Source organism: Nannobrachium achirus, assembly GCF_963921795.1.
Source record: "Nannobrachium achirus genome assembly, chromosome: 14".
Classification (NCBI taxonomy): Eukaryota; Metazoa; Chordata; class Actinopteri; order Myctophiformes; family Myctophidae; genus Nannobrachium; species Nannobrachium achirus.
In genome coordinates, this window is record NC_137821.1 from 10,948,803 (window position 1) to 11,014,146 (window position 65,344).

A 65,344-nucleotide genomic window follows, 5' to 3' on the forward strand; every position below is an offset into this window, starting at 1 on the left:
AGCAAACCGGCTGCCTTGTTGCGGTTCTGCTATGCCACAGACAACCTCCTGCTCTTCGTAGAAAATGCAGTCTCGCCCCTTTGGCTCCTCTCTCCTTGCTGGGTCATTGTTTAGTTTCTCCCTGTACTTTCTCGTTCTCTCAGCACTTGTCATTTTCCAGCTGACAAAAGAAAATGGAATGTATAGTTTAAGACAAAGAGAAAATATTGTTTAGATTGAAACAATATGTTAAGGTTTCTGTGAAGGGGTTTCTGCTCTGTCTGATGAATTTGAAGTATCACTGAATGAAGCTAAATTACATTTTATGTAAAAATGTTTAAAACAAATGTTTAAATGTACAAAATAAACATGGAACTTTGTTATTTGTTGTTATATCTGTAGTTAAATACAGTATAAATCATATGGTGTGACAGTCAAGTCATATGGTGTGACAAGCAGACATGTCACACCATATGATTAAGTGTCACACCATATTACTGTTTTCTCCATTTAGGTTTACCTTGAGGCTACTATGTACACATTAGCATGCTAACAGCATGCTAGCTATAACAAAGCAGCCTAGATCTACATGGAAATATGACCAAAACTTCAAATAACTTAAGCTTTTTTTAAAGAAAAGGTGTCACACCAAAAGACATCCAGAATGGTGAGTTTGTCAACGTTTCAACAAGATGGCATTTCATGAAAATGTTAAAATCATAACTCACCTCAGACACCTGTCTTGCAGTTGTGCTGGGAGTGCTGAATAGCCTTACAGAAGAAGGACCTCTCTAGCCAATAGGTGTCCAAATAATTGCCTGTTTAATTTTTCCAAACTAGTGTCACACCAAATGATTTTGGGTTGGGGGACAAAATGTTTTTGATCAGAAATGACTGAAAACATTATGCTTTGACTTTGAAAAGATATAGGCTCAAAATAGACATTTTTTTTTAGCCTAAATTCATTTTCAAATGATTTTTAGCAATTCTTTTTCTTAGTTTTATTCAAGTTCCCACTTTGAGAAACAAGGTCAGGACAGTCACACCATATGAGTTTTAACATGTTTGGTTGAAGATTCTGAAGAAATGAGGAATGAAATGTTTTAATCTTGAGTAAGTTCACATAAAGCTTAATGTCCTGCACAATATTCAGAAGGTTTTTGACAAATATATTTTTTATTTATACATGTTTGACACCGAGGACAGCGAAAACGTTACGTCACGTCACCCACCCAGCTATATATCCCCCTTAGACCCGGTGTTACAGGTAACATAACACGCCTTCTTGCCTGTCTCTCGGACATCAAGAAATGGATGAAATAATCATATTCGGCCCCCCCAGACCCCACCCACTTCTTTCTCTCAGAACTCGGCACCTTAGCTTCAAACGTCACAGCCCGGAACCTGGGAGTAATCTTTGACCCTAACCTCTCTTTCAACACCCAAGTCACAAAAACTGTCCAGTCTTGCCACTATCAACTCAGGAACATTGCTAAAATAAAATAATTTCGGTCAAATTCTGAACTTGAAACAGTCATTCCCGCTTTCATTTCATCTCGATTGGATTATTGTAACTCCCTATACTCAGGTATCAATAAAAAAAAAACTATCCCGTCTTCAGATCATTCTGAACTCTGCTGCACGACTACTCCATATACAAAAAAAAGGCAAACATATTACCCCCATCCTAGCTGCTCTTCACTGGCTGCCGGTGAGGTATAGAATAGATTTTAAGATTTTATTGATCACTTTTAAGGTCCTACGTGGACTGGCCCCCACGTACATTACAGACATGCTAGAACCCTATACAAACCCGAACGTGCCCTCAGATCCTCGGATAAGTCCCTCCTCAAACCTCTCACCACCTCCTGTGTCACCCGGGGAGGCCGGGCTTTTGCGGCCCGGGCACCTCTGCTATGGAACGCCTTGCCCTTAGACCTTATGCTAGCAGAGTCAGTGCCCTCTTTTAAATCGCTTTTAAAAACTCATCTCTATGTTACGTGTTTTTCCTAAGTGTATGGTGTCTCAAATGTTTTAAATGTGGGTTTTAATTTCTCTTTTATTTCATTCTGATTTGTCTTAGTTTACTAATGTTTGCTCTTGTTTTAATATGTCTGTAAAGCACTTTGTAACTATGTTTGGAAAATTCATTGATTCATTCATGCTTTACAATGCTTAGTCTACCATTTAAATATGCTTAGGACCCACGTTGGAAATCATCTTTTCAAAGGAACCATTGCACACGGCGAAGGCTAAGCCAGAACCCACTTCTAGCACATACTATGTGCTAAGACAGGTTGGGGCCTTGTGGATCCCACAGGCAAGCTCACTTGGATCCCACATTTATACCATATAAAATGTACACACGTGGGTCACACATATAATGTCCTAGTTAGGGAAAACATAAGGCCCTGGTAAAACACACTAAAAGCATTCATGGGCAATCACTCCTGTGAATTGTTTTCTTTTTCTTTTTGTTTATTTTCTTTTTATTTAGTTCATATTTAAAAAGAAATATGGAATGATTACATTTAGCATATAGGCCCACTTAATGTGGCCCAGAGGTTAATAGTGGAATACTAATATCTTACAAAAAATGCGAGAAGTCTCTGCGTGTATGTATGTGTTTATGTAATCCGCATATCTCGAGAACCGCTCGTCCCACCGGCTTCAGATTCGGCACTTGCGCAGCAGGGAGTGCAGTGTCCGGCCTCGACCCGACCCGATGCACGGTTTCCCGGAACCGGCGCGAAAGGTTTAGAATCTCTGTATGCGGAGCTGATGTCTGACATCAGTGCGTTCCGGAACCGGCACGGTGTCTGCAGAGATCTCCATATGGGCATAAAATGGACGCAGACAGACAGATACAGATATCTCCATATATCTAACCATTAAAGGAGCAAACTCACACTCTAACGCTCTAACTCACTCACTCACGCTCTAACGCTCACGCTTATCTACGTTTATCTATTCACTCGATTCAGCAACTGATCCCAAAGTTCACATGGTATTGGCCATTAGCATAATACCAACGGTGACGGAGCCCGAATTTCAGTTCTCCCAAATTAAAGCTGTTTATTAGCGTTTTCTTAGCCTGTTGTCAGGGTTACGGTCCGTTCCTCCAGGCCATGGGATCTGTAGCCCCCCCCCCCCCCCCCCACACACACACACACACACACACACACACACACACACACACACACACACACACACACACACACACACACACACACACACACACACACACACACACACCCCTCTCTCTCACAGTTAGGAATGTGCATTCTCTCTCTCTCTCTCTCTCTCTCTCTCTCTCTCTCTCTCTCTCTCTCTCTCTCCCTCTCTCTCTATCTCTCTCTCTCTCTCTCCCTCTCTCTCTCTCTCTTTCTCTCTCTCTCTTCTCTCTCGCTTTCACCAGGTGAGACGTAGATAAGTTTACTATCAGAACCGTCACATCTTGTCCGTGTCTGCCCGGACGGGTAACACTTGTCTTTTTTGTTGATTAACTCTCACACTCTAACATCACAGTCTGACATCACAGTAATGTCATGGGAACAAAATCCCTTTTATTGCCATATATGGAGATCCCTGTGATGCCAGGGAAACCAAATCCCCTTTATTGCCATATATGGAGACCCCTGTGATGCCAGGGGAACCAAATCCCTTTGGACAGATGGCCAAGACATGGCGCGACCTCTCCCTTAGGCATCTTACTCGTATATTAGTCTACATTAGTAAAGTAATGACTTAGCAATGACTTTTATTTTCAAAGTATTTTAATTCAGTTCATTAAGTTAACATAAGAACATATAAATGCATTTGAAATTAAATAAAGACTTTGCTTTTCAGGATTCCAATTAAAAAATATATAGCTGCAAGCAGCGATAAAGTGGCCAAGCCAGGAAAAAGTAGGAAAGCAAAAAATCAGTAAGTGAAAAGCAAGAAAAGTGGGAAAAGAAATCAAAGAAAAACTAAAAGCAGTGTTCTTCCGAGAACAGGTCTCCAGCAGGTCAGGTAGGTTTTTTTTGGCCTCCTGGTGGTGCTATAACAGGCCAATGTGAGAAGGGTGGCATCTGTTCCTTGACCTAGTGGGAATGTGCGTGCAAAATTTCACACACATCGCAGGCTGTGTTCATGATTTGAGGCGTTTTGGGCCACTTTATCGCTGATTGCAGATACATTTATTATTATTATTGTATCTTTTTTATCTTTGTGTGTGCACTTCATAGGCATTTTAGATAAAGGTCCTTAGTCCTTAGTCCTTAGAAACACAAATTGGCCTGTATGCAAAAGACGGTATATGCAACAGACATAAAATACTGTGATTTCCTTCTCACATCAATTAATTGACCATTAATTATTCACCTGGACAGTTTATGATGCTGTACATGATATCATTGTTATCCTTGCCCATCACAACATAGGTGTAGACATCACATAGTTTTTATTATAATGCTTGGTTCAGGAGTTATGATGCAAAAAACATTATTTGGTAATGGCGGATATTAAAATAGCCATCAAGGAGGGGCATTTTTGGGAAGGCTCCATATCGGACAATGTTCAGGGACCCAAACTGTACAAGTCTATCAAACTTCATGGTTGTATGCTTACATCAAACCCAACCTTCTGCATGAAAGGCATTTGCTTTAACCACTACACTTAGCCACAGGTATTTTGTCAGTCATGTCTGTAAAAAAGTTCTATTTAGGCTGAGTGCCTTCGATTAAACAATGATTTAATCACCAAGTGCCACGGTATTTTATTGATTTTTTTTCTCATATTTTGGAGGCTTGAGGTAAATGTAATCTGAGAAAATGTAATCTGAGTATCCCTGACATTTTTCAGTGATCGTATTTTCTTTCACTCAGAACAGAAAAATTACAGCCGGTAGAGAAGGGCTTGTTTTAAACATGAACGTGATCTGGAGTTATATTATGAGATAAATACACTTTTGTGAATTTCACAACACTGGCCTCTATAGGGAAACCGGACAGTCGCGACAGCCCCATACAGTTTAATATAAAACCTTATCAGACATGATGTCAACATCAAAGAGTTTGACATATGCACACGCCGTGGGCATCCAGAATGTTAACATCGACTCAACCCCAGGTGGGGTTAGATTTTAATTCAATGGACCAATCTACTTTAGATATTGGTCCAAAGTTCAGGTAAAAAAAGTTCTGTGCACGTGACTCAAGCGTTTTACAAACTGCTCAAAATGGCAGAAAATCTAAGGGCGGAGCTTACTTAACAAAGACACAGATGTGTTCCTCTTGAGTCAAGGTACGTGTGTAAGCAAGTTGCATGTCTTCAAGCCAAAGGAGGCATGACTTATGCCCGTTTGAAGTTTGAATTTTAAAACGCTTCGTATAGCGCCCCCCTTTGGCCAATTGGAATAAGAATGGTTTCATTGATATTTGGACTAACCCTCTACATCTTTGCCAAATGTCATGAACGTGTGACATTGCATGTATGATGTAGAGGCAGAAGAAGAATTTGCATAAAACTGCAATATTCATTGAATTATTAAAAAATATATGTTTCAATTAAAAAAATCAATCAAACATCTTAGATATTGGTCCAAGTTCATGTAAAAAAAAGGTTCTGTGCGCGGGATGCGAAAATCCCAGGAGGAGATAGATTTGAACTGTTTTTCATATAATTCAAAATGATGAGAGATCTAAAGGTCAGAGGTCAAACGTCAGAGTGTAAAAGTTGTTCGGCATGAGGAGACGCATATGTGTATCCGGGTTTTATGTCTGTATGTCAAACAGAGCATGAGCTATAACTGTTCCATGTTTGCACTTTCAAAGGCTTCCTACAGTGCCACCCTTTGGTCAATTAGTGCGAGCTTCGTGTTTTAGCCGTTTGGCATAGTCCTCTACCATACTACAGAGTTTCGTAAAAAGCGACTGCACAATTAATATCAATGAGTGGCCTTTGCCACTTCGTGGCTTGGCCACTAATAATGAGAAAATCCAATATCAATGAGTGGCCTTTGCCAGTGCGTGGCTTGGCCACTGAAAAGGTACAATCTCAATGAGTGGCCTTTGCCACTGTGTGGCTTGGCCACTAGCAATTCATTTTAAAAGTACATTCCTCCCCTATTATTTGCTTTTTATTTTAAAGGTGCACTCAAAGTCAAATTAAACACAACTCAAAGGTGCAGTCTATTTTTAATTATTACCATCTACATATTAGAGGTAGGCCCAGGGTTCGAGTTATGTGGGTGCCAGTAGGGGCTTAGCCCCCATAGATAAAGTCTGGGACCCCATAGTCAAAAACCCCTATGGGGTCTCTTTTTTTTCCCAAGTGTGTTTTTTTTTTTTTTTTTTTTTTTATTATTATTTTTTTTTACTGACAGTCCCACATATCATACCTAAATGTCCAAATAGATAAACGTATTCCCACCATACATTGCCGGCAAATATCGAATTTTCATAACACAAGGATTTTCAGTTTCACAGTGCAAGGAGTGCAGTTAACATAGGTGCAATACAGCCAGCCGCCTGCACTGTTTGTAGCGGGGGCGCTAGCGAGATAGAGATAGTTGAGAGGACTGAATTTTGCACAGTGAGGAAGAAGAGAGACGAACGCTCCGTGCAGTGAGCAGCTGAGGAGAGGGGACTGGAGTGGACTAGTGGAGGAGAATACGTTGAATCTTGTCTTCATTTTACAATGTGAAGTTAATTTGAGCAACACAGCACTGTTTGTGTTTAGTGGACACACATACTGTACACATGCTGTTACCCAAACCACGCATGCACACCCACATTAATAAATAATTATGAGAATAAAAGTAGGCTATGTAATCATTATTAAAATTATAATCATTATAGGCTTCACTAAATGGTCAGTCCATAAATGTAGGCCTATTTGCAAATGGAAAGGGGGGAAAACAGCTCGTTTACAATTCACTTTTGCTACCTCTGAAAGAAGTAAATATCATGGAATTAAATTTATATTGGAGGTGAGTGAGAAAAGGAACAAATATTGATGGTTAAACTTAAAACTTAAAAGTAAGACTGAACAATGACATCACACCGTTTAATCCTACTATTAAACGGAGGGAAGTAGGGGTGCTGGGGGTGCGGCCGCACCCCCTCCCCCACGTCCCACCGCACCCCCTAAAGGGGGGTTGGGGGGAAAATATTGCCGATCGGCAAGTAGAGGCTCTGACATCAGTGGCGTGAAGTAGGAGCTATTGGCTACTTCTATTTCCAGTACAATTTCAAAATAAACATGTGTTGAATGATCGATTGTATAGACAAAAAAAAAAAGAAAGGCTCTTGTTTTGAAATGTGCTTCTGGGCACTGTTCAGAGAGGAAATGGCTTTCAAAGGACTTCCCTTTTAACTTGTCTGTCTGAACGTCTGTCTCTCCGTGCGTAACTGATGCGTCATGGACTCGGTGGATTATAACAATACGGCCATAAAGGAATATACAGAACACCAAGACAACACAACCTAGGCTTTGAAGGCATTAAACATCGCCCTCTGCTAGCCCTGGCGTCCTCACTGGTGAGTCGTGGGCTCGTGGCTATAGACTTGTAATGATGAATGAATGCTATGTTATGCTGCTGTGCTGCCTGGCTAGGCTAACGTTTGGGCTAGCTAGTGGCTAATGGCTATGGTGTACCAGAACCATCGCCAATGAAGCCTGGGTTTCCGAGGCTAGCTGTTTCCTAACACTGGGGTCTGGACCGATGTGGCGGACACGTTGTATGGGTCACAACGCACTGAACACAGTGCGAAGCAACTCGTTGTGAGCTTGTACATCTGCTATTTTCACTACTTGTTTGGTACAAGGTAGTAATGTCTCTTGGTTCACGGGCTAAAAAGTTTGGGAACCATCATACTTGCTGTTGTAGACAGGTTCACGGGCTAAAATGTTTGCTTGCTGTTGTAGACAGTGGTGTAAAGTAACTAAGTAGATTAACTGAAAAGCTCTGGGAACTGAATGATTTTATGAAACTGGCACTTGTTGTCTGACTGTTGGTACCAAGAAATCCAGACTATATACCGAAAAATACCTGATTTAATATGATTTAATATAGGAAAATACTCGTTTTAGCCGACTTTATACCCGAAAAATAGGGCCCCCATAACTATGGGGGCCACCCCCATAACTATGGGGGCCCTATTTTTCGGCGGCGCCTTCGGCGCCGCTAGAGGTACCACATAACTATTGGAGTATAACTAGAACTCTGGGTAGGCCTATATTACTTACTAAATCATTATTTACAGCTACTTGTGGGAGCCCCAGAAAATCTCCAGGAACAATTATTTTAACTAGTTGTCTTGTCTTTTCCCCTCAAGATGGATGCGAAAAGCTACATAACCACATACGAGCAGCTTAATCCGGGAGACACCCTTTTCAGTCAAAGCAAAGGATTCAAGGCTGTCTTCCAGGTAAACACATCCATGTTATAATCACGCTAAACATAATGCTAAGGTGAATGATTTAATGAGTTCTTCCAGGTTATTTATATCGTTTAACTCATCTAAATGTCAAGTTGCCAAGTAAATACCTGCAGTGTTGGCTGTGTGGTCAACCAATTATCTGAGTTAGTAACAGTGGTAATTCATTCAAGGGTTTTATTCTCCCGCTTACAGACTGACAGCAACTTTGTGGTCTACGGGTGGAAACCCCTCTGGGCATCTAACACAATGGGGAAGGATGGCTCCCGGGTCCTTCTTCAACCGGACGGCAACTTGGTCATGTACACTAGTGATGACACAGCAATCTGGTCTACTAACACCTGGGTCCATAACACCAATAACCAGATGCGTCTGACAATGACCAATGCTGGAATTCTGGTGCTGGACAGAAATGATATAAATATCTGGCATTCTTAATAATACGGGGAACAAATTGCAATAAGAGAGTTGATCATATTGAATTGTCAACTATACTCAGTGAATACATAAGTCATCAGCATGATGTAAACTGTTGATGAAATAAAGACCAATAATCACATGTCTAAACTGCTTAAAATGCCATTATACTAAAGGTTGTTTGTAATAACAAATAATAAAGAACTATTGACTATTTCATCATGAATGCAATATATGTGTGTATAAAGTAATAATGTTGCAAGGGAAGTGTCTCTTCTGTCTTCAGTTAAAGATGAGAAGAAAAAAAGGTATGATAATATATAAAAGGTACTTAAAAGTCCCATAAGGAATTTGACTTCAAAATACATGTAGCATCAACAACATTGTTATTTATATTAGGCTATACATTTTGGTTTGCACAAATTAAATGGTTAAGTGTATATTGGGGGACTCATCAACTGCCAGAGGGTTAAGAATGGAAATATCTGGAGAATATGACCTGGGCCAGAGTACAATACAGAACCATGACATTAAATGTAGAGAAGAGCAACATTGTGCTTCTGTATCAAACAGGAGGGAATACGTCAATTCATGGCAGCCTCAGGGATAATGTGTTTATTCCATATGAAGATGTGTTGGTTAAAGTTATCCAAGCATCATCAACTCCTTATGAACTGCGGTTGTAGATATCAATGTTGAGATGGGTAAAACCTGAAAATGGAAAAAAGTCTGTTGTAAAAAGAAAAACACACAATACAAGCAGCAAAATACTGCATAACAACATCGCTGATCCATTGAAATCTATGATGTAACGGTTGCTGTTTGTTATGGTTTTGACTCTGTTCGGTTCACATATGGACAACACACTTGATTTATAGCAGCAGCTCAAGGCTTTTACTTGGAACGTGAGGCAGTAGTGAATGAACAGACATCAACAGTCAATCACCAACAACAGTGCAGCACTCATAATCGAACATCGAATCGAAATTGAACATCACTGTTTAGGATACAATAGCAGTGACAACGCAGCAATGTGTGTGGGGAGGAATCAACTGGGATAACGACTTTATTGGAAGGAAAAATTGGTAAAAAGTAAAATAAAAATAAAATGTAGGCTAGGTCAATGTAGCTCAGACATGTTTAGCTTACATTGTTGTTCATTATAGATTTTACCATTGCTTTCCCTTTTGTGTTCTATCTCTATCCATGCAAGTTGGTGTTTGTGCTCGATGTCTATAGAGATCCAGGCACGTGCACACATAGACATCAAAGGGAGCTTGAGCCCCTGCCCCTTGTCTGTAAAAAGTGCCCTTTCCAGACCATGAATGCAGTTTTTACTATGCTGAAAGAAATGCAAATCCCTTCTTTCCATGCCTTACCTGAAGGCAGCATTCAAGAGAATTACCTCCTCCAAACTCTCCTGAACTTGAATGCAGCATTGTCTAAAGTATTGACTTGATTATGCTTAGTTCAGTGTGGTATGACATACCCAAAATAGCCGACCTCCAAGCTCACAATGCGTCCTGCTGGGACGCTTTGTGAGCTTGGAGGTCTGCTATTTTTTATATTTCCACCAAAAGGCCCTTTTAGAAATTTGAGCCCCTGCCTCTCTAACATTCTCTGCACGTCCCTGCAGAGCTGTAGGCTACTCTGCCTGCTTTTAGAAATGTCTGTCTGTTTATTAATAAACCTTTTGAGTTGTAAGGTTCCTTCCTTGCTCACCTTGCTTATGGTTTTGGATCATGCTCCTGCTCCTAATGCATTTGGGTCAATCAATTTATTATAATTCAATTATTTGTCTTATGAATGCAACAATTACAAAAAAAAATATTATTGAACACAATGCCATGGCGTGAGTAATCAATAGAAAGAAATTGCATTTTGGGGGTGAACTACTCCTTTAATATATTCCATGAAATAAAACCTTTATATAAAAGTTTCAACATTTAAGCTTTTTAGCCATTATAGTTCAAATCGAATGTTGCAATTACCTTCCATGTTTATGGGACTGACCTGGCTGCCTGCATTTAGAATAACTGGACATAATATACTGTAAATGTGTGTGCAAGTATGACACATGAGACACATGTTTTTTTGATTGATTGATTGATTGAAGACTTTATTAGAAGTTTGCATAGAAAAAGGTACAGTTGACGGTACAGTTCACTCGTACAAGGTCAACTAAAAGGAGATCCTAGGAAAGCACTTGGCTTATTTACACAGGAAACCATCTCATATAACATTGTATGACAGACGGATAGAACACAGTACTATGCAGTAGATATAGTAAAAAAAAAAGTAAATCAAAATAAAATAAACAGTGCAAAAAATATATATACAGTAGGTAAATAAAAAGAGGGGTCAGGGGAGGCTGGGTTAGGTTTGTTATTGCCAGTTGCGAATTGCTGCCGCCTGTTTTCCCACATAGCAACCGGCCCCCGGGGGTGGGGTGTACATTTCATCTATGTTCTTGCTAGTTTTCTTTGTTTGCTTTAGAGAAGGCAGGGGAAACTTTATTAATTTGATCATCAGATCAAACAAACGATAAATCTGTTAGAATGTAACGATCCATCCATCCATCCATCCGGGGAAATCTCGCTTTTTCGACGTCCCAAATGTTCGACGGCCCGCAACTTCGACGCGCCGATAGTTCGACTTAGGGATCGCGAGATTTCGGCTCCGCTGTTTCGACGGCACCCTTTTTCGAAAAAACTGACGCCGGTCTTTCGACTGGGCGGCACGCTCTTTCGACAAGGCAGCACGGTATTTCGACAATGAAAAAAACAAGTCTCTCTCACACACGCACAGACAGACTCACAATGCCAACTAACCCAGCCTTACCTCCCCGACTTTTTTGTTCTCTTTCTCGTCTCTCTCCCTCTCTCCCTCTCTCTCTCCCTCTCTGCCTCTCTCCCTCTCTCTCTCTCTCTCTCTCTCTCTCTCTCTCTCTCTCTCTGGATTAACATTACCTGAGGACGTGGGGTAAAGTAATCTTTACGGACGGGAAAAGCAGGGCCGTGCTTAGGGCCTAGGGGGACCCAGGCAAGGCAAACCCCGGTTTGAGGCCCCTGGCCCAATTTGGTGACCATCAAAATTGCATATATTTTAAGTCCATGTTAATCATTGCCAGTAAAACAAACACTGCGTGCCATCTTTAAGAAGCCCCAGTAAACCCTGTAAAAATTTGATCTCATCCTGGGGGGTGCCACTTTAAAGTAACTGTCCAGGGCCCCCAAAACTAAAGGGAATTGATACACATATGTATATCAATTTAGGGGGCCTCAAAACCTTTTAAATATAAATATTTACACAGACTTTAGAAGAAATGGATCCATTCCCTGCATCCTTTAAATTAGTGTACATGACATCACAGAACATTCATGAAGGAACTGCTTGTGTAATCAGGGCCATTGTTATCTGGTCTCACCTTTGCGAGCCAAGCTCTTTTCAAATTCTAATGAGCTAATATATCCAAAGCAATTGTGCTTCACTCTCACATAATTTTTTTAGAGTTACAAGATTACATAATTGGAATATCAGAGTTATTACCTACAAATAACTATACCTTAATGATAATAAGAACAAGAATAACTTTAAGTGCATGTTTTGCAGTGGTTCTCAACCTTTGTCTCACACTAAATACATGTAAATGGATGTGTGTCCACAGGCAGCCTGTTAATTATATTTCAATTCATAGCTACTTCAATTATTGCCAGTAAAACAAACTAGCATGCCATCTTTAAGAAGCCCCAGTAAACCTGTTTAAAGTATTAAGTTAAACATAACATTTATGTTAAGTCGCTTACCGTTCATTATGTTGACATAATCATGGGCCCACTTCAAACTGTCAGGGGGGCCCCAAATGAGATTGAATATATACATATATATCAATATATGTACCTCAATTTGGTAACCCTCATATATATGTTAAGTCCATAGCTACTTTAATTAATCTCATCCTGGGGGGCCCCCATTCCCTGCATCCGGAATGGATACTTCTAAAGTCTGTGTAAATATTTACATTTAAAAAAGTTTTGAGGGCCCCCAAATTGATATTTTTGGGGGCCCTGGACAGTTTGAAGTGGGCCCCCCAGGATGAGATAACATTTTCACAGGGTTTATTGGGGCCTCTTAAAGACGTATGTGACATCACAGAACACACATGAAGGAACTGCTTGGGTAAATTAGGGCCATCTGGCCTGCACCTTTGAGAGCCAATCTCTTTTCATATTCTAATGAGCTAATATGTCCAAAGCAATTGTTTCATGTTAACCATCACTTCAACTGTTCTCTGTTCAACAGCTCAACTGGGGCCCATGCCCATATTGGTTAAAAAAAATCAAAATCTCATGTGGCCCCCAGCCTGTGTGGGGTTTGCCTGTATGGACTGCACGGCCCTGTTTAAGAGTAGCCTAATGAATGACCACAGTCAGTGTGCAACAGGCTCCGCCAATCACTTATCTTACTTGTTAAAAGCAACATATTATAAAGACATGACAGTAATATGGGTGCATATAAACGTAAAATATACTCTCCTCCCTAGCTGTAGGCCTATGCACATATGAACAGTCTGTGTCCAATAGAAAGCTGCAGAGCATGGAGTTTTTTTTTTTAAACAAGGCAGTACAAGGCAAAAATAACAGGCTATCAACACCGTCGGATAGTAGCCTACAGGATGTTAACTTGCAGATCTGTTCTTTTAAGCATGCACACAGAGAGAGGGAGAGGAGAGCATGGAGGAGAGAGAGAAAGCGAGGAGGGGAGAGAGAGACAGACAGACAGAAGATGCGCGAACACCCTTTGCTGTTTTAGCACCTCGCAAAAACACTACTGATCTAGTAGGTGTGATAAGTTCTGTCGGGTCAGTCTGGAGCATATTAAAGAGGTTATTATAGACCTAATCGGTGATCACTCACGTGCGCGAGCGCATGCATGCGACCGCTCCAGCTAATAAATCCGTGCACAGGGCTTCTAAATGGAGACCCACTCCCCCCACAAGTTGCCACAACACCCCTGCCTACAGTTCATGCATGTCACGAATTTGATTGATTGAAGACTTTATTAGAAGTTTGCATAGGAAAAGGTACAGTTTCATGACGGTACAGTTCACTGGTACAAGGTCTACTAAAAGGAGATCCATGAAAAGACTAAGCTTATTTCCACTGGAAACCATTGAAGTATCTCATATAACATTGAATGACAGACAATACAGGTCACTTCGCCAAAAATCCAACGCAACATAGGCTTCAAAGGAGCTTTATTGGCAAACACGGGCTTATGACAGCAGAACAACAGTTTGCATTTGGGCCATTGTGAGAAAGACAGTAACCAGTCCGCCGTTCGGCCTGTGGTGTGTGTGTGTGTGTGTGTGTGTGAGAGAGAGAGAGAGAGAGAGAGAGAGGGGGGGGGGGGGAGAGACGAGATCGAGACAAGAGAGAGAGAGAGAGCGAGAGAGGGAGGGAGGGAGGGAGACGAGAGACGAGAGACGAGAAAGAGAACAAAAAAGTCGGGGAGGTAAGGCTGGGTTAGTTGGCATTGTGAGTCTGTCTGTGCGTGTGTGAGAGAGACTTGTTTTTTCATTGTCGAAATACCGTGCCGTCTTGTCGAACTGTTGTCGTGTCGGACAGTTGTCGTGTCGAAACATTGGCGTCCTTTTTTTCGAAAAAGGGTGCCGTCGAAACAGCGGAGCCGAAATCTCGCGATCCCTAAGTCGAACTATCGGCGCGTCGAAATTGCGGGCCGTCGAACAAATGATACGTCGAAATAGCGACACGCTCCCATCCATCCATCTTCAACCGCTTATCCGGAATCGGGTCGCGGGGGTAACAGCTCCAACTGAGACTTCCAGATTTCCTTATCCTGCGCAACTTCCTCCACTCCCTCTGGGAGTATACCAAGGCGTTCCCATGCCAGTCTGGAGATATAATCCTTCCATCTGGTCTTAGGTCTGCCACGGGGTCTCCTCCCAGTGGGACGTGCATCGAGGACCTTCCTAGGAAGGCGCTCGGGGGGCATCCGTACTAGATGCCCGAACCACCTAAGCTGACTCCTTTCCAAGTTAAGGAGCAGCGGTTCTACTCCAAGTCTCTCTCGGGTGATTGAACTTCTCACCCTATCTCTAAGGGAGATACCAGCCACCCTTCTGAGAAAACTCATTTCGGCCGCTTGTACCCGAGACCTTATACTTTCGGTCATGACCCACACTTCATGACCATAGGTGAGAGTGGGAACGAAGATTGCTCGAAAGACAGAGAGCTTTGCCTTACGGCTCAACTCTTTTTTCTTCACAACAGTGCGATTAAGCGACTGCAAAACCGCTCCTGCTGCTCCGATTCTCCGGCTGATCTCCTTCTCCGTCTTCCCCTTTCTCTCACTTGTGAACAAGACCCCGAGATACTTAAACTCCTTCACCTGGGGTAACGTCTCATTCCCTACTTGGACTGCACAATCCATCGGTTCCCTGCTGAGAACCATGGCCTCAGACTTAGAGATGCTGATCCTCATTCCGGCCGCTGTACACTCGGCTGCGAACCGATCCAGTGAGAGCTGAAGGTCTTGGACCGATGGTGCCATCAGGACCAAGTCATCCGCAAAAAGCAGTGACTCAACCTTTAGCTCACCAAGCCTTATACCTTCTCCACCACCACTTCGCCTCGAGATCCTGTCCATGAAAATCACAAACAGGATAGGCGACAAGGCGCAGCCCTGGCGGAGGCCAACCCCCACCGGAAAAGAATCTGACTTATTACCGAGCACACGGACACAGCTCTCGCTTTGGGCATACAGAGATTGGATGGCCCTCAACAAGGATCCCCTCACTCCATATTCCCGCAACACCTCCCACAGAACCTCCCGGGGGACCCGGTCATATGCCTTCTCCAAATCCACAAAACACATGTAGACCGGATATGCATACTCCCAGGCCTTCTCCAGGATCCCTGCCAGAGTGAAGAGCTGGTCAGTTGTTCCACGACCAGGACGGAATCCACATCGTTCCTCTTGTATCTGAGGAATGTAACGATCGCATACTGTATGTTCCTTGGATCATTACAGCATAAGCAGAGTCATAGCAGGAGTTATCATATCACTCTGTCGTGTTGCAGGTAAGTTGTTTTCATTTGACCCAGGTTAATTTGAACACTGTCTAGGGCTCAATTATTGTGGGCTCGCTGAAAGCGTGTGTTTGAATGGTGTTCAGCTTACTGTGTGCTGTTCATTTTCTTTGAGAAATGTTTAGTAGTTTTTGAAATATTTAACTTTAAGCACTCAATGCATTTTCAATGGGAAATGTGTCTGGAGAGAGAGGAGAAGAGACCCATCTTTTTGCTAAGGCACTGCGGCCATAATTTTCACACTACATAATATTATTTTTGTACCACCAAGTTCACACAGGTCTGCTCTCTGATTTGATCCAAAGATCTAAGCTGTGTGATGTATACATTCTGCTGATTACTCAAGTATATACAAGTACTTGTACCTACAGTACAATTTTGAGGCATTTTTACTTTACTTTCCATTTTTGTTACTTATACTCCACTACAATTACAGTATTTGACAGCTTCAGTTACTTGTTACTTTTCCGATTTCATTAATAATACAAAACATAATAGATAAGAACCACTTAATACGTTGCGATGTGTTGGGATGTGTAGATTTGCTGTTTTTAAAAAGCTTGTCAATATTAGGACCATCTGAGACTGAGTATGATTACTTTGAGGGGGTCCATTCCTGTTTCCTAAAGTGTGGTTCAGGGAACCCCAGAGGTCCTTGAGGGGTTTCCAGGGGGGTCCAATACTGGTTCCCAAAGTGTGGTTCGGGGACCCCTGAGGATCCTTGAGGGGTTTACAGGGGGTCAATGGCTTGTTAGGGTTAGGGTTACACACACACGCACGCACGCACGCACGCACGCACACACACACACACACACACACACACACACACACACACACACACACACACACACAGGGTCCCTCCTCTGTCTCTGTAACTCGGTTACTGGACTTATTTTATTTATTTTATTTTTATTTTTATTTAATTGTCCATTCCGTTAAGTTCATGTACAATGCTTCTCTGCATTGTAGTTCAATTACCATGTTACGTAAGTAACGTCAAAGAGCAGAGCCTGCGATCTTGACACTTTGTACTTTTATAGCCATTGTTTTTTCCAGAAAGAGCGAATACACTTCCTGGCAGCGGCACCTGCCACGGAATTGCCGCGACAGGCACAGAACAGGACCGGAAGTTCGAACGCACGCACCGGCATGTAGGACCGGTGGCCGCCGCACAGACCGGCAGGTCCGGCAGGTAGGACCGGCAGCCGCAGAGATCTACAAGTTGGACACCACCACAATGGTCTGGTCTCTAATTAACGCCAGAGGCACGCCACCATCTCCTTCAGAAACAGGGGGCCGTAAGGACTTCGCAAACATCATCGGGACAAAGATGTTTGTAGTCGGGCAAGGACAGCTGCACGGAAAGCCCAGTCTGTACATGAGCGTGTTCGACACGGAGACCAACTGCTGGCTGAGCTCGCCTTGTGCCTTATCCTCTTCCACAGACACATTCACACAGTATCAATGCGTGGTTGCCTACGATGGAGAGCTGTACATGTTTGTGGCACGTCCTCCGCAGCCCCTCACAATAGATCTGTGGAAGTTAAATCCGGTGACCTTCTCCTGGAAGAGGATCCAGGCCAAGGGGAAAGGATACGCATACACATTTTGGGATGCAGTGCTGCGTGGTGGGAGACCAAATCGTCGTCTTTGATGGTAAACTGCACATCTTGGACATGAACACTAGTCTCAAGACGTTATGCAAGCTATCAGTCATTCAGTACGATCTGGAGAAGTCTGAACTGCCACTGCAAATCAGATTTGAACTGGAGGCCATGAAACCCTTTGTTTGTCCTTGTGGAAATTCGGTAGGAAAATGGAGTAGTGTCCATGTCCATCCCAACGGCAGATACTGAGTAGGACACATGTTGTCCATGTCCATCTCAGAGATGATACTGCGGTGTCCTATGGACCCATAATACCATCATTTCGACACTATTTTAGACATTTCTTATGTTAGCTGCATATATAGAGGGCAAGTCTGTGGACCTAGGCTCTGCTCCCTGTGGCAAATGGCATTATCTGCCTAAAAGCTCCTAGGGGCCACAACCTTATTGGCTATTGTTACTTTGTATGCTGTCAACAAAGGGGCATCTGCTTGCATCTCAAAACAGATACAGCATGTCTGGATCTCTGACCGATAGAACGACAGAATGTGCCCCAGCAGGTTTGTGATCCACCTCATTTCTAAACCTTTGATTTAGAAATTTGGAAATTTGGAAACTTTGAAACAGTATAAAGACAGCTTGAAAATGCATGTTATTGTGTGTCCGTTCACCGAGCCGAAGGGCCGTCGTCGAGCCCATTTTGGTGCCCGACGCGACACACAACTGGCCGCCGGGTGCCCCCACGACGATAGGCCTATATCAGGGGTCTTCAATGTTTTCAGGCCAAGGACCCCTTAGTTGAGAGAGAGATATGAAGCAGGGGCCTCTACAAACTTTTTGTAGATTCCATATATTTTCATCGTTTGACAGCACAATCATCAGTGTATTTTGGATTCATGTCAATTTTGTGTTTTCAGAAATGTAACCACTTGAACCGTCAATACTTAATACACTTGACCTTTCACTCTGTACTTAGTCTGCTCTTTTCCCCCTCTACACCAGAGCTCTTTGCCGGAAATAGCCGATCTACAAGCTCACAACGCCTCGCGCTGCGAGGCGTTGTGAGCTTGTAGATCTGCTATTTTTGGCTAATGTTCTCAGAATATTGACGCTAGGGTTCAAGTGGTTAATGTAAAAAAAAGGAGAAAAACAGTTCCTATCACACAAAAGATTTTAGGGGACCCCCTGTAGTAACTCTGAGGACCCCCTAGGGGTCCCGGACCCCCTGTTGAAGACCCCTGGCCTATATAACAACAGCACAAAACAGATAACCCGAACAGAACCATAACAGCACTGCCATATGATATTTGAGTGCTCTGTGCAGTCTGCACTCGCGGGGGAGAGGAGAGGGGACGGGGACCACTAATTATCCTCATTTTAGTTTAAATTCATTCACCTGTAGTTGGTTTTATTGTCATGAATCTTTTTTTTTTGTAAGACTACATGTTTTTATTGTATTTTGTTGTGTTATGTATTGTATTATGTATTGTTATGTTTTTTTTGTGGACCCCAGGAAGAGTAGCTGCTACTTTGGTGGCAGCTAATGGGGATCCGTATGAATAAAGAAAGCACAGTGACTGAGGGCACCGGCACCACATCAGGAATGATCAGGACAGGCATCACGCATGCCGATGTCAATTAAATATATTAGTTATTGTGGGCTCGCTGAAAGGCGAGACCAGTATGGTCAAGGTTATTCTCCTCAAAAAGATTAGCCCTATTCACGGCCCGCCCACAAATTTCTCAGCAACTTCCTGGTGCTGACGTCAGTTTTGAAGGGGAAACTAACAGAGAAATCGCTGGACTTAAAGCCAACAAATCATTATTTCAAACTGTAAAGTAAATTATTATGCTTTGTGCCTTTTACTATCTTGTGTTCTTGATCATGCTAGCCATATTTTATACTTACTATTCGGAAATTGCATTACATTTGCGATTTCTGTGTTAACTCTATGGGCTTATAGCAGGGTTATACCCTTCAAAACGTGACTTCAGCACCAGGAAGTTGCTGAGTGGGCGGGCCGTGAATAAGGCTATCGACAGTACAAAGGCAGGGCCTTTAGCCAATGAGGGCAGCGTTCTTGGTGACATCACCACCAACAAGTGCGACCTGATATAAATAACCACATGAAATCTTTGGGCTCGCTGAAAGGGGAGACCAGTATGTTAGACCAAAACTTTATAAGTCAAGTTTATTCTCCTCCAATAAAGTTACCGATGGTACATTCGGTCATTGTCTTTAGCCCAGGGGTCTTCAACGTTTTCAGGCCAAGGACCCTTTGTTGAGAGAGAGATGAAGCAGGGACTCCCACAACCTTTCCATAGATTCCATTTAGTTTCATCGTTTGACAGCGCAATCATCAGTGTATTTTGGATTCATGTCAATTTGTGTTTTCAGATATTTAACCACTTGAACCGTCAAAACGTAATAAACTTGACCTTTCACTCTGTACTTGGTCTGCTCCTTTCCCCCTCCACACCAAGCCTTGTTGCCGAAACTAGCTGATCTACAAGCTCACAACGCTTCGCAGCGCGAGGCGTTGTGAGCTTGTAGATCTGCTATTTTTGGCTACAGTTCTCAGAATATGGATGCTAGGGTTCAGGTGGTTAATATGGTTAATATAAAAATGTTTCTATCACACAAAGATTTGGAGGACCCCCTGCAATAACTCTGAGGACCCCCTAGGGGTCCCGGATCCCCTGTTGAAGACCCCTGCTTTAGCCAATGAGGGAGCTGAAAGCGTATGTTCTCCCAGTCCAGTATGTCTTTATATACTCAGGTTATTCTCAAACAACTGGCCGACAGTACAAAGACAGGGGCTTTAGCCAATGAGGGAGCAGCGAGCCCACACTGTTTCGTAGAAACGGTATTTCTAGTTGTCATAAATATCCAGTTTTATCCTTTATTTAGTTTAAGTTAAATTACTTTTGTGTTTCTTTGGTTTCAGCCATGAGGACCCCGGTGCTTTGGTGCTGTTTGGCGATTCCTCTGACTCCTACGGGTTGGCTATACGGAGATACAGAAATTTGTAGCATTTATATGAAATGGTGCATTTATATATCGCCTTCATCCAAGGCGCTTTACATAGATTGTGCATTACATTCACCCATTCACACACATTCATACACCGATGGCAGAGGAAACCATGCCAAGCACGCATCTGGCTCAAGGACAATTGGACACTATAAGGGCTCTATTTTCGTCCATGCTAAACCCCTAAACTTCTTTGCCTTTTTCTTTATTTACTATTTTGATTTTTTTTAAATAGTTCAAATAGCTGATCTACAAGCTCACAACATGTCAATGTAGATCGGCTATTCGAAGTATTTAAAAAGGTTTTTCAAAATAGTTTAAAAAAAGGCAAATAGGTTTAGGGGTTTAGCATGGATGCAATTAGGGCCCTAACTCTGGGTTTTGAGATTGAACTGGGAACCTTCCACCGGTTCCCAAGTATAGCCGCTCTACCTCCTGAGCCACTGCCGCTTCTTTGGTTATTAATTGTTAATATTTTTGGACTATCATTATAGGGCAAATGAATGTAAAGATCTCAAATGACTTTCCGGCATTAAAGGTGTAAGAACATAGGTTACAAAAGTTATAAACGGGTAGAAGGGAAAAAAAGAAAAAAGAAAACTATTATAACCTTAATTGGGTCAATAATTTAATATGATTTAATATGTTTTTTGAAGCTGTGAAAGCCGCGTCCAAGGAGTGGCTTTGTCTGTCCCGTACATGTCCCGTGCATGCAGAACTGAGGATTGGTCAAGCTTCACATGACAATTTGGCCCTCCAGACAAAATCATTCATTCATTCAGAATTCAGAATAATATAGAACTAAAGCACATAGAAAGTATAGATCTAGAACACAGAATGTATAGATCTAGAACACAGATTTCATAGCTCTAGAAACAAAACAGGCTTCTAAAAATTCACCGCTTCACTTCAAACCGAGGTTTGACTTTTTTTTCCCTCTTTTTTGTTTTTTAGTATTTCAATTTGATTTTTACTTTGAATTAAGTTCAGGTGCCTGAAGAAGGTCTATGTAACCGAAACATTGCTTAAAGGACAACTTTGTTGCCAGACCCATGAAATGGGTAGGCCTACATAAGCAAATGTCGGTCTGTCTGTCTGTCCTGGTTTTCTATATAAAGGGTATATATGATGATGACATGATGATGACATGCCTACAAAAGGCATGATGTCATAAATGATGATGACAGACAGGGGGTCTGGCACAACCAGGTTGACCTGGTCTAGTTTTTTTTACAACAAGGGTTCATATTTTAGATTGTAATTAGAGAAAAGAAAAGATGAGTGTTAACATGTTTTCATTTACTTCTTTCTATAGTTTAAGCGTTTTTAATTACTTTGATTTCGGCGATTGGGGCATGTATGCAAGTGGCTAAATATGTCTTTTTAGACACAATAAGCCAGCGATTTCATTATTACTATTTACAGTAGCCCACATAAGTCACGTCTGCTTGTGGTGCATCTTGGGAATGGGCTTATTGTGTCTAAAAAGACATATTTAGCCGCATACATGCATGCCCCAACCACTGAAATCAAAGTAATTAAAATCGCTAAAACGATAGAAAGCAGTAAATTAAATCATTTTAACACTACTTTTTTCTTTTATGAAATATATAGTATAGTTAACAATGTGTTCAAAGGGATTCTTTTTATTTTTTATTATTTAGTTTTTCATCTTTTCAAAATCGTAAGATTCATTTTCAATTGTTTTCAAAAGGTGACTTTTGAGACAAAAATGATTGAACGTGATTGTGTTTCTTTAACAAGCACATCTGTATTTTGTCTGTCAGGTGCATCTCTAGGCGGTCGGGCGGGAAAGGACTTTGCATTTTGCTTCATGGAGAACTTTTCACGTGAAGAACCTGAACCAACAAGGTTCAGGTCACTGCTCTCCAGGACAACACTAAGGTGACGGTCAAGATGCTCGCCTTGAACCTCATCTACAAGGGAACTCTGAAGGATGGTGAGACGCGCAGGGTCACTCTCTCTGCTAGTGCAGACATCCACAGCACTACAAGGTCTGCAAAACAGTTCAAATCGAGGCTACCAGTCGGACACGGCAGACACCTCCGTGGCGTACCCTGTGACTGAGTGGGGCAACGAATACTTTATCTTTACGCCGCCCGTGGGCCCGAGCGACAGTTTTAAAGAGTTCGCCATCACCAACGGGAAGGAGGTAAACCAAATAGAGGTCTTCCCTCATGCCAAGGTGAAGTTCGAGGGTCGGTTCTACAAAGCCGGCAGCCGAATGCTCATCAGCCTCCAGCCATACGAGACCGTCCAGATAATGAGCAGAGACGTGCTGTCCAGCACCAGGGTTTCCTCCCAGCGCCTTGTGGGCGTCTCCGCTGGCCAAGACTGCGCCTGGCGCTTCTCCACGTGCGACCACGTCTTCGAGCAGCAGCTGCCAGAGGCGCGCTGGGGCTCCAGGTCAGGCACGTACGTGCACACATAGACATCAAGAAAAAGAGCAGTTTGGCACATTTTGTTCCATATGTCTACATTATCTTGGTTTCAGAGAGCATTAACTGTTTACAGTTTACAGTTTACAGTTTAGGCATTTAGCAGACGCTTTTAATCCAAAGCGACTTACAATAAGCAGATACAACATCGCAATAATAAACAAGATAATAGGTCAGTACATTAACAGCAATATAACAATGTAAATGGATATCTATCTAGAGAAAAACACAATATAATCAAGTTCTAAAGAAACCTAACAAACAAATGTTAACTAGCTTCATGTATGGTCATTGATTTTACTGTAGTGCTAAGGGTTTAGGTGGAGTCTGAAAAGGTGAGTCTTCAGTCCACGGCGAAAGGTAGCGAGTGAGTCCGTTGTTCTAAGTGCGACAGGGAGTTTATTCCACAACTTGGGAGCCAAGAGGGCAAACTGTCTCGGACGAGTGGATTTTTGCCCTGGAGTTTTTAGCGAGGGTTCGGTCAGCATCCCTGTGTTGGCTGATCTAACTGTTGCCCCAAAGTCTTGTGTTGAAACTTTATATTCCATAATGCCTGACATGTTTTTACTCAGAACAACGTCTCTTCAGCCTGTATTCTGTTAGCAGCACTAAGGGGCCCAATAGAGCTTCCTGTCATGCTGGTGGGCATTTCAAAACAATTTTATTGGATATTTGTAATGTGATCATTCAACACATGTTTTATTTTGAAATGGTAGCAGCCTACTACAGGAAATGGAAGAAGCAGACACTGGACAGAACAGCGACTCCGTCTGTACACATTATTATTTCGATTTTACCGACGGCCACTGGGCCCCTCGGCCACTGGGCCCCAAATTCACTCTCAGCCCCCACACAATAGCGTCGTCCCGCTATTTACGCCCCTGTTACTGACACACATCAAACCTATTGATGTGGGTGCTTCCACTACCTTCACTCTGATTCTACCATCTAGCGATTAATGTCATACTCATAATAATGTTGTTTGATAGAAGACAGGGTTTGAATAATCATCTGTTTCAGGTGGAAACTCATTATGTCTGTGTTCCAATGGATACAATGTAGTTATTGTTTATTATTAATATAATAAGCTGTGTTCCAATGGAATCGAGTGCCGATCCCGATGGTCTATGCAAGGCACCAACCAGTTAGGGGTTCAGAGTCTTGCTCAAGGCCTCTTCGACACTAACTCTGGGGGAGCCCGGGATCGAACTGGGAGCTAGACACACAAATAAAAGTGTTCCAAAGAGACTCCTGTTTTCTCACATCAAGTCAAAATGTCTCCTGAATGTGTAACATCATGACCCATGTTTTCGGTTGAAAAAATACCATGGAGGACTAAACAGCAAATTGAATACAAACACCACTCATAAAAGCCACTCTGAGACACTTAATGTCATGTAAGGAGATCTGGGATCTCAATTTATTACCAAATAGGATTAAGGAATTATGATGAATGATCACGATGATGAATACTTCATCACCATCATATCGTCACTGTCAGGCAGAAACCTTGTATCTCCATAGGTTTCAACTGTGTATGTTTAAGTACAGCCCTGCTTCATCACACAACGCCTCGCGATGCGAGGCGTTTGTAGATCTGCGTTTGTAGATCTGCTATTTTCACTAGCCTTGTGTAAAGTAAAGCCCTGCTTCATCATACAAGACACGCAAGACTAATGAAAATAGCCGATCTACAAGCACACAACACCTCGCATCGCGAGGCGTTGTTTGCTTGTAGATCGGCTATTTTCACTAGTTTCATTCGTTTTTTTTTAAATGATACATACAAAACTAACAGTTTTTGACATACAAGGTTTCCACCCGACAATGACGATATTCTTCATCAGTTGTCGCCCACTGGTTGCTGGTTGTGAGGATCAGAGTCCTGTCACGTGATGGATCCAGTCTCGGTAGAAACACACGTCTGAGGCCAGAGCTGGTCCTTCACACACCCCAGAAAAGCCCCTTATATAAACTCCAAAGATCTGGTCATTGTGTTCCACTGCTGTCCCAGAGTCTCCCTGTGGTGACACAGAGAGAATGTAAGTGTTTGTGTTTATGTGTGCGCATGTGTGTGTGCGTGTGCCTATAGGGCTGTCACGATTATGACATTTTACAGGACGATTAATTAATTGCGATTAACGATTTAATTGTGTTTTTGTCGTTGACAATTACATTTCTGTATGGCTTTTAGGCTTTGAAGCTGCACATGGCCGATATAACACATAACCTAAATATACAAAGAAATTACATATTTGACACATTTGTACTTAAAAAAGAACTTTGATAGCCGATCTACAAGCTCACAACGCGTCGCGATGCGGCGCGTTGTGAGCTTGTAGATCTGCTATTTCCAGTATTTTTTACCTTAAAAAGTATAAATGGAAAATTTTCAACATGTCAAATAATCACGATTAGACGATTAAGTAATAATGGTGACATCCCTGTGTGCGTGTGTGTGTTGTGGGGTGGGGGACTATTGCAGACAATTATTATATTTAATTGTTTGCTATTCAAATTCAACAAACTCACGGGACAGACATCCACTTTCGGCCCTTGAGGTAGTCTCTCAAAGCACAAAGAATTCAGTTGGGTTTGGATCGGGGGTTGGCCCTGCAGGTTGCATGGTGCAACTATGCGCATGGTGGCACACCGCAGGTGATCTGCCAATTTTCCGCCTTTGGGGAAGCAAATATTACATTCTGAATGATTTGCCTGCTTTTCCGGTCTGGATCTCAGACAACATTACCTGAAGTGAACTCTGAACACAGCTCACCTTTAACCCTCTGAAAAGGATAGGACCAAGTAGGAGACCATTTGGTCCCAGTTAGCCCAAAACCTCCAACTCCAATTGGTATACCATTGGCAGGCTTGGCAGCGGCACAGTTCTGTAGTGGTGGCAGGTTGATGACCCAGAGGTGTGCATTTGTACCCTGTAAGACGCAACAATAGAAATACTTGTACATTTTTCTGATGGTGTTGTAGGAGTATTTTGGAGAGGAAAATGTAATGTTTTAAACAAATGTTTTTGTAAGGTTTTATAGACATGAATCATGCTCTAATTTACATGGGGGATCTCTTTCACAACAATAACGTACATGTTCTAGACATTCTAATGATCACCCAAAAAAAGGCATTTTACTTATGTTTTTGTGAGGAATAGTTTCAGTGAAAAAGTGAGATGTTGTTCGTCCAGACTCTGAACTCCAGAGATCTTGAAGTTTAATGTGAATGTCAGGATCTGTGTGGGGTATTTATATGCAAATATCGTGGCCAATGGCATTGTAATAATTATGTTGATGATTAGGTGGTAGGGGGAGCAAAAAAAACCAAAAAAAAAACATGTAAACCTTTTTTTGGATAAAATACAAATGTTGTGATACTGCAACATTGGGTCTTACATGGTTAAGCCTCAGAAGCATGATGTCATGGCAATGGTGATCATCAAAGTGAACAAACTGGTCAAACACAGGAATCACTTGAGTGAATGGTGCTGGGCCTGGGAGTACGCCATGCACATCAAGTGTCACAGTGAGATCCCTGCGTGAGAGGATATGAATGTCAGTGAGAGAATGTTATCGTCTGGATAACAAATTACTTTAGGGTAAAGAAAGTTAATCTTAGACGTTCAACCTAAGAGTGACTCATGAAGGGTCAATTCATTTGAGGAGCTCTTCTAGTTTTTGTGGTTGTTTCATTTGGAAATTAATAAAGCTCTGACTGTCAGATTAAATTAATGAAGCTCTGTCAGACAACGCTATTTTACCGTCAGTACTAAAATGGTTGTGATCTCTGTCTGTCTGTCTGTCTGCCTGTGTCTCTCTCTCTCACTCACTCACTCACTCGCACGCACGCACGCACGCACGCACGCACGCACGCACGCACTCATGCACGCACGCACGCACGCACGCACGCACGCACGCACGCACACACACACACACACACACACAGATACTTCTCCTTACCCTCCGTCACCACAGTGGGCAGCCGTCAACACCCAGCCTTGGTCGATGAGTGAACCTCCACAGTAATCTCCTTCCTGGGTTTGCACAACCACATGGTACCTCCTTTCGAGGTCAGGACATTGATGACCTCCAACGAGTCTCTTCTCCATGTTCCTCGCTGCTGCAGCTGAAATAGAAACATTACAAGGCCGATCTCACTTTCTTTTTTTTTTTCTTTTTTTAAAAACATTCACACATTTCCTGCAGGTTTCCTGCTAGTCTACAACACATGCAGGTCTCCTTCCTAGCTGTGTTTCACTTTGGACTAGGGATGTCCCGATACCACTTTTTTGCTGACCGAGTACAAGTACGAGTACTTCATTTTGAGTACTCGCCGATACCGAGTACCGATACGAGTACAATTAATAATACAAAATGTCTTTAAATTACGTTTTTTTTTTGTTTTTTTTTTATCAGATGTTCCTCACTTTCTGGCTGTATAACACATTAAATTGCATTGCTTTCCCAGAACATGGCACAACTGCCACACATTTCACTTTTTTTTCAGGTTTAGCCCATGGAAATTCCTGTACTGTGCATGATCTTCTAGATCTGCTATGCTCAAACATTTTGTATTTTTACTTTTGATACTTTAAGAGAGAGAGAGAAAGGCGAAGTGGCGGAACACACAGGGTACTCGCTACTCGGGCGCTTTGTGAGCAGTATCGGACGAGTACCGATACCGCAAAATAGGCTGGTATCGGGGCGAGTACCGATACCACGAGTACCGATACCGCATCCCTACTTTGGACTATAAGACTAGTTTATACTTTAATTGTACGATGTGTCACATCTTTAGTTGAATATCAGCTATTTGATGTGAACAACACTCTTTTTCAATTAATATAGCATGATTTTTTTAGGGTGATCACATGCTGTGATATTGCAATCAGCCGTTTTACCATTCTTCTTTTGCTTTCGGCTGTTCCCTTCAGGGGTCACCAAAGCGAATCATCTGCCTCCGTCTCACCCTGTCCTCTGCCTCCTCTTCTTTCGCACCAACTAACTTCATGTCCTCTTTCACATCATTCATAAATCTCCTATTTGGTCTTCCTCTAGGCCTCCTGCCTGGCAGTTCCAACCTCAGCATCCTTCTACGGATATACTCACCATCTCTCCTCTGTACATGTCCAAACCATCTCAGTCTGGCCTCTCTGGCTTTATCTCCAAAACATCTGACATGCGCTGTCCCTCTAATGTACTCGTTCTTGATCCTATCCATCCCTGTTACACCCAGAGAGAACCTCAACATTTTACTCTCTGCTACCTCCAGCTCCGCTTCCTGTATTTCCTCAGTGCGACTGTCTCTAAGCTGTATACAACATAGCTGGTCTCACCACCGCCTTGTACACCTTCCCTTTCATTCTTGCTGATACGCTCCTATCACCCATCACCCCTGACACTTTTCTCCACCCGTTCCAACCTGCTTGCACTCATTTCTTCACCTCTTTTCCACAACCTCCATCGCTCTGGAATGTTGACCCTAAGTGCTTAAAGTTCTCCACCTTCGTTACCTCTACTCCCTGTAACCTCACTGTTCCACTTGGGTTCCTCTCATTCACACACATTTACCGGTATTCAGTCTTGCTGCGGCTAATCTTCATTCCTCTCCTTTCCAGGGCATACCTCCACCTCTCAAAAATGTCCTCTGCCTGCTCATGTCATCTGCAAACATGATGGTCCATGGGGATTCCTGTCTAACCTCATCTGTCAGCGTGTTCATCACCATAGCGAACAAGAAGGGGCTCAGTGCAGATCCTTGATGCAGACTAGGAGGACTCTTCATCTTCCTCGCCACCAAGGTCATCCTACACACCACCATTCTGTGTTGTCTCACTACACTCTCACCTACCACTACTTTGCAGTCACTGGGCCCTATTATGATCCAGGTCTTATGCCTTAACTTCTTTACCTTTTTTTCACTATTTTGAAAAACATTTTTAAATACTTCAAATGCTGTTCTACATCTGCACGTTGTGAACTTGCAGATCAGCTATTTGAAATATTAAAAAAAACAAAAACAAAATAGTAAAAAAAGGCAAAGAAGTTAAGGCATAAGGCATAAAACCTGGATCATAATAGGGCCCATTGTCTCCTTCAGATTACCTTGTCTATACAGGATGTAGTGCTGATGTGTTCCTTCTTCTGGAGAAAGAAAAAAGTATTCAATACAGCAAATTCCATCCTCTTTACAATGTCTACCACCATCTGTCCTTCTGCATTCCTTTCCTGGATACCAAACTTGCCCATCACTTCCCCATCACCTCACCTGCACCAACATGTCCGTTGAAGTCTGCACCAATCACCACTCTGGCACTCTCTCAACTCTGGAGATACTCTGTATCCCTTTGTCTAACTCATTCCAGAATTTCTCCTTCTCTTCTAACTCACATCCAACCTGAAATTTCTAACTTCAGCTCATCACTCTGTGTCTCTGTCCGACACTCTTTTCACCTCCAGGACAATCCTAGCAAACTCAGGCCTTCAGGATAACTCCTACTCCATTTATCTTCCCATCTACAGCTCCTGGCCTTGCTACCTTTCCACCTGGTCTCCTGGACACACAGTAATGGTAAAACAGCTGTTTTGCCATTATGTAAGCAACTATGCAATCGTTCATTTCAAAATCTTTCTGTCAAATACTTTTCTCATCTTTTCTTTCAGTTTCTCTCGAAATTGTAATTTAAATTTTAGATTGTTTCATTTATCTTTTTTTGCCGTAACAAAGCAAACTTGATACGAAACATTTCTCTGCAAAGACAACCTGCTGAAGTGTGCAAGATGCACGTTAAACACACTTTAGGAGACATACCTGACAGCATGAAGAGAAGAAGGAGAGCGTGAGTCCTCATGGTGGCTTCTCTGGCTGACTGACTGGCTGGCTGGCTGGCTGACCAACTGACCGGCTGCGACACTAGAATTTAAACTGTGTTCTATCACTAATGCAAATATTATCAGTAGTATTCTACCAATCCCAAAGAAGAGATACATCAACATGCAAGGAGGAATAAAGTCACTGGTTGTGACCTAATCTAACGCTGTGTCCTAATCTAACACTGTTCATTCAAATGTATTTCCATGGTGTAAGTGAAGAACAGGCCTCTTCTCATCATCAGGAAGATAGTAAAATATTTCAGTTACTATTTCTTTACTTTATCAAGGCCCTAATTTTAATTTCAAATGAGTCCAAGAATGAACGGCAACCCATTTCTGTTGCCTGCCCATGTTACCTGGTCAGTACAGATAGATAGACCTTTATTTTATGTCATGGCAGCCTGCAGTTAACAAGAAAGAATAGCTGGTAATAAATGGTGCATTTATATCAAGCTTTTATCCAAGGCGCTTTACAATGACTGCACATTTCATTCACCCATTCACGCACACATTCATTGCATTCAGCCATTCACACACACGCGCGCGCACACACACACACACACACACACACACACACACACACACACACACACACACACACACACACACACACACACACACACACACACACACACACACACACACACACACACACACACATTCATTACATTCACTCATTCACACACACATTCACTACTTTCACCCATTCGCTCACACACATTCATACAAGGTTCAGAGTCTTGCTCAAGGAAACTTCGACACTAACTCTGGGGAGCCCGGGATCGAACGCCGCTCCACCTCCTGAGCCACTGCCGCCCCAGGGAGAACTATAGAGGGATACATACAATTTAAATTAATAAAGATAGGCCTATGTGCAGACATTAAGGTAGACTTACTGTAAGGTCTGATCTGGCCTCCTGCGTGCGCGCATGTGTGTGGGTCATGTGTGGTTGTGCGTGCGTGTGCGTGTGCGTGTGTGTGTGTGTGCGTGTGTGTGTGTGTGTGTGTGTGTGTGTGTGTGTGTGTGTGTGTGTGTGTGTGTGTGTGTACAGGTATTGCAGCTCATACATAGCCAGCCACAGATGGCTGACTGACAACCGCTAAAAAAAAAGAGACTTCCATGAGTTTCATTCTATGTATTTTTGCTTCCATGTTCTCTCTCCCTGCTGAGTTTTCATGTGTTCCATGTTTTGTGGTAACTGAATTTCTCCCATATCTCTCATATAAATTCAAATAACCTTCCTTTGGAGGAACTGAACAAAGGATCTCTGAAAGTGTTTCAGTTACATTTCTTTATTATCTCACTTCTTGATGATAATACAATCTGTCTACCTGGACATTTAAATACAGGACAGTTAAGAAGCGATTACAAAGACTGTACAGTTAAATAGCTATAGCCTATTGTGATATGCAAATTCCTGCACATAATTCCAGTACAGTAGGCCTACTCACGTTTTTTACTTAAGTAAAACTAAAAGTATCAATGCTGCAATAAAGAAATACTCTGTTACAAGTAAAAGTCGGGAATTCAAAATGTAGTTGAGTAAAAGTATGAAAGTATTGGCATCAAAATGTACTTAAAGTACCAAAAGTAAAAGTAGCCTACAAAATGTTTGAACATAGCAGATCTACAAGCTCACAACGCGTCGCATTCGATTTGTGACACATTGTGAGCTTGTAGAACGGCTATTTAGTAGGCTATGTTTTATAATATAATCATTTAGGCCTAGCTATCTGCAAAGTAATTACTAAAGTTTTCATAAAAATTTAGTGGAGTAAAAGTAGGCCTACAATATTTGGATCCGAGATGTAGTGGAGTATATCTATTCATTCATTTGTATCTAAACATAGGCCTAATGTTGTTCCAAACAGCTGTTGCTACTACATCTAATTTCATTTTGGCAACACTTTGGCGCCATCTAGTGTCAAGATGCCGGCAGCTCACTTTAAAAGCGCAGGAACGACGACGTCATCAACCATGCGCCGCCGCATAGTTCTGCTACAGCGCATGCGCGGCGAGCCGGGCTGACATTTTAAACTGTCTGGCGGTTAACTGGCTGCAAGAGACACACGGAAGAAAAACAACAGTTTCTTTGTTTAATTTAACAATCAAGTCAGCTAAAAACTCGCGAAAATGACGAGCACGCTCAAAGGGATCACCCTCAAAGGAAGCGCGGAGCTGTGCGCCGAGTTTTTCTGTAAGTATTCAAGTGTTAAAGTCTAAAAACGTGTTCCTTCTTCTGCACGACGTGTGGCTTGGCTGAAAATAGCCGATCTGCAAGCTCACAAGGCATCGCGCCGCGACGCCTTGTGAGCTTGCAGATCGGCTATTTTCGCTTACATGCGGTTTGGTATAAAAAGAATAAACGCGTTATCTCAACACATTTGTAACTTTTACGTGATGTTTTTGATTGAAACTGTTGTAAAAGTAATAATACATGTATTTGTAAAGCACTTCTAAATGCCTATCCTTTGCATAAAATCCCATTGCATAATAGTAAAGAGAAGTGTTTTTTTTATGTGTTAGTAATCATTACTAACAACCTTATGAGACTTTATTTGGTGGTGTGCAATAATAGGCCATGGATCCCTTGCCACACTTACTTTTGATCTATGACCATCATCTTCTGCACTTTAAAGTGTTCCATCAGTTAGAGCAGTGGTTCTCAACCTGTGGGTCGGGATCCCCAGAGGGGTCCCCAAATTATTATGGGGGGAGGGGGATTCAAACTAAATGTAATGCCAACTCCTACAATTCCAAGTGCTTGTGCAGGGTGGGGGATCCCCAGTTAAAATATACATATTATTTTGGGGGTCACGGTCTGAAAAGGTTGAGAACCACTGAGTTTGAGAACCCAACTTGTAGGGGTCCATTTGGTAACTTAAAACTATCAGTCAAACTTGGAACTTAACCCCTCAAGGACCCCCGGGGGTCCCTGCCTGGACCAAACCATGCAGTGTCCCATTGTTGGTGGTTCTCAATGTGGGGGCCAGCAGGGACCTTAATGGGGCTCCAGCTAAATGATTGCTAGTTAATCTTCACCATTTACATTTAAATGAATATACAATTACATTTTAGTAAAATACAACTATAACATGTACACAAATGTCTTAATTTGATCAGTTTCACTGTTCTCTCTATAGCTACCCATCCATGCAGACATAGCATAGCTTGGTTATTCATTTTCACATTTTTCTTGACCACTATGTTAAAGAATGCAATTTAGATATTATTTAAACAGATGCTAAGTTCATTGTTTACACATTTTGATAGTAAATTGTTCAGACTGATGCTATTTGCTAGGGTCTTGGTTTACCTGTGATCCTATAGTTTCCTTAGGCACTTAACACTGTCTGCTTGTATGTGATTACCTAGCTCTGGTCCATAGCGTTAGTGGAGTTCTCCCTAACGCTATGTTCCTCTACCTCCGTATTCCTTGGCAAAACCGGAACACCCCGCCGTCTGGTCCAAAAATAACAAAAACTGTTTCGCCCCTCATCAAACCAAAGGTATCAGTGGACAGTTGAAAGCTTACTCTACTTAGTGGACGAGGTCTGAGCCCCCCACCACACGATTAAAATACATTTCTAGGGCAAAATGAAAAATATTCCACCGGATGGAGACGCTCTTCCAGGTTTTTACGAAACAGCGCTTCCAACGTCGCAGAGTTGAATAACACCCAGTGAGACTAATGCTCAGTGTAATTCGGTCCTCTGACCTGCGCGGCAGTAGTGAGTTGGCACCTTGATGGCGACGACAAATAGTGAAAAACGAGAAGAAATGGAGTCTCCATCCGGTAGAATATTTTTCATTTTGCCCTAGAAATGTATTTTAATCGTGTGGTGGGGGGCTCAGCCCTCGTCCACTAAGTAGAGTAAGCTTTCAACTGTCCAATGATACCTTTGGTTTGGTGAGGGGCGAAACAGTTTTTGTTATTTTCGGACCAGACGGCGGGGTTTTCCGGTTTTGCCAAGGAATACGGAGGTAGAGGAACATAGCGTTAGGGAGAACTCCACTAACGCTATGGACCAGAGCTAGTGATTACCATGCTTATTGTAAGGCCCCTAGATAAGAGCGTCTGCTAAATGACTACATTGTAAAACCTACAGTAAAAGAAAAATGACAAACCACAACAGGCCAAATGATGTCTTAACCAACCCCCCAAAAAGTTTGTAGATTGGGCACCCAGAGTTAACCGTATCAAATGGGGGTGAATTGCCTGCCTATAAGCTGTGATGGAAAGCAACTAAGTAGTATGTACTCAAGTGAAAATAGCCGATCTACAAGCTCACTGTGTCGCTTTCGTGACTGCTATTTTGAAAAGATTTACATTTTTTATACATTTGAAAACTTGTAGAATGGGACATCCTGCATAATGATGAGTACATTTACTTTTACTAATTTAAGTACATGTTGATGCCAATAATTTTGTACTTTTTCTACGTGTTTCTACATGCAGTATTGATACTTTTACTTTAAGTAACAACAAATTTAAGTACTTTTTCCGCCACTGCCTAATGCATATCAGACTGTGGTTCCTTGCCGTATGCTTGCATGTGGGTAACATTTAACTTGCGACCCCGCAGCGTTTGGCATCAACAGCATCCTGTACCAGCGAGGCATCTACCCTCCAGAGACCTTCACCAGGGTCACCCAGTACGACATGAGCCTGCAGCTCACCACCGACCCCAAGCTGAAGAACTACCTCACCAACGTGGTCACTCAGCTCAAAGGTAAGAGTTAAGCTGGTTGCACACTGCTGCGTTTTTCGGGCCGAATATCGGAGTGAATTTCGGAAAACGCAAATAAAAAATCAACCTCACGTTATGTCAGTCACGTTTGCACACTGCCGCCCGTTTCGCGCACCACTCGGTCCCCTGCTCTCTCTATCTCTCTCTCTCTCCTTGCCCTGAAAAACGCTTTTCGCAACGAAAAACGCAGCAGTGTGCAACCACCTTTAGTTTATAGAACGGGTACACATTATTGTGTATCATTATTTTATGCTTTAACTATTGAAAAATAGCAGATATAAAAGCTCACAGCGCGGCACCGCGCTGCGAGCTTGTAGATCTGCTATTTTTTTTTTAAGTGAAAATTTGAATTTTGACCTGATTCTATAAGTGTCTTTTGAATCCTTCTAAGATTTTTTGAAAAACCTATTATGTTTCTATGTCAGCAATCTGGCTAGCCATCGTCAAAGAATAAGGCCCTTTTCACTTAACTGGAGCTCAGTTAGTCTGTTCTTGAGAGACAGCGCGGCACCGCGCTGCGAGCTTGTAGATCTGCTATTTTTGAATCGTGAAAATTAGAATTTTGACCCGATTCTATAAGTGTCTTTTGAATCCTTCTAAGATTTTTTGAAAAACCTATGTTTCTATGTCAGCAATCTGGCTAGCCATCGTCAAATAAAAGGTCCTTTTCACTTAACTGGAGCTCAGTTAGTCTGTTCTTGAGAGACTACTATGTCTATTCATGTGAAGGACCCCCAAAATGATATGTATTTGGCCACGGACCCGCATCTCAAAATATTTAGTTCCAGGGACCAGCAAAATTTGAGTTACAAATGTTCGCTTTGAAAATACATATACAGTATATTCAAAGATTTGCACACATTTTTTACGATTTTTTCAAAAATAGCAGATCTACAAGCTCGCTGTGAGCTTGTATATCTGCTATTTTTCAATAGTTAAAGCATTCAGTAATTCTAGGCCTAAATGGGTTAAGGCTGTTATCGATTATTTCGATTTTGTTTTTGTATGATTTATTTCCCCCCAAAAATCAATTACCCTTTTATTTGCATTGCGACGTGTTGTGAGCTTGTAGATGTGCTATTTTCACTATTTTTATTTTATTTTTGGCTAGTTGTAATGACATGCCAAAAATAGGGATCCGTTATTTATCGATTGTTTTGTTAAATTCTTGAATATTTTTTATAATCTGTCAAATTGATTAGTTTGCAGAAATGAACAAATTAAATTAGCTCCACCATTAGTCAGTATTTTTCCTTCTTTCTTTCTTTTTTCCTTCTTTCTAAGTAGCCCTAATTGAACCCCAACATGGTGAGCAGAGAGGTGACATAAAAGCAAAGATGAAAGCAATGATAATACTACCTAAACATCATCATTAAACTTTCAGTCATGAGATTTCATGTTTGCTTTATTCCGTGGGTTTTGCGTTCCTGTTGGCAGAGTGGCTGTTTGAGTGCACGGTGCAGAAGCTGGTGCTGGTGATCACATGTCTGGAGACCAACGAGGTGCTGGAGAGATGGCAGTTTGACATCGAGTGTGACAAGTCGGCCAAGGAGTGCAGGTAAAGAAAACACGCTACAGTAGTGACATCATTGGCTGTGATTCTAAGCCAGATGGCATTGTTGAGAGACCAAAGTGGGTCACAACTGACAAGATGTATCAGGTTCGAACGGTGTCTTGGACAAAGAATAATAACAATATAACAAGGCGATGTAACAGAAACGTTCTCGCTTTGGCATGTTGCCATTGACACACCTGTGAGGCAAACTGTATCAATGGGAGAGAGCTGGCCGGACCAGCTCATGAACCAACGATATATTTTTGAGCGGTGGTCACAACGCTCCTATACGTGGCCGTGTGTGTGGGTCTGTCTGTCTGTTTGTCTGTCTGTCTGTCTGTCGGTGCACCTGCTTCTAATGATATCAACGCACTTAATGCGAAATATTCACGTGCTTTCAGACTCTTCAATGCAGAAAGTATCCAGGATACTTGGATATCCAGTATGCCAATGCAGAGATATTAGTAGTAAAATGTCGACATCTAGTGGTCAACCTCAGAGGAGCGCAAAAATAAAACCTGAGGTGATTCCCAGCCTCGAACCAGATGCCAAGATGCCAAGTATGCTCTGTTCCCCGGTGTAACGCCCCACGCCACAGACCCCGACGGAGCGGCGCGGTGGGAACGGCGCCCAATCCCACTCAGCCGCGTTACCGAGTTATGTGCCGTTATGGACAGAATAGTAAATATTCAGTCCCTCACTATCAACATCTACCCCACTATCCACGTCATAGATAAATGCACAAAAAAGGAGTCACTTCATCCGTTCATTAGCTCAGTCAGTAGAGCACGGATGCAACAAACCCACGGTTTGGGTTCGATTCCCCTGAGGGGAATAATATTCCAGGCGACAGATATCGGCGCATGCGTACTTCAAAGTGCACGGTGAACAGGATACCGTGGATACTCCTCCGTGGATACCCAGTGCATATTCTCTGCATTCAAACGTCTGAGAAATGGTGAAAAAGTCGGATTGAATGCGAAGAGAGCAGTCGAAGCCGGTGGTCTGTCTCCGTGTCCGTAGCCTGCAGTAACCTTTTCTGACCACACATGTTAAGGGAGGGGCGCTGTTGTTCAGGATAGGCCAGGCATAGGCCAGGCACACTCACACACAAACACACACAGGGGCACACACACACACACACACAGGGGGCACACACACACACACACACACACACACACACACACACCACCGCTCAGTTCACACGAGTGTGATTTTTTAAAAATGATCATGACATTTTGTCAGATAATCAGTTCAGGAAAATAGAACAATACTGTACTGTATTAATTGTCTTCTGTCTTTATGTTGATGTGCACACAATATCAGCTTATTGAGGCATATTAAAAAGCACATCATAGATGTCTGCCTGGGCTCATCAGCACAAGAACTGCTCAGTTTTGTTCCTTTTCCTGAACTGATTATTTGACAAAGTTTGCAATCATTCAAAAATAGTCTTCATTGTTTTCAACGCTCAGATCTCTTGATTCCCTTGACGGCATCTAAGCATATGCATCAGCCACTTTATTCACTCAAAATAACATAACTAACACAGTTCACAGCATTTTTAGACCACGGACAAATAAAGGTTAATTGATTGCAGTACTTACCCTATATGTACTTGGATTAAAGTTCTCGTGGTGGTCATTTGGATTACATGGAAGTCAGCATGTCTATGGAAGTATGTTGCGCAGCGAAAATAGCCGATCTACAAGCTCTCAATCTTTATGCACCTCATTGAAAGATTGTGTAGATTGATAGCTATTAGATTAGAGCAGTGGTTCTCAACCTGTGGTACATGTACCTCTGGTGGTACTTGAGTCCCCCTCTGGTGGTACTCAGGACAGGAGTCTCCCAAAAAGAAAAGAAAAGTGGAGTGAAATAATGATATTATGCGATAATGCGACAGGTGGTTCTTCTGAATTGGTTGTGATGGGCTCCCCAGTCGTTCTGAAATATAAGATTTGAGGACGGATTAATCACATTAGAAATATCATCAGTTATTAGAGTTTATTATCAGCTTATTAGACAGACTGACAGTCTTGGCAGCAGTGCATAGCTGAATAGGATGGGGTAGGTCTACGCTGCACCTGTATTTTAACATCAGTTTATGGTGTTTATTACTTGGTGTAAAACGTGTGAGAACCACTGGATTAGAGCATTCGAAGTGGTCAAACTAGCAGTATGTTCAGAATCATTTTAATAAATGATGTGGTATTGGAATGGCATAGACTGGCATATTCACACATAGCAGCAATTTAGGTAGTATCAGTATCAACACTGCTATGGGTATGGGAACAGCTCTCCAGTGAACGTGTGTGTGTGTGTGTGTGTGTGTGTGTGTGTGTGTGTGTGTGTGTGTGTGTGTGTGTGTGTGTGTGTGTGTGTGTGTGTGTGTGTGTGTGTGTGTGTGTGTGTGTGTGTGTGTGTGTGTGTGTGTGTGTGTGTGTGTGTGTGTGTGTGTGTGTGTGTGTGTTGCAGCGCTCCCAGGGATAAGTCCATCAAGGTCATCCAGGATGAGATCCGCTCTGTCATCAGACAGGTCACCGCCACGGTCACCTTCCTCCCCCTGCTGGAGACGGCCTGTAAGTACAGCTATTCCATAATATTTTCCAGATATTTCTGTCCAAGTAAGCACACAACAATATCTAGATGTATATTCTCATTAACCCATAACAGGAACCCCCTATTTGTAACTACCTTTCAGGACAGGAACCCCTTTTGGGGTTCTTGTTAGTATATACAGTATTATATAGCACATATTGTCACTGTCGGGCAGAAACCTCGTATCTCTGTTTCAAATTTGTATGTTTATTTTTTATTTTCGTAAAGTAAAGTGCTGTTCATCATACAAGACTGTCGCACAAAACTAGTGAAAATGGCAGATCTACAAGCACACGGTTTTGGACATACAGGTTTCCACCCAACAACGATTTTTCAGAAACTTTTCAGAATTGGTTTCAGTCCTAAATGGTTTAAAGGACCACTTCATCCATTTTCGATACTACCTTCTACATACAAGCTAGATCAGCTATGTTCACAATATTTATCTGTGGGACTGTATGTAACCTCAGCTTCAACTCCTACAAGTTGAATTGGATACTTAAAGGACCTCAGCCGGCAATCTAATGTTTAACATACAATGTCATTGGTTTGTAAGAAGAATCATTACATATATAAATGCTGCTACCGTAACACAATAAATAGAAGAATTTATGGATTTGACGCTGTGATCGGGAATATCGGTATCGTCAGATACTGATTCCAGTTGATCGCTATCAGCCCCAAAAATGGCAATCGAAGCATCTCTACATTTCTGTCTGCTAGTGCTCACTCAGAAACCTACCAGTGATAAGCGATATTATCGTTTATCGTGATAAAAAAACACTCACGATAATCGCATCGTGGAGATTTAATTTATCGCGATATCGTCCTCCGTCATGCACTGGGATCAATTCACCTTTTATTTGCCGAGCTGCATATCCGGTACAGCTAAAACCCTCTATTGGTAAAAGTTACTTATAATATATGTACTTGATACAGTAATTTTTTCACTCTCTATCAAATGTCTTCAAAAATAGCCGATCTACAAGCTCACAACGCGTCACCTAGATCTGCTATTTTTTGGCAAATGTTCTGCCCCAGGATAATGGATTTTGATTATCGTGATAATATCGTAAATCGCGATTTCTTTTGTCACAATAATCGTTATATGACATTTTCATATCGTCCCATTCCTACTTTTGGCCCGGCCCTCCACAATATTTTCGTGGTTCATGTGGCCCCATGGAAAAAAAATAATTGCCCACCCCTGCCCTCTAGGCTCCTTTGACCTGCTGGTCTACACGGACAAGGACCTGGACGTCCCCGCCCAGTGGGAGGAGTCTGGCCCCCAGACCATCAACAACTCCGAGGAGGTCCGCCTGCGCTCCTTCACCACCACCATCCACAAGGTCAACAGCATGGTGGCCTACAAGAGGACCGACTCCACATAGACTCTCTGCCCACCACCACCATCCACAAGGTCAACAGCATGGTGGCCTACAAGAGGACCGACTCCACATAGACTCTCTGCCTCCACCCACTGTATCCATGCAGTCCACTGATTCTCTACCACCTCAGTTTGACATACATTAGACCAGTGTTTCTCAAACTTTTAAATTCCAAGGTCTTCCCTTAAAGGACAACTTTGTTCATATTTTAGATTGTAATTAGAGAAAAGAAAAGATGAGTGTCAAAATGTTTTATTTTACTGCTTTCTATCATTTTAGTGATTTTAACAATTGTGATTTGTGTCTAAATATGTATTTTTTGACACAATAAGCCCATTCCCAAGATGCACCGCAATCTATCATGGGCAGATGTGACTTATGGGGGCTGCTGGTGTACATAGTAACAAAGAAATTGCCGGCTTATTGTGTCTAAAAATACATATTTAGCCACTTGTGCGCATGCCCTCACCTACTGAAATCAAAATACTAAAATCGCTAAAACAATAGAAAGCAGTAAATTAAAAGATTTTAACACTCATCTTTTCTCTAATTACAATCTAAAATATGAACCCTTGTTGTAAAAAAACAAAGTTGTCCTTTAACTCAAATGGAACCAAAATGGACTATAACGGGTCCATTTCGTTCCATTTGTATTCTGTCAGAGTTACAGACTTGTAAGAGTCAATTTAGACCCTCCTAAAGGAACCCACAGAGTCTTTGGAATCCGCTTTGAGAAACACTGCATTAGACCATGAATGGACCCCACTTTTGATATATATATCTTAATCTCTGTTGTGTTTTTGTAACTCAACGGCCTATTTGATCATACTGCAGCGCCACACAAAAGTAGCAGATTCAAGCCTTTCGATCATGCTATTTATTTTCTTAGATCTTAAATACCGTATATGAGGTTTCCACCTGACAGTAAAAAAAAAAGTAAAGTATATATACTGGTGTATGTATATACAGTATATTTTTTAATCTCTGGGTCCCAAATCTACACTGTAAAATCATTGTGTTCATTTAGGTTCCATTTGTACTCTCCCCAGAGTTACAGCCATGTAAGGGTCCATTATGGTTAATGACCATGAGTCATTTCGCTGGGGTGTGGGGGGAGCTCGAACCCCCTCGAGGACCCCTGGGCGGTCCTTGAACCCCACGTTGAGAACCAGTAATCTAGCCCCTCCCCATTAACCACAGACTCTGTCTTAGCCCCGCCCCATTGCCTCTCAACTGTATATAAGAAGTTGGACACTGTCAAATATTGGAAGCTGTCGCGGCTTTGCCGTTTTTCTCTCCCTGTCTTCCATCGTCTCAGCTAGTGTCACTCTTTCCTTTACTTTTCCACAGTCCTGTCGGGAGAATCCCGCTTTGGGGGTACTGATCCGCAAGTTGATAACCACTGCTCTTAAAGGAATAGTTAACCCCAAAATTATAATTTTTCAATTACTCACCCCATGGAGACTTTACTTCAATGATATATATATTTTTATAATAATATTATAATTTGATTTCTATTAATGTAGCTCCATTGATTCCAGATGGAGACCCACATGCATTTGGGTCACCCCCAATCAATGGAGCTACATTTATGATGATCACATACCGGTAGTCTCCATGACACAAGTCATTTTGGGAGTGAACTATTCCTTTAACACTGAAATGTCCTTAGTCTCTGTGCTATGAACCAATGTCTCTTCAACTAATTTTGTAAATATTGTCTTTTCAACAATGACTTTTCCTTGTATTTTGTTGTATTTTCTTTCCTTTTTTGTGTTTTTCTTTTTTCCTGTCTCTGTTGTCTCAGCTTGTAGTTTACCAGGAGGATGCCTCATTTACATGTATTAAAACGTACCTAGTTAACGCACAAGCCCACCGTCAAGTACTTCATTCATAAAACCCTACATGAAGTGGGAACAATCCCATTCTTTACCATGTTAATTAGGCTAGACCAGTGGTTCTCAAACTTTTTACATTTCAAAGACCCCCATAAAGGGGAATACACACCGGCTGCGGACATTTAGAACAGTGGCGTATCGGGAGCAGCAGATGAGGTATGAACACGCGTCTGACGCTGCCATTGTGTGTATGTTCATTAATGAAAATAATGGGGGCAGATGTTCCGCAGCCGGGGTGTGTGACCGTGTCCCCTTAACTCTCAGGAGTTGACGACATGCAAGGGTCTATTTGGAACCACTGAGCCACTTTGAAAACCACTGGGCAAACACATACTCAATGTGAATTTCTCTCTGGTTATGTTAAAAGGATCCCTGGCTAATAAGTAAAATTCCTTAATACCTTTTATAATTGCCCTCTATAACTAAAATCTCAAACATCTTAAATATTGCTTTTATTTTATAAATAGTTAATCTTTTACACAAGATGGACAATGCCCGTCGCACAATGTCATTTGTCTGTGTGTGTCTCCTTTGAGTAAAAGATTAACTATTTATAAAATATTTAAGATTTTTTTATTTTAGTTATAGAGGCATTCTGAACTAAGCGCCATTCATGAAGAAATTGGCATTTGTTCAGTTATCCAAAACAATGTGTATTCAATAAGGACATGAAGATGATGAGATGCTGTACCTTTTTTATTTGCGAGTTTCCAGTACATTAAAGAACAAAGTTACAATGCAGAGCATTTAATTTCTTTCTTGTGATGTATTTTATGGTTGTTGCAAATGGCATATCAGCAAGTTCACAACAAGCTTGTAGATTGAAACGAAATGGAATTGTATTCTGTGACAAACTAAATCAAAATGAAAATTGTCTTGTATGCCTGTTGTCTTTTAGCCACATACTGCCATTTGTGATCCAATCTATTCTACATTTAACAGCTAGATCGCTGCTGTTATTTGTGTGATACATTATGCACATACAGGGACATCTGTCACTCGCTTGGGTCCTTTTCCAGAGTCAAGTCTGCGTTATAAGCCTTGTAGCTGCAAACATTTTAAGATCGCTTGAGTTTATATTAAAATCCAGTGGCACATTTAAACATTACATGACAGAGTGCAAATGGTTTTTAAATGTAAAACAAATAGCATTTTCTATGAATCAGGTACACATTTATGTACAAAAATCATTTAAGATTAAGCATACTTGCATCCGTGATGTGTTTTTTGTGAAAGTCCCTCAGGAGGGGAAAAAAAGATCATTATCCATTCATTACAATCATTCCATAATGCCATTTTGGTGTTTTGACTTTTTACCACAGGGTGGCACTGTTTCATCTCATTCAGTTTGCATTTAGCTGACTCCCTGAGCAACTTCAGAGGGAGAGTGTGTGGAGCAGGGGTCATCAATGTGTCTGTGACAAGACTTGTCCATGTCTGTGGCAAACCTGTCATTTAAACTGTTTAATCTAAATGTTCTGTTGTACAATGAAAGTACTGTACCATAATGATCCATTTATTATTGAAAACCTGAACATGGACTAGACTTGGACCATGCTGCATTGCAGCATGTACACAGCCAGTATGGGGGCGGGTTTCCATTCTGAAACATCCCCATTCCGAGCACCTGACAGTACAGTGGCTGGGTAGCCAGTCTCCAGGTTTCTTCACAATGGGTAGAACACAGAAATACTATCATTTCATCACCTTCTTAAAATAATGGCTGACATAAAACATTTTTTAAATGTTCAGAAAACAGAAAAAAAAAAATAACTAGGCCTATATGATGTTTCTTAGTTTCACCCAAAATGTTTATAATTGTAACAATATACTGACATAAAAACTACAATCTCTGTCAGTAATGTAACATGAGAGGATTAAATTACTTTGGCAAATTTCTATTTGGCCGTAGGCAATTATAAACCTGACTGAAAGTATTTGTGGAGTATCTTGACTTGGCAAAAAACTAAACAAAAAAAAGCCTAAATGACTAGACTAATGTGAATTGCACAAGTCACATGTTATGTCACTCTTGAGATATAGGCCATTACACTAAAAGGGGCATAAACAGCATAATCCTTTTCAATTAGGATATAGGCGATATTACCAGAGGTGGCCAGTGGCATGATGATGATTTAGGCAAAATTATAAAACTCTTCCTTTTCTGGCAGTTAAACAAGCTAAACAATCCACCCATGTTAAAACAAGGTGGGGACTATACTGCTGTTAGCTGCATTAGTATATAGTCTGGCCAAGCCAGGCTAGTCCTGAACCACTGGAAAAGGCTCTGGCTGTGGCCCAAAAGAGCCCATTGATTTGATTTCTTAATTGGGTGAATACTTTGAGTCAGAAATGTAAGCATCATGTGTTGGTAAGACCTGAAGGCCAAAAGGATAAAAAAAAAAGAAAAAAAAACGTCCATGGCGTCTTTTTTCCCCCTGTTGTCCTATCTGTTCAATTCATCAACATAGCATGAAAGATTAGCAACACGATAATGAATGTCATCAATAATACAATGTGTCCATTTACCTCCCCTTGTGGTCTCCTGATAGATGATGTTTCAGGCCCGTTTTGAAAGAAACCAGTGATTCACATCCTTTAATGCAGTGGTTCTCAACCTGTGGGGGTCCCCAAATGATTTCGGGGGGTCCCCAGATGATTTGATTAATGTGAAACATTGTTATCTCACTCAACACTAAACAAACCAACATACAGTATAAGTGTATAGAGGGTATCTACACATTTAAGGACTTTTAAGACCCTTTTTTAATACCTATAAAATTAAAAGATATATATATACATTGGACATATTGTCAAATATTAAAGGCAGAAATTGTGAAAATAGCCGATCTACGTGCTCACAACGCCTCGCAACGAGAGGCATTGTGAGCATGTAGATCTATTTTCACAATAGAACAGCTCTTAGTGCTGGTCAGGGTGGGGGGTCCCCACTACACCCCTGAATTTCATTGCAACTTAACAGTACCTTACATTTATGTCAAATATGTTAAATCCTTCCCCCTAAGATACAGTTTATGTCATGAGGAAAACAAGAGAATATCTGTTTTTCATTAGAACAGACTGGAAATAACTTCTATTTGGTCTATTCTGGGGGGAATTTTCACCAAAAATAGCCGATCTATAAGCTCAAACGTGTCACGCTCATCTCCAAATTTGGGCATTGTTTCAGCATGCGGCTGTTACCATGGTGGTGACATTGTGTAGTATCAGTGATGTCAGCATGCAGACAGACGGACAGACATTGGGTAAATTAATAGTTAGATTAGATAGCCTACTTTGTGTTCACTCGTTTCTCCTGGTGTTCCTGACCATTGACAGTTTTAGCTTGATGTTGTGTGTTGTTTGTTTCAGTGGATCAGATCGTTTTTGAAGGAAGGTGTGCAGATAATAAGGTACAAAACATTCTGGACACTTAAAGAGGCGGTGCCATAGTTTTGTACTTTTTCTAGTTTTCATGTGTCTAGGAGGTTGACAGTACTTCATTAGACCCCCTGGTGTGGTTGATATGAGCAATTATGTATTGCCTTTCTATTTGGGTTTTAGCTGTAGGCTGCCACCTTGTGGGGTCAAACGTGCCGGTCCAAAAACAGATACTTATTACACAGAATCAACCCCTCCCCTAATTACCATTCACCCAACATACGTGGGTGTGGCTAACTTCAGCTGGGTCACCACCCACCATGACAACCACGCATACCAATGAACTGGTGGGTGTGGCCACATAAAAAACATAATTTTGACTCTTTCTGTACACCTTTTTGGAAAAAATCTTCCTCCTAGTATATAATCATAATAGTAGATAATCATGTTTTATAGGGGGGAAAAATCATGGCACGCCATCTTTAAGGGTTGAATTGCTGTGGGTCCATGCCTGTGCGAATCGGTGTCAGTGGGCTACGGGTGTTGTGTGTTGTGGTGACGTCAGTGCAGAGCTCTGGTCATCGTAGATAAGGTGTTAAAGATACGCTTAGATGTTGGCTTCGTCTGAAGACAACCGATTGATACACGCGGTGACAGAGACCGGAATTTAGAGAACAGAAGTGACACAGTGAGAGAGGTGTGTGGGGCGGAAATACAAAGATGGCAGGGCGGAAAATGAAAAATGTGAAATTGCCAGCAGTCGAGCTGTCGCTGACCAACTGTGCCTACGTGAGTAAGAGGGAGCCACCTTTGGAACAACATATCACTGTGAAAAACAAGGCCCTCAAGTATGTCTTCTCAGTGAAGACGCACGCCAGTATCGAGCCAGGAACCATCGCCTTCGGCTTCTCGCAGAGAAAATGGGCGAACCTGATGATTGGTGAAACAGTCGAAGTGGCCAACTACAAGTTTGACAAGGCCAGGCAGGGCGTGGTGACCATGACACTGGAGATCGACTTCTTTCAGAAGAAGAACGTGGACAGAACTAAGCACTATGATGCAGACAAGATTTGCACTGATTTTGTAAAGCACTTCAGAGATCAGGCCTTCAGCCTCGGCCAACTGCTAGTTTTTTCCTTCGGTGATAAGCAGTTTGAGTTAATGATAAAGGAGATGGCGGTCCAGGATCCCACCATCCTCACGGAGGGGATCCCTGGCCTTCTGATGAGCACCAGCCAAGTGACTTTGGTGAAGGCTGAGGGATCGTTGCTAAACTTGGTTGGGGGGACTGGGGCTAAGCCTAAGGAATCTAAGCCGGGGGAACCTGGTCGGCCGGTAGCCCAGCCTTCATCCTTGATCAGCCCAGAGTGGAACTTTGAGCAGATGGGCATCGGAGGCCTCGACAAGGAGTTCACTGATATCTTCCGCCGAGCCTTTGCCTCCAGAGTCTTCCCTCCAGACCTAGTGGAGCAGCTGGGCTGCAAGCACGTGAAGGGGATCCTGTTGTACGGGCCCCCGGGCTGTGGTAAGACATTGATGGCACGGCAGATAGGCAAGATGCTCCACACCCACGAACCAAAGATTGTAAATGGCCCGGAGATCCTCAACAAGTACGTGGGAGAGTCCGAGGCCAACATCAGGAAGCTGTTTGCGGACGCCGAGGCTGAGCAGAAGGAAATGGGTCTCAATAGCGGCCTCCACATCATCATCTTTGACGAGATTGACGCCATCTGCAAGCCACGCGGCACCACATCCGGCAGCACGGGGGTCCACGATGCCGTGGTCAACCAGCTCCTCTCCAAGATCGACGGAGTGGAACAGCTCAACAACATCCTGGTGATCGGCATGACCAACCGACTCGACCTGATAGACGAGGCCCTGCTGAGGCCCGGCCGCATGGAGGTGAAGATGGAGATCGGCCTGCCGGACGAGAAGGGCCGCATCCAGATCCTGAACATCCACACCAACCAGATGCGCAAGAACGGCCTGCTGGCGGACGACGTCAACATCGAGGAGCTCGCCAAGGAGACCAAGAACTTCAGTGGCGCCGAGCTGGAGGGCCTGGTCCGGGCCGCCCAGTCCACCGCCATGAACCGGCACATCAAGGCGAGCGCCACCGTGGAGGTGGACTTGGCGACGGCGGAGAAGATGAAGGTGGAGCGGACCGACTTCATGACATCGCTGAAGAACGACATCAAGCCCGCGTTCGGCACCAACCAGGAGGAGTACGCCAGCTACGTCACCAACGGCATAGTCAAGTGGGGCGTGCCCGTGGTGGCGGCGCTGGAGAACGGCATGCTGCTCGTGCAGCAGACCAAGGCCAGCTCGTCCACACCGCTCGTCTCGGTGCTGCTGGAGGGGCCCGCCAACAGCGGCAAGACGGCCCTGGCCGCCAAGATCGCCGAGGACTCGAAGTTCCCCTTCATCAAGATCTGCTCGCCGGGCAAGATGGTGGGGCACTCGGAGTTCGACAAGTGCCGGGCCATCAAGAAGGTCTTCGAGGACGCGTACAAGTCCCAGCTGAGCTGCGTGGTGGTGGACGACATCGAACGCCTGCTGGACTACGTGCCGATCGGCCCGCGCTTCTCCAACCACGTGCTGCAGGCCCTGCTGATCCTGCTCAAGAAGCTCCCCCCGAAGGGCCGCAAGTTGCTGATCATCGGCACCACCAGCCGCAAGGACGTCCTGCAGGACATGGAGGTGCTGGACGCCTTCAGCACCACCATCCACATCCCCAACATCTCCCGGGGGGAGCAGCTCATAGAGACCCTGGAGCTGATGGGCAGCTTTGAGGAGAAGGAGAGGGCCTCCATCGGAGCCACGGTCAAGGGCCAGGGGCTGTGGATCGGCATTAAGAAGCTCCTCATGCTCATCGAAATGGCGATACAGATGGACCCCGAAAACAGAGTCACCAAGTTCCTGACCTTGCTGAGAGAGGAAGGAGCGCTGGGCTGCGAGAAGGTGGGGGATCTGGACCCGCGATGGAGCCGCATAGTGAAGCACATGCAGCCTCTCACACTGTCCAGGTGGCAGAAGCAAACAAATAGCTGACGAGAGAGGAAAGCGAGTGAGAGAAAAACTGATTACAAACTAGCACCCTTCCCTGAGTCCGCTCTCTGTACCACATGTGTCTGACCACTAAACAAGACCCATATATTGGCAGGGTTGAGATCCAGAACCGGAGGAACCGAAGGAACTGGATCCAACATTGAGGAACCGGAATCCATTCCATCACATTTGAACCCATTTCCGGAACCGGTTTGATCACACTGTTGCGTCTGCTATACAATTACAATACTAGTGGTTCTCAACCTTTTTAATTTCAAGGACCACCATAACTCTTGAGAGGGTACAAATGGAACCAAATGAACTACAGACTTACGTATATAAACAAATTCACAGAGCGCCGCTGTGTAGTTGAGGTGTCGCGGTGCGAACCGGTGCCGATTAACACTGCAGTTATGATTCTATAGGAATAGTTAAAGGGAACCGCTAAGGAATTGGACCGAAGAGGGAATCATTGAGGAACTGGAATCGTTAAAATCCCAAATAATCCCAACCCTACAGTACATATTGGTCTAGCTGGAATATCGTCCGTTATTTGTTTGCTTTCTTTACATCAGTGTTGGCAATTATGCAGCGTGATGTTTCCTGCTTCCAGTGCTTTCAAACTGATGTCCCTCTTTTGGGCCTGTCATTATAGGAGAAAATGTTCGACACTTAATAGTGCGTGAGTGGTTAAATTAAATACATTTTGGTTTATATGTTTGTTTTCTCTAAAAGTTGTCCCTCTTTTGTTCAACTTTTTTGCTTACCGTTGCTGTTGGGCATAAACCTTTTTGTGTTTTGTCATAAATGAATTCCCTACTTGCTAGTTGTAGATACTACGGTGTCTTGCAAAAGCATCAAGAGTAGCTGCTTTTGATGCTTTTGTTGCCGTTATCTGCTACAATTGAATTTGAACCATGAAAGTAAACAGATTTGGGTTTTCCACCCCACAGAGATGTTATATAAGTAAAGGAAATGTTCTCAAATAGATACTTTAATCAAATCTAAGTTATACAAATTGAAAAGAATGCACCTTTTTGACAAATGAATGCCCAAAACATCAGTAATCTTGGTCTGTGACTCTCCAAATGCAGGAGGGAGATATGTTTTTTGCCCTAGCGCTCTGCACGTGGTGAATGTTGAGATGCTAGGGTACAGTAAAGTGTGTTATCGTTCTTATCAGAAATTGTGTGTGTGGAAAGGCCAATAATTGGAGGCATTTAATTGGGCTGTACTTTGATTGTCTTGCGTACCAGCTCTTATACCTTAACTTAAAGGCCTGTCCACACTGTCTCCGACCACCAAACATTTCGTCAGAGTGTTCTGACTTTCCGACATGCAGCTTTCCGAACTCTAATTCGGGGTAATGCTTTTCAGAAGATGCCAGTGATGTCATTTTGTGGCATGAACCGGACCTTTCCGACGAAATGCTCGGTGCTCGGAGACAGTATGGACAGGTCTTTAAGTTAAGGCATAAGAGCCGGTACTTAAGACAATCAAAATAGAGCCCAATGTGTATAATGCTGAAAGGTTAGTTTTTGTTAGACATGGTGAATTACTCCTTTTCAGTTAGAACAAATATAGGACAAAAACAAAGACAACTAGCCCACAATCAGTGCTACCATGCCCGCTTAATATAAGCGAGTTATGGGCTTGTAGGTTGTGTTTTTTTGGACTTACGTGTTTCTAAAATGTAGTTGCTTATTTTGCCTTGCTTCCTAATGTTTAAATAATATGTATTTGTCTGCAGATCTCCTTCGGGAAATAGTCATACTGTATTTGAGCTATTGTCATGTGTGCGCTTCAGTTAAAGATTATAGCCTAGAGGTACAAAAACACTAGTTGACTTATCTCCTTGCACCACAGGAGCAAGCAACATATTTATGACAATTAATATCTTATTATAGATTTTATAGATTTTAGATTGTAGTCTTGCAAAAGGTGGATTTGATCAGCAGTCTTTTCAAGTACAGTATCTGTATCTTACCTCTGTATCACCAGTGGTGGAAAAAGTACTCACATTGCATACTTGAGTATCAATACTGTGGATGTGGATAAGTCCGGAATTTAACTGAAGTTAAAGTACACAAGTATATTGGCATCAAAATATACTTGAAAATAGGCAGCATTGTGAGCGTGTAGATTCCCAAAGGAAGTTGTCATATGTCCAGTCCAGCAGTTATTGCTGGCCCCATTGCGGGCAGACAATGTGGTCCATGTCAAGCCTGTGGAAAAGTGAGATATTTTACTAAACACACGTTTTCTGCTAGAACTCTTTCAAATGTATTTAGCCAGGGACCCACAAGCCCAAACGCTCAAGGAATAGGGTAGGACCTGTGTTTTTCTGCCGTATTTTTTATTTCTGTTTTATCCATTAGTTTGGTCATTAAGGTCCACAGAATGAGAGGCCTGCTCTGCCGGAAACATTGCGAAAAAAGGTTATGGCCATTTGTATATTCACTGTCCCATTGACTCCACTAGAAATATTTAAAAAAGGAAAAACATCTGCTTTAATTAGCATGTGAGGGGTCAGATTAGGGGTTCTTCGTGATTCTGAATCCATTGCAAGCATTCGTTTTGCATGAAAAACATTGCTTGGGTTAACTTTCGGCAGCCCAAAACTGTGAAAAGTGGAAAGAAAGTGATGACTCATCACTTTTGACTGTTTTGGGGGGCCGATATCTAGCCCAAGGAATGTTTTTCATACAAAACAAATGCTTGCAATAGATTCAGAATCACGAAGAACCCCTAGTTTGACCCCTCACATGCTAATTAAAGCAGACTTTTTCTTTTTTTAAATATTTCTAGTGGAGTCAATGGGACACTAAATATACAAATGGCCAAATGTTTCCAGCAGAGCAGGCCTCTCATTCTGTGGACCTTAATGACCAAACTAATAGATAAAACAGAAATAAAAAGTACGGCAGAAAAACACAGGTCCCTTCCCATTTTGGTGACCCCCCCCCCATTTTGGGGGGGGGGCTTTGAAAGTGCTGTAGACCTCTGCACTCTTTGTAGAGAACGCCTCACGTCTCCCTCCCTCTAAACAAATACTCAGTCAGTTTCCTACCCCAACACTGACCAACATAACTGACTGAAATGTGCTTTAAAGCAGGGGTCTTCAACGTTTTCAGGCCGGGGACCCCCAAACCGATGGGGAGATGGAGCAGGGACCCCCTACCACCTCGTAGGGTGGGGGGGTCGGGGCTACGACATATCTTTTATTTTAAACATGTACAAGTTACAGCGAGCAGTGTGGGCCGTACCACTACCATTTCTAAACATACTACTTATTAACTGAGAACCAATGTCAATAATATCAACAATCTGTCAATTGCATAGTAATCATGTATTCAAGCTATTCAAAATGGATAGAATCATGATTTATTTTTTAACATAAATGTAAAAAAAAAAAAAAGAAAAAATCATTTTTTGAAATCTTTTTTTTTTTTTTTTTTTTTTTTTTTTTAAGCAATAATTTCGCGGACCCCCTGCAGTACCTCCGCGGACCCCCTAGGGGTCGCGGACCCCCTGTTGAAGACCCCTGCTTTAAAGCCTTTAAAGGCTGTTGGTTGAATTAAGCCATGTCAATATGGCTACTCAAGTAAATGTTGGTCTTATTAATCTATTGACAGCTGGACAGAAAATGAAGCAGAACAAAAGTAGTTATAGCCCAACACAAAGGCTACAGTACCCAAAAAGATCACACATGTCAGTCACAGCTGTAGCCTACATCAACTATGCAAACTTTTTGCATTTCACTTTATTAACTACTCATTAGCAGAACGTACAATATCCAACACAGGTTTTTTAAACAAATACTATAACCAGATTTCACTGATAAATATTTGAGATGAGTACCAGCTGAACTGAAGAAGAAAAAGACTCAAGTCAATTTAAGCATAAAGACACATTTATTACAGTAAATCTATTACAAATTACAGGAATGGAAGAAAGCAGGAGCAAGGACCATCACTTCCGGCCTACGGCAAACCAGAAGACAAGTGGCCTAGTAATCCTCCTCCTCATCGTCATCCGCCCCAGCACTGTCAGCGCCCACCTCTTCGTAATCCTTCTCTAGAGCAGCCATGTCCTCCCTCGCCTCAGAGAACTCGCCCTCCTCCATCCCCTCGCCGACGTACCAATGGACGAAGGCCCTTTTGGCATACATCAGGTCGAACTTGTGGTCAAGGCGTGCCCAGGCCTCAGCGATGGCCGTGGTGTTGCTGAGCATGCATACCGCCCTCTGGACCTTGGCCAGGTCTCCTCCAGGAACCACCGTGGGAGGCTGGTAGTTGATGCCCACCTTGAAGCCCGTGGGGCACCAGTCCACAAACTGGATGCTGCGTCTGGTCTTGATCGCTGCAATGGCGGAGTTGACATCCTTGGGCACCACGTCTCCACGGTACAGCAGGCAGCAGGCCATGTATTTTCCACGACGGGGATCACACTTCACCATCTGATTGGTCGGCTCGAAGCACTCATTGGTGATCTGGGCGACCGTGAGCTGCTCGTGGTAGGCCTTCTCGGCAGAGATGACCGGGGCGTAGCCTGGTCAGAGGGAAGTGGATACGAGGGTACGGCACCAAGTTGGTCTGGAACTCCGTCAGGTCGACATTCAGGGCTCCGTCAAAGCGAAGGGAGGCGGTGATGGAAGACACGAATTGACTGACGAGCCTGTTGAGGTTGATGTACGACGGCCTCTCCACGTCCAGGTTCTTGCGGGCAGATGTCAAAGATGGCCTCGTTGTCCACCAAGAAGGCGCAGTCCGAGTGTTCCAGGGTGGTGTGGGTGGTCAGGATGGAGTTGTAGGGCTCCACTACAGCCGTGGACACCTGGGGGGCCGGGTAGACCGCAAACTCGAGTTTGGATTTCTTCCCATAGTCGACAGAAAGCTCTCCATCAGCAACGAAGCGAAACCAGAGCCGGTGCCACCGCCGAAGCTGTGGAAGATGAGAAAGCCCTGGAGGCCAGTGCACTGGTCAGCCTGAAAAACATAAAAATAGTTGTCTTTAATCAGTTAAAGTTGTCTTTAATCAGTTAAAGCAGAAGTTAAGCAATTAGCTAATAATAAAAATCACACCCGTGTGAACTGAGCGGTGGTTCTCTCCCCCCCCCCCGTGTGTGTGTGAGTGTGTGTGTGTGTGTGTGTGTGTGTGTGTGTGGCCTGGACAACAGCGCCCCTCCCTTAACATGTGTGGTCAGAAAAGGTACTACACAGGCTTGAGGCTACATACAGACCCACCCACATACAAACAAACTTAACAAACAAACATACCTACACACACGGCCACGCTATGGAGACGTGTGACCACCGCTCAAAAAAAAGGCAACTCATTGAGGCCCTTACCAGCTTGCGAATTCTCTCATAAACCAGGTCAATGACCTCTTTGCCGATGGTGTAGTGTCCGCGGGCATAGTTGTTGGCCGCATCCTCCTTTCCTGTGATCATTTGATCCGGGTGGAATAGCTGCCGGTACGCTCCGGTACGAATCTCATCTGTGAATGGAGGGTTTAAAGTAAGTGGTTGACAATTATTTGTCCGTTTTTTCTTCGTTTTTATTAAAGCAATACTTTACCACCAAAAATAATGAAGGGATGATTATTCTCTTTTGTTGCAATCCTGAGCCAATAATTAAATATTCACGGTGTAGGTAGGAGTGTAACGAGACCAATGCAAACTATATAAAATATATAATACTCCACAAAACTCCAAGTGTAATCACTGAGAGGCCTATGAACCAGGTTCAAAGAGAAATGTTTTAAATATGGTTTGCTCTCGTTAAGATTCATCTTTATTTTCAGTTCAGTAATGTGGCAAACACAAATTCATTTAGGCTTCATGGGGTGAATAATTGATAGAAAAAGTAATGTTTTTGGGTGAAGTATTCCCTTGGATCGGTAAATAGTTTCAACTGACCAATGACAGTGGTTCCAGGTCAACAAAGACAGCTCTGGGGACATGCTTTCCCGCTCCGGTCTCGCTAAAGAAGGTGCTGAAGGAGTCTCCGCCGACAACGGTCTTATCACTGGGCATGTTCCGTCAGGCTGGATGCCGTGCTCCAGACAGTACAGCTCCCAGCAGGTGTTTCCAATCTGGACTCCAGCCTGGCCGACGTGAACGGACAGACACTCACGCTGCACAGAGAGAGAGGAGAGAGAGAGAGAGAGAGAGAGAGAGAGAGAGAGAGAGAGAGAGAGAGAGAGAGGAGAGAGAGAGAGAGAGAGAGAGAGAGAGAGAGAGAGAGAGAGAGAGAGAGAGAGAGAGAGAGAGAGAGAGAGGAGAGAGAGAGAGAGATGAGAGAGAGAGAGAGAGAAGAGAGAGAGAGAGAGAGGAGAGAGAGAGAGAGAGAGAGAGAGAGAGAGAGAGAGATGAGAGAGAGAGAGAGAGAGAGAGAGAAATGTTAATTCCACTGAAGATAATGACAAGACTTGCATCTACAGGCAGGGGTGTCGCACCAAATTCTGGGCCCTGGGTACAAGGATTCACTGTGGGGCCCCTGTGCTTTAACTATTGAAAAATAGCAGATATACAAGCTCACAGCTCAGTGCCGCGCTGCGAGCTTGTAGATCTGCTATTTTTGAAAAGTCGTGGAAAAAGTCTTTGAATATTTCTAATCCTTCTAAGGTTTCTTTTGAAAAACCTATGTTTCTATGACCAGTGGTGCTCAAACCTTTTCATGTGAAGGACCCCCAAAATGATATGTGTTTGGCCACAGACCCCCACCTCAAAATAAATGTTCCGCGGGGACCCCCCCCAGAAGCAAAATTTGAGTTACAAATGTTCGCTTAGAAAATACATACATTTCAAAGATTTGCACACATTTTCACGACTTTTCAAAAATAGCAGATCTACAAGCTCGCAGCGCAGCACTCGGTGCCGCGCTGTGAGCTTGTATATCTGCTATTTTTCACTTGTTAAAGCATTCAGTCATTTCTAGGCCTAAATGGGTTAATTCCACTGAAGATAATGACAAGACTTGTATCTACAGGGCAAGCTACATGACTGGGGAAGCAGAGCCGTTGTGGGAAAACGACAGAACTAATGTTGCAGAGATTAAAGGAGTGGTTCACCCCCAATCGATTACTCACCCAGATGGAGACTTGAGTGCAATAATATTTTAGTTTTTGTCGCATTCCCAAGACCATAATTTGAGGAGAAGCTTTGTAGGCCCATTGATTCCGGATGGAGACCCGAATGCATTCGGGTCGCCATCCGGAATCAATGAGGGTACATTTATTATAATCAAATTATTGGCTTAGGAATGCGATAAAAAAAAAAAAATCTAGACTTTCTAATAATAAATTCAGAATCCATCGTCACATCAGTTTTACAGTTGCTGGGGGGGAATATTTTGTGAAAGTTCCATTAAAGTTCTGTTATTTCCATTAAGAAAGGGGGGGGGGGGGTGAGAGATCAGTAAAACAAATTATCTACACATTTGCACATAGTAAGGCATATGGTTCGGTTAAGTCTATGGTTCGGTTAAGTATCTGCAGTAAATTCTACACACAATACATGGGCAACTGGTGCGGCCCCCTTCACTTGATGATTAATGTTCTAATACTGATAGAATTGATTTCAGCTGTTACAATTCCAACCATGCAAACATGACCCACTTTAATTACTTAAGTCCATATTAGTAGCTTAAGGACTTAGCGCTAGTCTTTTTATATCCAATGTATATTTAAGTTCATAAAGTTAACATAACGCTTTTGAAATTTAAAATCTTTACTTTTCAGGATTCCAATTCAAAAATGGAAAAAAAGAAATCCAGATTCCAATTCAGAAATAGCAAAAACTGCCGATCTACAGTCTCAAAACACATTTGCGACACATTTAGAGCTTGTAGGTCAGCCATTTTGCAATTTTTGACTTTATGCATATGTGGCCCTCTGGAGTGTGTGTGAAAATATAGTGGCCCTCTCCCATCAAAGTTGACCACCCCTAACAGACACTGCTACATATTGTGCTTTTAACCTACCAGCTGTTGGCAACACCACAGGTGTTAGCAATGCTACACATTAAGGTTGTGTTCCATTTAGAGTAACAGAGCTTTCAGTGAGCCAATGCACAACCTGAGAATTAACTGGACGAAAGCTGAGAAGGTGTTGAGCTTATGCTGTACATGCATCCATTGTTGCTAAATTATTTTGTAACAAATTAACCTAAAAGGGAACACTAGGGTTTAGCCTCAACACAAACTACATGTCAATGAAGTAATATTATACAAATATTTAGCCATGTCAACATGGTTGCAATGTCACCCCATGAAGACATAATGGGGTGTGACGTAGGCCTACAGTTCATCTTAAGGGGAAGACCACCCATTTTCAATATTGAACTATGTCATTAATATACCTTAGAGGAGTTGTGTGGAAATAGAAAAAGTTCCCCCCCTTCTGTGTTGCCTAGAACTGGAGGATTGATTTTGGGGTTTGTATTGTAAAGTACAACTTGATGACATCACACCATTTTTACAATACAAACCCCAAAATCAATCTTCCAGTTCTAGGCAACACAGAAGGGGGGGAACGTTTTTCTATTTCCACACCACTCCCCAAAATCAATCTTCCAGTTCTAGGCAACACAGAGGGGCCGAAGATATTTCTATTTCCACACCACTCCTCTAAGTCATAATAATGACATAGTTCAATATTGAAAATGGGTGGTCTTCCCCTTTAAGCTTCTTGGTTTGGGGGTATTACAATATGGTCATGCAAAACCCCCTACAACAGAAGAAAGGAGCACTGCATGGTTTTATTGAGTCACACAGGTACTTGTGTTTGATCTAATTCATGGCCTTCATTTGTAGTCCTGCACAGGCCATGTTGAGGACCAACACAAGTGTTCTGATATTAGTTCTATGCATTCAGACAAATTGAAACACCAGGCTGTGTTTTGGTGCTCAACACGTGTTGGAGCAGGTAGGACTACAAATGAAACCCATGAATAAATGCATGGCCTATTCATCATTAGTTTTGGACACCAGTTAAGATAGTCAGCAGTGACTTACCATTTTGTCAGTTTGCCCAAAAACCACAGCGTATAAAGTTAAGGTGTAACTTTCTTCCTGCTCCCATAAACACACACTCCTTGATTACTGAGTTGACTAACAGCCCTCTTTTTATAGGACACTGATTGGCTGGGGAGCTGCTCTGTAAAAGCCATCGCTCACCAGCCATTGGTTGATGTGGAATTGCAGGGTTGGTGACAATCTAGAAATTCCTGGCCATGCCCACTGTTGGCGTGGTCACATATTATTGAGTTTTCCAGTGTTGCCATGTCTGTGTCTAATAAGCAAATAGGATCTTAGTGCGTGTGTGTGTGTGTGTGTGTGTGTGTGTGTGTGTGTGTGTGTGTTGTTGCTTCTCATTTGTGAAATTACAGTGTGGAGGCACTCATGGACTAAAAACAGGTCGCTGTTTATATTGAACTAAAACAATGGTTGTGTGCATGGTTAAATGACCAAACAGTCAATCAATGCCCAAGAAAAATAAAAGATTCAAAATGGGTATTTCAATTAACAGTAACATGTAACAACCAACATTAACATGTAGGCTACATGTTTAACCATACAACTCAAACTACTATTTTCTACATTGTTGTATTGCTACTATTAGGCCTACTTATACTTTCCTCACGACTGCATGCTTTTGCATATCATCTGTGTCCTCATATTTCCAAAACCTTTACTTTTCAGGGTTCTAATTAAAAAACAGCAGCTTCGTGGCGCGCTTAGAGCTTTTAGATCTAGGCCTACTATTTTGGACCATTTTGTGTAATGTTGCTGTAATTCAAGCATGTTTCCTAAACCCACCAGGCTTGAGTTGACCAGAACTTTCAGGAGTGGCTGAAATCCTTGCCAGACACATGGAGGGTGGATAAAGTTTAGACCTAGTAAAGGCATGAAGACAATCTTAAAAGCCTGCATTTGCACAATGCACAGCCATTAATTTGTCACTACACTGCTCAAAATAAACTGTGCTAATAATAATAATAATTGCGACCGTCAGGGAGCAGTTTACTATGAAAACCTCCACCGGCCGTCCGTCCGTCCGTCCGTCCGTCCGTCCGTCCGTCCGTCGGTCACACGTCACACGTCACACCTTTGCCCTGCTCATATCTCCGCATCAGTATGACATCACACCACATGTGTACACAAACCTTTGTGTACGTTGCTGTGGCAACAGTCTGTTGTTGCTGGTCTGTTAGTGTACGTTAGCAACCACCTTAGCAACCATGGTTTTACCCTAGCAACCAACTGTTTACCCTAGCAACCAACTGTTTACCATAGCAACCATGTTTTTTTACCCTAGCAACCAACTGTTTACCATAGCAACCAGATACGCAGAGCAGGGATCCCCATATATGGGCATAAACAGGTGACATCACACTGATGTCAGATACTCAGAGCAGGGATTTCTCATAATATATGGGCATAAAAGGGATTCTGTTAGGGATCTCCATATATGGGCATAAAAGGGATTCTGTTGGGGATCTCCATATATGGGCATACAAGGGATTCTGTTAGGGATCTCCATATATGGGCATAAAAGGGATTCTGTTAGGGATCTCCATATATGGGCATAAAAGGGATTCTGTTAGGGATCTCCATATATGGGCATAAAAGGGATTCTGTTAGGGATCTCCATATATGGGCATAAAAGGGATTCTGTTAGCTGTTAGTGATCTCCATATATGGGCATAAAAGGGATGCTGTTAGGGATCTCCATATATGGGCATAAAAGGGATTCTGTTAGGGATCTCCATATATGGGCATGAAAGGGATTCTGTTAGGGATCTCCATATATGGGCATAAAAGGGATTGTATCCCAGATGATGCCCTGTTAGGAGATCCACACTAACAGAATCCATATATGGTCCTACCGACAGCTGCTATAAGCCAACCCTGGCGATAAGGTCTGAGTCGAAGAAATGCTTCTTTCCTGGCAAGAATTGCCCCTTTATACTGTAGGGCTCGTTTGTGTATTGTATGACATCACGCCACATCATCGGCTGAGGACTGTGTGATGTCATCATATCTCCATATATGGAGACATAAGTTGCTCATGCCCAAATATGGGCTGGTGAGGTCAGACTTAGTGTGATGCGTAGGTTATCTCCTATGGAGATTCAACTTCAATGAGTAACCATGGCAAACTGTCAACTGCCCGTATGTCTTGATAATTGGTAAAACAAACTTTTGGCCTATTTGTGGAGATAAGCGACCAACGGTCGCTTATCTCCCGATTAGGGAGTCTTACTGGTAATAATACATTGAAACTTACTTCGTACTGTGCTTAAAAAAGGGAAACTTTGTAACTTTGCTAAAGAGAAAAATATACTGAGAAAGCTATTAATTTGTCACTAGTACTGTGCTCAAAATAAAGACTCTTACTGATTATCAGTTAAATTGTTATAGTTTGGATATGGCTTTGGCCGTATTCTGCGTGTATTAATCTATGAAGGATTATGGTAGTCATTTTTGTCAGGTGTTACATTGTGATTTTCAGTTCTTGTTTTCATATAATGTCGCCTGGAGTCCACTCAGATTTAAACAGTGACTGTGACTTGAAAACAGGGGCAAACTAGGTGCTCTAAGGAGGTAGCAGCAAAGTTAAAAACGTGTGGTGGGTGCAACTAGGATCAGCGGGATAAAACTTGAAAAGAGAGGAGTGATCCGAGCACTCATAAAAGTTAAAAGAGGAGGACAGACTTAAAAACAAGGTACTTTATTTCATTAAAAAATAATAAAATCCGACATGTTTCGACCACAAGGTCTTCATCAGGGCATATATGACTCATTTGCACAGGAAATCACGTGAATTTATTTGTAAAAATAAGTCAGAAAAAATAAATAAATAAAAACATAATTTTGGTACCTTCAGATGAGGCAAACTTGGAATTTGATCATTTACAAAATATACACAACATTATCATAAAAAAATAAAACAATAGCATCATTATGCATAATTTATATGTGTACCACATTTATATTTTTGTTCAATGAATACAATTGAACAAATGAATACAATTCCTCTTAAATCAATTATTTATAACCCAGAGGTTCAATATGGGTTGGGACCCCAGGTGGGGTCACGTGAAGGTGAGGGTGGCACATTGACAACATAGAGACATTTATGTGTTCCATTAATAAGCCTGTTTCATGAAATAAATCAAGATAAAACATATTGCCTGGGACACAAAATATCTAATAATGCATGCATTATTTTAAAGACACTGTTTTGCCATTTGAAATTGTACTTTAAATCAAGTTTTGTTTAACACACAAAATGCCTAATACAATGGGGTCCTGATATGAAAACATTTGAGAACCCCTGCTTTAAAGTAGATAATAGTAAGCCAAATTCACAATTTCCCCTGTGACCAACTTGTTACAGTATATTAATCTCCTAACTATTGCATAACTTGGGCCTGCCCTTCAAGTTGTCGCATTGTAAATCACAGCCATTCTAGAGCTACTATCTTGTTAGACTAAATTGTTCCACCTGTTTATGTTTTATTTTGTTATTGATTGATTGATGCTTTTGTAAAAAAGATACATGAAATGCCTACTTTTGCTCGTCTCAAACTAACAAATGTTTATGATAATAATGGAAATACATTTTAAAGTGTCACTTTAGAAATGTGCAGATACCCTGTATACACCTATACTGTATGTTGGTTTGTTTAGGCTACTGTTGAGTGAGAAAACAATGTGCACATTAAAGCTAATCATCTGTGGACCTCCAAAAATCACTTGGGGACCCCCCTGGGGGTCTCAGCCCACAGGTTGAGAACCACTGGAGTAGAGAGGACACAACAGGAAATGAAAGGAGACACACACTCACTCGCACGCACGCGCGCACACACTCTCACACTCACACACACACACACACACACACACACAAACACGCATGCACGCACGCACGCCACACACACACTAAAACCGTGGCCTTTTCATTGTGTGTCACATCAGGCTGTCACCACAATTTGCTGGCGGGTGAAAGCACTCACAAAATGCACCTGTTTTCAGTTAGTTGCATGGAAGCTCATAAGTGGTTTTCAAAGTGAGGTCCCCCAGGGGCCCTTGAGGGAGTTGAGGAGTAGTTTAATTCCACTAGAAGTGAAGGAGTATTACAATTATTATATTTCAATGTCACCACAACAGTGTGAATATGTTCTGTGGCGTGCACGGTTATGACCTTTTAGACAATTTAATCCAAATCATCTTTTCTTATCAGGCAGGTTGCGGACTATTGTGGAGAGAATCATTTGGAATGGGGAGGGGGGGGGGGGGGGGGCATGACCTCCCCATGACCTCCCTATGAAAATACAAGTGTAGTTAATATGACATGGACCAGTTTAAACATGTCTGGATTATACTGTAGTAAAGAGACACATAGTGAGTCATTGTCATTTCTTCCTGATGTACCCCTAATGATGTAGATTTTAAAAGAGATGTTGGGCAAACGAAGACTGCACTTTGGACCAATATGTGTTCATGTTAGCTATTGATATTACTAAGGACTGTACAGGGAAGCCATGACGTTACTAAGCTGTATAGAGCAGTAGGCCTAGAGAAGGAAATAGTGTAAGACGCTAGTCAAGTTAACTGGAAATGAACATATACCGCCTTACCTCATTTGACGAATGCACTGTGGTTAACGCTTTGTGAAGACAGCGGTTTCCCAAGTAAAGCACTAGCCTTTCACACATATGTCATGTCAACATGTTTGACCGATACGTTTCCAACCACAATGTCTTGACATTGCTAGCAGGTATAATTAGAGCGGCATGAGGCACAATGGTATCACATGTTAATAAAATGTCCTCATAGCATTACAGGTTTTTTTTTTAGCTATTGAATTATCAACTTTAGCATTAATTTTATTTTATTTATTTTAAGATTTGCCCTAAAATCACGCAAAGCGGTACACAGTATCTCTACAGTCATGTCATCAACATGCATCTGTCCCATCTAGCGCCACCATCAGGCCAATTTTAGCAAAACACACTTTTGGACACTGCTCCTACACATTTTGCCCTAAAATCACGCAAATTGGTACACAGTATCTCTAAAGTCATGTCATCAACATGGATCTGGCCCATTTCCCATATTCCCTCCTGATTGGCTACCATTGCCTTCTAAAGTTTGTGTATGCGACCTGACTGTCGCTTATCTCCCGATTTAGGGAGTCCTACTGGTTCTATCACTTCAGGTGGTTGACCTGATTTAGGCAGAGTTATTTATTTAAGACTCAGCAGTAGTGCTATGTGTCTGTCAGCAGATATAGACATACAGTAGATACAGACAGACAGACAGGCAGGCAGGCAGGCAGGCAGGCAGGCACACAGAAGTGAATGCATGAACTCCTGGTGGATGTACCAGAAGCCTGTTGGTCTAAATATGTACTGAAACTGAACTGTCTGTCCGTCTGTCCATCTGTCCGTCCATCTGTCTGGAGCTAATCTCTAAACCACTGGACAGATCAACACCAAATGTCTTGTACACACAGTCACAGTGGCTACTGGCTAACATAGAATGATAGACATTTATGTTCACATGTTTGTTCTGTAATAGTTATTGAAATATTTAGTAGTTAGTTTAACTTTTTTTTATATGATGGAAGTCTAGACAATGACATCATCAGCTAGCTATAGCCTCTATTTCAGAGCCAGATTGTCTATAATAAGTGAATGGCCATGGAATCAGGATGATGATTCCACGGAGTCATTATGTCATAGATCAGGGGTCTTCAACAGGGGGTCCGGGACCCCTAGGGGGTCCTCAGAGTTACTACAGGGGGTCCTCCAAATCTTTGTGTGATAGAAACTATTTTTTCTCCTTTTTTATATTAACCACTTGAACCCTAGTGTCCATATTCTGAATAGTTTAGCCAAAAATAGCAGAGGTGCTTGTAGATCGGCTATTTTTGGCTAGATATCTGAAAACACAAGTTTACATGAGTCCAAAATACACTGATAATCGTGCTGTCAAACAATGAAACAATATGGAATCTATGAAAAGCTTGTGGGGGTCCCTGCTTCATCTCTCTCTCAACTAAGGGGTCCTTGGCCAGAAAACATTGAAAAGACCCCTGTCATAGATGACTGGCATCACAGACTGACCACGTGAAGTGTGAGATCAACATGAAATCACAGTTATTGGACCCTGTCCAGTTGTGTTGAAGTTTGACTGTCTTCTAGTTGTGTTGATATGAGCTTTGACACTCTGAGACCTTTTACATCATGTTAAAGGACACCTTTGTTTTTTTACAACAAGGGTTCATATTTTAGATTGTAATTAGAGAAAATAAAAAGTGAGTGTTAAAATGTTTTCATTTGCTTCGTTCTATTGTTTTATCGTGTTCACCATGCTAAAATGTGGGGCATGGGTATGCATGGGGGCATGCGTACAAGTGGCTAAATATGTCTTTTTAGACACAATAAGCCAGCAGTTTCTTTATTGCTATTTACAGTAACACTTCTAGCCCCCATAAGTCACATCCAAACATGAAAAGTTGCGTTGTACCTTGGGAATGGGCTTATTCTGTGTAAAATTACATATTTAGCCACTTGTACGCATGCCCCCAGCCACTGAAATAAGAATCTCTAAAACAATAGAAAGAAGTAAATGAAATCATTTTAACACTCATCTTTTATATTCTTTAATTACAATCTAAAATATGAACTCTTGTTGTAAAAAACTAAAGTTGTCCTTTAAACATGATGGATTTATGAGAAAAAGGTCTAATAATGATCATACCTTTACCAGTTAGAAATTAGTTTAAATTCACCAGCATTCATAATCTCTAGGCCGAATCTCTATGCCTGCGTATACAGTACGTGCATACCACGTAAGCTCCATATTGTCGTTGTCGGGCAGAAACCTCGTATCTCCTCCATGTTTCAAACGTGTACGTTTTTTTCATCATGCAAGAGTCAAGACTATCGCACAAAACCAGTAAAAATAGCAGATCTACAGCATACAACGCCTTGCAGTGCAATGCATTGTGTATACTTGTAGATCGGCTATTTTCACAATTTTAAAATGATGACAAAAAAGGAAGGTTTTGGACATAGAAGGTTTCCACCCGACAACAACGATATACAGTCAAGTCACACTTCTGCTTTTTGGCAAGGCGCTGCTGTGCCTTCTCCTGGGTCTCAACATTCTGACGTACCGTACGGCATCCTGCTGACAGCTTTGTGCACGCACGTCACTGCTTGCTTATTTCGCAGTGTCACCTGGCTATTCTTGTCCTTACACTTTGCATTCCGTTGTGGTGATTTTCCCCCGCTCTTTTATATGACTGCAACAAATAGCATAAGTAGCGATATGCTAATGGACTCTGAGATATGTCTGCTGGGGAAACTGCAAGACAGGGGCAATTTTACTATATACCCCATGGCCAGTCATTTAGGATCAATATAAGTAGGGGGAAAAAACACTTTGTTATTTTAGCTGTTTTCAACAAAATGTAAACTGCCATACAAATCAAAGTGCACTAACTACGGGGGAAAAAAGTATTTCAACTGGTCAGCCAAATGAGATATCGACATATAAGTGATATTACACTGATTGTTTATCTGTTCTTGAGGTAACTGTTTATTGCCCAAAATCACAAAGGCTAATTTGACCTTATAGCCTACACTAAGTCGGTGTATACAATCGTCAATGAACTTTGGCTTTGTAGGAAATCATTTGTGAATATTTCTGAAACATTTTATCAACATAAATCTTGTATGGTGTTTCTTTATTGCTGAATATATCTACTGCATAGTACTGTGTTCTATATCTGTC

The 65,344-nt window shown here is 42.3% G+C and overlaps 2 protein-coding genes and 1 pseudogene across 3 annotated transcripts; 2 read left to right on the plus strand and 1 right to left on the minus strand.

The window, feature by feature from the left end:
- Positions 1–32,043: 32,043 nt before the first annotated feature.
- Positions 32,044–40,208, plus strand: mad2l1 (MAD2 mitotic arrest deficient-like 1 (yeast); the record flags this gene model as incomplete). Its single annotated transcript, XM_080742227.1, has 5 exons — positions 32,044–32,107; positions 34,497–34,643; positions 36,099–36,219; positions 38,695–38,798; positions 40,036–40,208. The coding sequence occupies 5 exons, from the start codon at positions 32,044–32,046 to the stop codon at positions 40,206–40,208; spliced, it is 609 nt and encodes a 202-aa protein (XP_080598353.1).
- A 5,996-nt stretch (positions 40,209–46,204) lies between these two features.
- LOC308298583 (vesicle-fusing ATPase-like) lies at positions 46,205–48,535 on the plus strand (the record flags this gene model as incomplete). The annotated part of the gene is made up of 1 exon (XM_080742228.1): positions 46,205–48,535. One exon carries the CDS (start codon positions 46,205–46,207, stop codon positions 48,533–48,535), a length of 2,331 nt encoding a protein of 776 aa, XP_080598354.1.
- Positions 48,536–52,541: 4,006 nt separating this feature from the next.
- On the minus strand, positions 52,542–54,680 carry LOC308298559 (tubulin alpha chain-like; annotated as a pseudogene). Its single transcript has 3 exons — positions 54,450–54,680; positions 53,884–54,032; positions 52,542–53,520 (listed from the first exon to the last, which is right to left on the minus strand). The product of its transcript is annotated as a tubulin alpha chain-like (transcript).
- Positions 54,681–65,344: the final 10,664 nt, after the last annotated feature.